Source organism: Rhinatrema bivittatum, chromosome 19, assembly GCF_901001135.1.
Source record: "Rhinatrema bivittatum chromosome 19, aRhiBiv1.1, whole genome shotgun sequence".
Taxonomy (NCBI): domain Eukaryota; kingdom Metazoa; phylum Chordata; class Amphibia; order Gymnophiona; family Rhinatrematidae; genus Rhinatrema; species Rhinatrema bivittatum.
The window spans coordinates 33,227,330-33,288,464 of NC_042633.1; the positions used below are offsets into that span (position 1 = coordinate 33,227,330).

General features: G+C 48.4%; 2 protein-coding genes and 1 long non-coding RNA gene across 4 annotated transcripts; 1 reads left to right on the plus strand and 2 right to left on the minus strand.

The window, feature by feature from the left end:
- The first annotated feature begins 24,824 nt into the window (after positions 1–24,824).
- LOC115080889 lies at positions 24,825–27,061 on the plus strand. Of its 2 annotated transcripts, none has more exons than XM_029585350.1 (3): positions 24,825–24,994; positions 25,095–25,261; positions 26,593–27,061. In XM_029585350.1, the coding sequence occupies exons 1-3, from the start codon at positions 24,985–24,987 to the stop codon at positions 27,025–27,027; spliced, it is 612 nt and encodes a 203-aa protein (XP_029441210.1). In that variant the 5' UTR covers positions 24,825–24,984; the 3' UTR covers positions 27,028–27,061. The 2 variants fall into 2 exon arrangements, with proteins under 2 accessions (XP_029441210.1, XP_029441211.1); XM_029585351.1 differs by having other exon boundaries at positions 25,140–25,261.
- Positions 27,062–27,354: 293 nt separating this feature from the next.
- LOC115080890 lies at positions 27,355–29,272 on the minus strand. Its single transcript, XR_003853697.1, has 3 exons — positions 28,132–29,272; positions 27,599–27,663; positions 27,355–27,493 (listed from the first exon to the last, which is right to left on the minus strand). It is a non-coding gene; the product is annotated as an uncharacterized LOC115080890 (long non-coding RNA).
- Positions 29,273–30,723: 1,451 nt separating this feature from the next.
- On the minus strand, positions 30,724–42,885 carry LOC115080369 (oocyte zinc finger protein XlCOF6-like). The gene is made up of 7 exons (XM_029584514.1): positions 42,601–42,885; positions 41,722–41,848; positions 40,284–40,397; positions 40,013–40,126; positions 38,094–38,243; positions 37,185–37,292; positions 30,724–34,239 (listed from the first exon to the last, which is right to left on the minus strand). The coding sequence occupies exons 1-7, from the start codon at positions 42,622–42,624 to the stop codon at positions 32,390–32,392; spliced, it is 2,487 nt and encodes an 828-aa protein (XP_029440374.1). The 5' UTR covers positions 42,625–42,885; the 3' UTR covers positions 30,724–32,389.
- Between the last annotated feature and the right edge of the window lie 18,250 nt (positions 42,886–61,135).

A 61,135-nucleotide genomic window follows, 5' to 3' on the forward strand; every position in this document is an offset into this window, starting at 1 on the left:
ATTGGAAACTGGTATTTTTCCACATCAATTGAAATTAGCTTCTATTACACCAATTCAAAAAAACAAATCATCTTCGCTATTAGATTTTACAAACTTTAGACCAATTGCTACTCTTACCTCTTTGTCAAAAACTATTGAATCATCCGTGCTTTTCCAGCTGAGAGATTATTTATCAGAACATGATATCTTACATCCAGATCAACATGGTTTTAGAAAGGGCTATTCAACTGAGACCCTCTTACTTTCATCCTTTGATACATATATACGAGGATTTGATTCTAATACAGATTTTCTTTTGATCTTACTGGATATATCAGCAGCGTTTGATACGCTTGATCATAATATTCTAATATCCAGACTTCAAGCGATTGGTATACAAGCTACAGTATTGAATTGGTTTACTAGTTATCTTGCCAACCGCCGTTGTCAAATAAACATTAAAGGCAAATCCTCACAAATTTACACGCAAAATACTGGGGTCCCACAAGGGTCATCCCTGTCACCAGTTTTATTTAATATATACCTTCTCCCATTGTGTCATATCCTAGCTTCATTGGATGTTCAATTTAAGATCTATGCGGATGACATCCAAATCTACGTCCCATATAAATCTTCTTGGGCTGAGACTATTTCACTGTGTAACCTTTACGTTAAGACAATTGAACATTGGCTAAGCCATAGTCGGCTTAAACTCAATGCTAAAAAACAGAACTCCTTCTTTTGAGCGTACTGGATAACCCTACAAATGGTCCTCCACCTCTGGTTACTCTAGGTAGCGAGGCAATTAAAGTTAAGAAAGTCGCCCGCAATTTGGGAATACAAATAGATACAAATCTTTCCTTATCGCATCATGTCTCCACTTTAGTAAAAAATTCATTTTTTAAGCTACACACCTTAAAAAGATTAAAACCTTTACTCTTCAAAAGTGATTTTCAAACAGTTCTTCAATCTCTCATTTTTGCCGGTTTAGACTATTGTAATAGTCTATTTTTGGGTCTTCCAGATTCCGCTAAAAAACCATTGCAACAAATACAGAATTCTGCGGCCCGTTTATTAGTAGGATTGCCAATGAGACATCACATTTCTCCTATTTTGTATAAGCTACACTGGCTTCCAATCAAATTCCGTGTAAAATACAAAGTTCTTTCTCTAATTCACTCTTTAATCCATGATCCAGATTCAACTTGGCTTTGCACATCTCTACGGTTATATAAACCGGCGAGACACCTTAGATCATCATCTCAATATCTGCTTGATGTTCCTACAGTTAGACTGGCGAGACTAAATATGACCAGAGAAAGAGCCTTCTCAGTGGCGGGACCCTTGCTGTGGAATTCACCGCCTAACGCTTTAAGGCAAATTACCAGCCATAGTGAAATCAAGAAGGCAGTAAAAATTCATTTATTTAAGATCGCATTCAGTGATCTTGACAATTTGAACACCTAACTTCAATAAGATACATATAATACGCTTCTATTGATTGCCTGATTACACATCTACCAGTGCTCCGGTCTTTATTAGTTACAGGCTTCTAAGGCTAATTATTTTGGTTTTTCTGGCTTTTTACTTGTTTTGTTAAAAAAAATAGTATAGTCATATGTAAAGGAGTAGGGATTATAATGATACACTGTATTTTTTTTCTTTCTATTTTTCTTCTTTTATTTTATTTTTGGTTTTATTTAAAGTAATTTTTTGGTTATTTTGGGGGTTTTTTTATAATCTGTATTTTTGTAAACCGTTTTGGTCAAATTCGTTTGAAAAGACGGTATAGAAATATTTTTAAATTAAAAAAAAAAAGCCGCTTAGCACGGAAGGAGCAATGGGGGCTAAGGCTGGGGGGAAGCGCGGGTTCTGGCCCAGGCATGAGCGGCGCTTTACGGCCTCCCCCTCCCCAGGCTTTAAGCTTGCAAGTCCTGCAAACCGTGCAAAGGTCCCCGGGGTTTAAGCGGCTCTTCCCGCCAGCCTGCTCTAACTGCTCCGTGTTCACGGTCTGATTGTGACAGAGGTGTTCGCATGGAACCAGATATCGGTTAAATAAACAAATGAATGAATGACCGAGGGATGCGATGTGTGTGAGAGAATGAGCGGTAAATATCGCACACGGGGAAGGCTAAATCTGTCCTGGGGGCTTCCTTTCCCAGGGCAGTGCTGGACGGTCTGTGCCGGCAAGAGATGGCTCAGAAGCTCCCCTGGAGCCCGGGTCTCACAGCCCCTGCTAGAAACCCATAATCTCTGCACGTTTAATGTTTGTTTGCATAGGGGAGGAGGTTTCACCGCGCACTGTGTGCGTTAGAAAGATTCTTTTATTTTAAGAGAGAACATTTCATTCTTGTGAGTGCGGGCGAGGAACTGTTAATCACCGGAGGGTGTAATACAAGAGAGGGGTAAAACCCCGGAGCTTCTGTCCCCGGCTGCCCGGAGAGTGCAGAGCCGGCTGTGAAGGGCTGGTCCTTTGCTAGGAGAAGAATAAGGGGTAAAAACCCGGGAGTGTTTGTACCCAGCTGACTGGTGGCTCAGCAGCTCTGTCTGACGGCTCCGTTACAGGGATTTACTCGAATATAGGAGGGCGCGGGTTCGAGTCTAGCTTAGCCAGAAGCTAGGTGGGGGCCAGTGTAGGTAAGTGGTGCGGGTGGATGGGGAGGAGGGGGGTCAGTTAGACCTGTGTTCCAAGCATATTCCGGTGAATACCTCTAATGAGAAAGAGCCTTAATTAATAACAAGAAAGAGACACCAGCAGACTGGGGGTTTTACTACTTTCTACTACGAAAAATGGCCCAAATTTCACCAAAACTACCCCTTTACATCCTCTGTCGCAGAGAGGATGCTACAACCCACGGCGTTACTGAGCTGGTGGGGATTCGAACCCACAGTTTCAATGATACTAACCCGACTCTCAACCTTTAGACCAGCGAGGTTTTCACACCGAGTACTTTTCGGAACTTATATTTGACTTTTTCAGGGAGTAAAAACGCCTCCCCACCCACCTCCGGAAAGATAACTTTATCAGGAGCACTACAGCCTCCCAAGCTCCCATCAGTGGCTCAGGACTCAGAGGGAAGCACTTATAAGCCACAAGTCCCAGGGTTCACATTCAGCCTCTGTTTTATTTTTCATTTAAACACACTTCGATGTGATTTTTATTACAATAAACTTTTTTTTTTTTTCAGGAAAACAGCAAGTGCCCAACGCCTCTATCCATCATAATTCATTTAAAAAAGCAGTGCTGGACGGTCTGTGCCGGTGAGAGATGGCTCAGAAGCTCCCCCTCAGCCTGGGTCTAACAGCCCCTGCTAGAAACCCATAATCTCTCCCCTTTTAATGTTTGTTTCCATAGCTGACGATGTTTCAACAGGCACTGCGTGTATTAGAAAGATTCTTTCATTTCATTTTTTTTTAATTTTCTTTTTATTAGTTTTAATCGATTAACATAAGCATTATTACACGCCTTAAATTCCAGGCAAGGCTTACAAACCTTTCATCTGGAAAATCTGACATCATATACTATTACCCCCTTCTCATTAGAGGTATTCACCGGAATATGCTTGGAACACAGGTGTAACTGACCCCCTCCTCCCCATCCACCCCTCGTCCACGAGTCGGAAGATGGACGCTCAATTTAGCCAGCATCCGTTTTCCGAACCCGTGGCTGTCAGCGGATTTGAGAACTGATGCCGGTAAAATTGAGCGTCGCTTGTCAAACCCGCTGACAGCTGCCACTTCTGTCAGAAAGGAGCCTTTTACTGTGGGCTCTAATTTAAATACTTGATCGCGCGTGCAGGAGAGTGGCCTCGGCGCACGTTGGGAGAGCGGGTGCTCGCCTCGGAGCGTCGGTTCTCCCACGGGTTTTACTGTATCGGCCTGTCTGCAATGTGGGAGGAACAAACATATAAATTGGAGCAGTATCTCTTAAACATTAGTAGTGCAAAGAAAAAAGGGAGTAACAAGGTTATCTAAATAATACTGGGTATTGTTAGGCGGAACAGCCCCTAATTCACTCCTTGCATTCAGGAAATGTTCAGGTTGGTCTGGCTCCATGAATACATATCTATTACTTTCTATATTAAGTATACATTTACAAGGAAACTTTATCATTATTTTCGTACCTAACTGGCGAGCTCTAGTGCACAGAGACAGAAAGTTTTTCCTACACAATTGCATTGATCTAATAATGTCCAGATATATCCATATTTTCCCTCCAAGGTAAGGCTTGTTCCTATTGTAGAAAAACTCTTTAAAACCATATCCCTTTCAGCAGGTAACAAAATCTTCACCAGCGAATCACCTCTCTTTTCAATTTGTTCCTCCTGGGTTGTCTCAAGAAATCCAGACAGGTTATCAAACGGGGATGGGAACTCTGGCCGCTCCCCTCGGTCTTCCCTGTCCTCTGTCTCTCCCCCACTTCTCTGTACTGAATCGTTGACATGTTACCACTGGAGAAATTCAGGAGATCCTGGAAATACTTTTTAAGCTGTTCCTTGGGGAAAATTAATGTACATTTAGGAAAATGTATTATTCGCACATTATTGTATCTGAGAGTCTTTTCCAGACCTTCCAGTCTCTTATCTAACCTTGAGTCCCCCTGAATCTGGCCTGTTTGTATTTCCTTAATCTGGTTTATTTGCAAATCCATTTCCTGGATTTTCGTTGAATTTGCAAGAACCACCACGTTCACCAGGTTAAACTGCTCTTGAGAAGCCTTAATTGTTGTCATCAACAATTAAGGCCGGGCCTTCCACTCCGCCCCCTCCCAGACGCAGCAGCAGCAGCCGATTGGTCAGCTCCTTACCTCCACGTCAGAGGTAAGAGGGGCTTTAAATCCAAGACGCCCGGCTCGGCGTCCTTCTGCCGCGATCCTCTCCACGCTGTGGGCGATCGAGTCCGCTGCTAGGCCTGCGCATCCGGCGCTGAAGCCCGTCGGGGCAAGGCCCTAACAAAGCCCAGCACTCGCCTCCGGGGCTCCAGCACCGGACACACGGCCGGGCCTTCCACTCCGCCCCCTCCCAGACGCAGCAGCAGCAGCCGATTGGTCAGCTCCTTACCTACACGTCAGAGACCTCGCAAACGTCATCCTCCGGACCGTCTTCCTCCTCCGAGGGGTACGCTGAACACGTACAGCCAATTAGGGGACAGCCCTGATCAGACTTTAAATTTAAATTGAGAGACACCCAGGCGCCGCGCGCCTAGCATCGCGCGCCTAAGGAGCACAACAAAGGAGCCTGCTCCTTTGTGCGCTCCTTAGTGCACTCCCATTGTGCACTCCCCATTTTGTACCACTGCCTCGTTAAGTGACTCATTACTCATAGACCTCCCCACAATCCCCCACATCCCTAAACAACTGATCCATCCTACTCCCTCCTTCCAACACTCAACCCATGAAATCTTCCATGCAATCCTCTACTTACAAACTGTCCCACATCATTAAACAGTCACGCAGCAATCAAACAGATTCCCTCACACAACAAATACACACACAATGGATCCAATCCAACGCATTCCCAAACTACCCCACCGCTACATCCAGCACCACCCTCCCAAATCACATCCCTCCACCAGACGCCTCACCAAAATCCACACCAACCCTAAAATATCCTTTAACACTCTCACCCTCATAACTCTCCTACTCATCAATGCACAGTCTATCACCAAAAAAAATCCCAATCATTCACGACCTGCTCACAGACTACCAACCAGACATATTCTGTATAATGGAATCCTGGCTCAAACACACTGACACAGTCCTACTCAATCAACTACCCCGAAACACATACAACATATTCTCCATACCTAGAAACAAAAGAAAGGGAGGTGGACTACTATTCCTTGCACACAAAAAACGTAAATTCTCCTCTTACCCCCTAAACTTACCCCCCCCCCATTCGAGACCAACCTATTCAAATCAAAACATCTACAAATACTTCTCCTCTACGCCCCACCTGGATGCCTACAGCACAACCTCTCCCCCCTAGTCGAAGCCATCACAACACACATCAACCTACAAGAACCAGCCATCATACTAGGAGACTTCAATCTACATATTGATACCCACCCACCATCTCCCACCTGCGAACTGCTCCTATCCACCATGACTGCCCTCGGATTCTCCCAAATCATTAACTCCCTCACTCAGAAATCTGGGCACACCCTTGATTTAATCTTCATTAACAACAAAATATCTACAACTGAACCACCCACTACAACCCCGACTCCATGGTCCGACCACTACCTCATACAAGCCAAACTTCAACATCAATCGTCCACAGTAAAAACAGACCCCTGCTTCATCGAATACACTAAACCATGCTCCAGTGAAGATCTTGCAGAGCTGCTACCCGAAGCACTAAAATCAATTGACCTACATGATGCCAACTCAGCCACAAACTCCTGGATTTCCATCAACGCTGACATAGCCAATACTTTATGCTCCACAATAAAAAAGGAAATCAGACCATCTACTAAACAAAATGCTCCTTGGTACACCCCTGAACTGAAAACATCAAAACGAACACTGAGACAAACAGAAAAACAATGGAGACGAACTCCTACACCAAACCTAAAAGACAAATACAGAACCCTACTACACAACTATACAGCCGACCTCAACACAGCAAAACGCAATTTCTACTCAACAAGAATTCATTAATACCAATTTAACCCGAGGACCCTCTTCTCTTACGTCAAAGAACTCACCAACCCTATCCAGAACGACTCAACGCCAAACTCCAACAGCATCTCCAGTGACATACTAGCACATTTTTTCAAGGACAAAGTCGACAACATCATTGCCAAGATTCCCCCATCCCACAACGAATCAACGAACATCCATCCACCCACCCACACTTGGACCCAATTCACACCAGTTGCATCTACAGAAATTGAACCCATCATCAAAAAAACCAACCCAGCTTCCCACCCCGTAGACTCCATCCCCATCAAAACACTAAAACTCATCAAAGAGAGTATTGTCAAACCTATAACACAAATCATCAACCTATCACTTGAGCAAGGAATCTTCCCTGACAAACTCAAAAACGCCATCATCAAACCAATCATCAAAAAACCGCAACTCGACAAATCAGATCCTGCAAACTACAGACCAGTCTCCAACCTCCCATTCCTAGCAAAAATCATCGAGAAAACTGTAAACAATCAACTTACAGACCACCTTGATGCCCACAATTTTCTCCACCCAACACAGCATGGCTTCAGAAAATTCTACAGCACAGAGACTCTCCTCCTCGCTCTCACCGACACCATTCTGAGAGGCCGTGACAGTGGAAAAACATTTCTTCTGATACTCCTCGATATATCAGCCGCCTTTGACACCATCAACCACAGAACACTCCTCACCAGGCTTAAAGAAATCGGTCTTCAAGACACTACACTCAATTGGTTCAAATCATACCTCACTAACAGATCCTTCATTGTCAAGACAAACTCATCTGAATCCTCACAAGTGCCCCTCAACCATGGTGTCCCTCAAGGTTCTTCTCTATCCTCGACCCTCTTCAATATCTACCTCCTCCCTCTATGCAAATACCTCTCTGATGCCAACCTCACCTACTTCGTTTACGCAGACGACATACAAATTCTACTCCCCATAACCAAATCCATTGAACTCACCTTGGAAAGATGGAACAAACTCAGTTCAAAACTATCACAACTGCTATCCCAACTATCACTCTGCCTCAACCAAGCCAAAACAGAAATCATTCACATCCAGGAAGACCGTCCCTCCTCCCCCCTCAAGAGCACCCCTTCAAACAACTCAGGAAGCTCAAACAACACGGGGATGCCAATCATACCAAGAACCTCACTCACACCATCCACAAAAAACCTAGGAGTAACTATCGACAGCCAACTCAACTTTAAACAACACATCTCCAATACAATCAAAGATGGATTTTTCAAACTACAAACACTTAAAAAACTCAAACCCCTCCTCCAACCGCATGATTTCCGAACAGTACTTCAATCAATTATTTTCTCAAAACTCGACTACTGCAACTCCCTCCTCCTTGGACTACCAGATACCCACATCAAGCCCCTCCAAGTCCTACAAAACGCCGCCGCCAGAATTATCACCAACCACAAAAAATCCTCCCACATCACACCCACCCTCAAAGACCTCCACTGGCTGCCCATCATACAGAGAATCCAGTATAAAACCCTCACCCTTATACACAAAAAAATAAACAACAACAAAATGGTCTGGCTAAACAACACCATCCAACCATACATCACAGAAAGATCTCTTAGATCCACCAACTCAGGTCTCCTCTCCATACCAAACCTCAAAAATGCCCACCTCAATGCAACACGCAAACGAGCCATTACAATAGCTGGCCCTACACTGTGGAACTCCCTCCCCTCACATCTCAGAAACGAACCCTCACCACAAGTCTTTAAAAAACAGCTCAAAACATGGCTATTCTTAAAAGCCTTCCCTCCTGAACCCCACCATACTAAAATACATGTTCTTGAAAGCCTACCCACTTGACTACCACACTGCACTAACGCATAACACCCCATTCCCCCTTCACCACCACCCCCACCTTTCCCTCCCTCCCTCCCTATCCTCCAATATACTTGTTCCCTCTCTACCCGTACCCAAGACATATTGTACATTTTGTAAATAGGCTATATGCCACAACTCTATACTCACATTTATATATACAACTGTTGCAATGTTTCTTATGTTATTTTATTTTATTGTTTAAATTAATTTAATTGTTATCTTGTTACAATGTAAAATAGGGCAGTTCTCGCCCTATTCAACCTGTTATCTGGAAACCGATGTGATATCTCGATCGAATGTCGGTATACAAAATAAATAAATAAATAAATAAATAAATAAATATTATTGCTTTTTCCAAAATAGCCATACCATTCCATAACGCATCTAAAGTAACTACTTCAGGCTTATTTAACAATTTTAATTCTGGTAAATTTACCGGTGCTATCTGCTTTGTACTCTCTGCGTCTGTCCGCTCCGTCTGGCTCTTTCCCAGAGCGGTAGTAAATGGCAGCGATCTGCCCACACCGCTCATTACACCAATATTCAATTCCTTCAAGGCGATTAAGGTCCCCTGGCCTTGGGTTTGCCTCGTGGTGCCTGCAGCTGAGCTTACCTCGACCGCTTCCTCCACTTGGTGCAGCTTCGGCATCAGCGATTCCACTGGCTCGTGTGCTCCAACGTAGGTAGGGGGGAAGGGGTCTTCAGCGCTCCAGGGCTCAAGGATGTTTCATCGAAAAGTACGGAGGTTTGAGAGGAGAGAACAAAATGGTGTCGTGAAGAGAGGACGCAGTCAGACGAGCTCCTGGATAATCTTTGTTTTTTTGGATTGCCTACATTTTGAAATGCCTCTTACAAAAAGAAAGGGGAAGGTAAAGGAGGCAACCTCGACCCCCCTTAAGCCTACGCCAGTTCAAACGAAGATTCAGGAGGTTTTCTCTGCAGCAGGGGATTCTCCAGGAGACTCGGCTAGAGATTCTTTTATTGTAAGAGAGAACATTTCATTCTTGTGATTGCGGGCGAGGAGCTGTTAATCACTGGAGGGGGTAATACAAGAGAGTGGTGGAAAGAGGGGTAAAACCCCGGAGCCTCTGTCCCCGGCTAAACTGTGGGGTGGCTGGGAGAGAGGAGGGCCTGCTGTGAATTGCTGGTCCGCAGGCTGGAGTGCTTTGCTAGTGATGTTCAAAATCAGCTTGCTTTGACTCAATTGGTCTACTATCCGCGTGAGGTAGCCGGATGAGAATTAACTTCCTCATAACATGAAACTTTTTTTGCCTTGTAGTCCAGGAAAATCTCCATTGCTGGGGGTCTCTTGCTTCCTGGGAGGATAGATCACCTGTGAGGTGAAAGCCTATTTATCTCTGTGCCACGGCTCCGTCCCTTCCTCCTCACAGTCAGGCCAATACAGAACGTATTAGCCCCCGTTGGGCCATGCGTTTTTTTGATGCGCAGCCAACGCTCCTGAAACTAATAGCTCTCATCACATGCAAATGCGTGTTGATGAGCCTATTAGGTAGTCACTGGGCAAGTGTACAGAAAAGCAGAAAAAACTGTTTTTCTGTACACCCTCCGACTTACTGTCATAGCGATACTAAGTCGGAGGCCCCCCAAATAAAAATTTTTTTTAAAAATTTCCCGCGGCCCACGGGTTGGAAAATGGACGCTCAATTTTGCCGGCGGGTTCGACAACCAATGCCAGTAAAATTAAGCGATGGCTGTCAGACCCGCTGACGTCCCTAGCACCTCCTTATTAGCGCGGGGCCCTAATTTAAATACAGAATCGCACGTCCAGGAGAGGGGCCTGAGCGCGTTGGGAGAACGGGCTCTCGCCTTGGTGCACAGGCTCTCCCGCACAGTTTACCGAGTGTCTTTCCACACCCCCAATACCCAGCTAGCCCCATCTCCCACCTCCCAGTAACGTCTTCCTGAAATGAAATGATCACAGGCAAGGACACTGCGTGATTCACATCCACTGCAGGGAGGAGGAAACGTTAATAAACATGAGCTCACGCTCTTCACAGCTACCTCTAACCCTGATTAGTTCCTCAGTTCTAACCTTCACTGGCCTCTCTCGCTCCTGCCTCTCTCTATTCTTGGTTCATCACACCCCCACCTCTAAACCTTATTGACTTCTTCCAACCACCTGTAACCCTCATTGTTGGTTCCTCAGTCACTCAGCCCAGGAGAAGCTCTGCTCACTGACGGGTTCTCGCAATCCTATTGCTCAGTGGCTCTCGACGCATGACACAAGCCTCCTGATTTTCCCCTCTTCTCCCCGTACCGTCTTGTTCTTAGCTGAGAGAAGGACGCTCCCCCCCCAGATGGGGTAGCTGGGGCAGCAGAGACCTGACCACTCCCTACTACAAATCCCATCATGCACCAGGATAAAGCCAGGACTGAATCAGACCGCTCCTTATGACATGGAGTCAGGCGAGTGCCTTACACTTGTCCCAAAGTGGCACAGAGCAGTAGCAGTGATGAGGGGCACAGAGACTCAGAATGGACCCCACTGCCTGCCCTGTGCACCTCTCAAGCTTCTCTGTGCCAATGGCTCCGATAGCTCCTGTCACATGGTAAGGGCAAAGGGCCATCGGCACCATTCTGATTAATGGCAGCCGACGGCCTGAGAGCGGGAGATTGCTCCCGGGATCCCACTGGACCACCAGGTACTTTAAAAAAAAAATTTTTTTTGGGGGGGGGGGGGGGGGGTGGGGGGGGGGGGGGGAAGCTAAATCATGTGTTTTAAAGGTTCGGGGTGGGTTTTTTGTTTATCGGCTTGGGCGCAGCAGATAAAAAAAAAAAATGATCGGACCGCACGCAAAACATTTCCCAATAGTCCCCGAACCGATTCCGGTTCCGATTCACATCTCTATTAACACTATTCTAGGGGGTGGGACAGTGTCCGCATCTGCTAGGAGACGGAGAGATACTGAAGAGCTGAGCTCACTGCAGGGTTATATCTAGAGTGACGTCGGCTCTGAAATCTGACACCGTCTCCCATCTGCCAGCAGAAGAGCACATAACCCACTGGTCCTGAGTCCATCTGCCTACAAACCAGGAAAGCAGGATTTGACCCTGGCATCCCTGGTTCTTGGCTTCCTCCTCCTCTAACCTCTGCAAGCAGAAGGGAAGGTCTGAGGCTCGGAGGATTTTATTACCTCAGATATAATTTTATTCCTTCCATTGCAAACAGCAGTTTCTAGTCCTTTTCTCTTAACTCCATGACACAGCTGTGTACAGAGAATAAGAGAAAGTCAGGATAAAATGCCGGCAGTTAATAATGATGCATGTTCTTGATACCCCTGTGGGTATCAAGCACATGCATCTTCGGTGCCTCTGCAAAACATAAAATCATGCAACCGGGGAACAAACTGAAATGAAGTTACACCAATACCTAAAGATCTTGAGCCTCAGGGACCGGAGAATGTTTCATCAGGGCAGAAGAGAGAGCTGTGTGTGAGGGTCTCAGTACTGGAATAGCAGGAGGTGCTGCAGGGCAGGAGTGAGGTGCATTGGTAGAGCTGTGTGTGAGGGTCTCAGTACTGGAATAGCAGGGGGTGCTGCAGGGCAGGAGTGAGGAGCATTGGCAGAGCTGTGTGTCAGGGTCTCAGTACTGGAATAGCAGGGGGTGCTGCAGGGCAGGAGTGAGGTGCATCGGCAGAGCTGTGTGTGAGGGTCTCAGTACTGGAATAGCAGGGGGTGCTGCAGGGCAGGAGTGAGGTGCATCGGCAGAGCTGTGTGTGAGGGTCTCAGTACTGGAATAGCAGGGGGTGCTGCAGGGCAGGAGTGAGGTGCATTGGCAGAGCCTTGGGTGAGGGTCTCAGTACTGGAATAGCAGGAGGTGTTGCAGGGCAGGAGTGAGGTGCATTGGTAGAGCTGTGTGTGAGGGTCTCAGTACTGGAATAGCAGGGGGTGCTGCAGGGCAGGAGTGAGGTGCATTGGCAGAGCTGTGTGTGAGGGTCTCAGTACTGGAATAGCAGGGGGTGCTGCAGGGCGGGAGTGAGGTGCATTGGCAGAGCTGTGTGTGAGGGTCTCAGTACTGGAATAGCAGGGGGTGCTGCAGGGCGGGAGTGAGGTGCATTGGCAGAGCTGTGTGTGAGGGTCTCAGTACTGGAATAGCAGGGGGTGCTGCAGGGCAGGAGTGAGGTGCATTGGCAGAGCTGTGTGTGAGGGTCTCAGTACTGGAATAGCAGGGGGTGCTGCAGGGCAGGAGTGAGGTGCATTGGCAGAGCTGTGTGTGAGGGTCTCAGTACTGGAATAGCAGGGGGTGCTGCAGGGCAGGAGTGAGGTGCATTGGTAGAGCTGTGTGTGAGGGTCTCAGTACTGGAATAGCAGGGGGTGCTGCAGGGCAGGAGTGAGGTGCATTGGTAGAGCTGTATGTGAGGGTCTCAGTACTGGAATAGCAGGGGGTGCTGCAGGGTAGGAGTGAGGAGCATTGGCAGAGCTGTGTGTCAGGGTCTCAGTACTGGAATAGCAGGAGGTGCTGCAGGGCAGGAGTGAGGTGCATTGGCAGAGCTGTGTGTGAGGGTCTCAGTACTGGAATAGCAGGAGGTGCTGCAGGGCAGGAGTGAGGTGCATTGGTAGAGCTGTATGTGAGGGTCTCAGTACTGGAATAGCAGGGGGTGCTGCAGGGTAGGAGTGAGGAGCATTGGCAGAGCTGTGTGTCAGGGTCTCAGTACTGGAATAGCAGGAGGTGCTGCAGGGCAGGAGTGAGGTGCATTGGCAGAGCTGTGTGTGAGGGTCTCAGTACTGGAACAGCAGGAGGTGCTGCAGGGCAGGAGTGAGGTGCATTGGCAGAGCTGTGTGTCAGGGTCTCAGTACTGGAATAGCAGGAGGTGCTGCAGGGCAGGAGTGAGGTGCATTGGCAGAGCTGTGTGTGAGGGTCTCAGTACTGGAATAGCAGGGGGTGCTGCAGGGGCAGGAGTGAGGTGCATTGGTAGAGCTGTATGTGAGGGTCTCAGTACTGGAATAGCAGGGGGTGCTGCAGGGTAGGAGTGAGGAGCATTGGCAGAGCTGTGTGTCAGGGTCTCAGTACTGGAATAGCAGGAGGTGCTGCAGGGCAGGAGTGAGGTGCATTGGCAGAGCTGTGTGTAGGGTCTCAGTACTGGAATAGCAGGAGGTGCTGCAGGGCAGGAGTGAGGTGCATTGGCAGAGCTGTATGTGAGGGTCTCAGTACTGGAATAGCAGGGGGTGCTGCAGGGTAGGAGTGAGGAGCATTGGCAGAGCTGTGTGTCAGGGTCTCAGTACTGGAATAGCAGGAGGTGCTGCAGGGCAGGGAGTGAGGTGCATTGGCAGAGCTGTGTGTGAGGGTCTCAGTACTGGAACAGCAGGAGGTGCTGCAGGGCAGGAGTGAGGTGCATTGGCAGAGCTGTGTGTGAGGGTCTCAGTACTGGAATAGCAGGAGGTGCTGCAGGGCAGGAGTGAGGTGCATTGGTAGAGCTGTGTGTGAGGGTCTCAGTACTGGAATAGCAGGGGGTGCTGCAGGGCAGGAGTGAGGTGCATTGGCAGAGCTGTGTGTGAGGGTCTCAGTACTGGAATAGCAGGGGGTGCTGCAGGGCAGGAGTGAGGTGCATTGGCAGAGCTGTGTGTCAGGGTCTCAGTACTGGAATAGCAGGAGGTGCTGCAGGGCAGGAGTGAGGGTGCATTGGCAGAGCTGTGTGTGAGGGTCTCAGTACTGGAATAGCAGGAGGTGCTGCAGGGCAGGAGTGAGGTGCATTGGCAGAGCTGTGTGTGAGGGTCTCAGTACTGGAATAGCAGGGGGTGCTGCAGGGCAGGAGTGAGGTGCATCGGCAGAGCTGTGTGTGAGGGTCTCAGTACTGGAATAGCAGGGGGTGCTGCAGGGCAGGAGTGAGGTGCATCGGCAGAGCCTTGGGTGAGGGTCTCAGTACTGGAATAGCAGGAGGTGTTGCAGGGCAGGAGTGAGGTGCATCGGTAGAGCTGTGTGTGAGGGTCTCAGTACTGGAATAGCATGGGGTGCTGCAGGGCGGGAGTGAGGTGCATCGGCAGAGCTGTGTGTGAGGGTCTCAGTACTGGAATAGCAGGGGGTGCTGCAGGGCAGGAGTGAGGTGCATCGGCAGAGCTGTGTGTGAGGGTCTCAGTACTGGAAATAGCAGGGGGTGCTGCAGGGCAGGAGTGAGGTGCATCGGCAGAGCTGTGTGTGAGGGTCTCAGTACTGGAATAGCAGGCGGTGCTGCAGGGCGGGAGTGAGGTGCATCGGCAGAGCTGTGTGTGAGGGTCTCAGTACTGGAATAGCAGGGGGGTGCTGCAGGGCGGGAGTGAGGTGCATTGGCAGAGCTGTGTGTGAGGGTCTCAGTACTGGAATAGCAGGGGGGTGCTGCAGGGCGGGAGTGAGGTGCATTGGCAGAGCTGTGTGTGAGGGTCTCAGTACTGGAATAGCAGGGGGTGCTGCAGGGCAGGAGTGAGGTGCATTGGCAGAGCTGTGTGTGAGGGTCTCAGTACTGGAATAGCAGGGGGTGCTGCAGGGCAGGAGTGAGGTGCATTGGTAGAGCTGTGTGTGAGGGTCTCAGTACTGGAATAGCAGGGGGTGCTGCAGGGCGGGAGTGAGGTGCATTGGCAGAGCTGTGTGTGAGGGTCTCAGTACTGGAATAGCAGGGGGTGCTGCAGGGCAGGAGTGAGGTGCATTGGAGAGCTGTGTGTGAGGTCTCAGTACTGGAATAGCAGGGTGCTGCAGGGCAGGAGTGAGGTGCATTGGCAGAGCTGTGTGTGAGGGTCTCAGTACTGGAATAGCAGGGGTGCTGCAGGGCAGGAGTGAGGTGCATTGGCAGAGCTGTGGTGAGGGTCTCAGTACTGGAAAGCAGGGGGTGCTGCAGGGCAGGAGTGAGGTGCATTGGCAGAGCTGTGTGAGGGTCTCAGTACTGGAATAGCAGGGGGTGCTGCAGGGCAGAAGTGCATTGGAGAGCTGTGTGAGGGTCTCAGTACTGGAATAGCAGGGGTGCTGCAGGGCAGGATGAGGTGCATTGGCAGAGCTGTGTGTGAGGGTCTCAGTACTGGAATAGCAGGGGCTGCAGGGCAGGTGAGGTGCATTGGGATAGCTGTGTGTGGAGGGTCTCAGTACTGGAATAGCAGGGGATGCTGGGGAGGAGTGAGGTGCATTGGTAGAGCTGTGTGTGAGGGTCTCAGTACTGGAATAGCAGGGGGTGCTGGAGGACAGGAGTGAGGTGCATTGGTAGAGCTGTGTGTGAGGGTCTCAGTACTGGAATAGCAGGGGGTGCTGGAGGACAGGAGTGAGGTGCATTGGTAGAGCTGTGTGTGAGGGTCTCAGTACTGGAATAGCAGGGGGTGCTGCAGGACAGGAGTGAGGTGCATTGGCAGAGCTGTGTGTGAGGGTCTCAGTACTGGAATAGCAGGAGGTGCTGCAGGGCAGGAGTGAGATGCATTGGCAGAGCTGTGTGTGAGGGTCTCAGTACTGGAATAGCAGGTGGTGCTGCAGGGCAGGAGTGAGGTGCATTGGCAGAGCTGTGTGTGAGGGTCTCAGTACTGGAATAGCAGGGGGTGCTGCAGGACAGGAGTGAGGTGCATTGGCAGAGCTGTGTGTGAGGGTCTCAGTACTGGAATAGCAGGAGGTGCTGCAGGGCATGAGTGAGGTGCATTGGCAGAGCTGTGTGTGAGGGTCTCAGTACTGGAATAGCAGGTGGGTGCTGCAGGGCAGGAGTGAGGTGCATTGGCAGAGCTGTGTGTGAGGGTCTCAGTACTGGAATAGCAGGGGACGCTGCAGAGCAGGAGTGAGGTGCATTGGCAGAGCTGTGTGTGGAGGGTCTCAGTACTGGAATAGCAGGGGACGCTGCAGGGCAGGAGTGAGGTGCATTGGCAGAGCTGTGTGTGGAGGTCTCAGTACTGGAATAGCAGGGGGTGCTGCAGGGCAGGAGTGAGGTGCATGGGCAGAGCTGTGTGTGAGGGTCTCAGTACTGGAATAGCAGGAGGAGCTGCAGGGCAGGAGTGAGGTGCATTGGCAGAGCTGTGTGTGAGGTCTCAGTACTGGAATAGCAGGGGGTGCTGCAGGGCAGGAGTGAGGTGCATTGGCAGAGCTGTGTGTGAGGGTCTCAGTACTGGAATAGGCAGGGGGTGCTGCAGGGCAGGAGTGAGGTGCATTGGCAGAGCTGTGTGTGAGGGTCTCAGTACTGGAATAGCAGGAGGTGCTGCAGGGCAGGAGTGAGGTGCATTGGCAGAGCTGTGGGTGAGGGTCTCAGTACTGGAATAGCAGGGGACGCTGCAGAGCAGGAGTGAGGTGCATTGGCAGAGCTGTGTGTGAGGGTCTCAGTACTGGAATAGCAGGGGACGCTGCAGGGCAGGAGTGAGGTGCATTGGCAGAGCTGTGGGTGAGGGTCTCAGTACTGGAATAGCAGGGGACGCTGCAGGGCAGGAGTGAGGTGCATTTGGCGAGCTGTGGGTGAGGGTCTCAGTACTGGAATAGCAGGGGACGCTGCCGGGTAGGAGTGAGGTGCATTGGCAGAGCTGTGTGTGAGGGTCTCAGTACTGGAATAGCAGGGCACTCTCACACTCAGCACACACCCAGTCACTCCCAGCAGTAAAACCCCTTCCCATCCCCTCCCTCCCCTTCTACAGGTCTACTGAGGGGTCATGGACGAGGGATCGGGGAGTTTGGGGGTCTCTTACCTCTGGCGCTCAATCTTCCCAGTGAGGGAATCTCCGAGGTCTCAGGCAGCTCCCCCAGGACGTGTCCGGTCTCCCTTCCTCTCCTTCATATTGCAGCAATTCGCAAATGTAAAAGTAAAAACAGGAAAGTATTTGGCCATCTAGATTTATTTATTTTTATTATCTCTTTATTCAATTTTCAGAATTTACATCAAGAAACCATCTCGACATATTATTACGTATACAACAAGTACTTACACCTTGTTAATAGTTATCAGGAAACATATAATTACTTGCATACGTTATTAAGTCCACCAATGACTCCAAGAATGACCTTTTACTCATAATATTTCACAATAAAGGAGGAAAATTTAACTTTCAACGAGCTTAAGAGGTGAAACTATATTAATTATGAGGGGTTACATTCTCACCGAGTACAAGGGAACCCCTTCAAGAACGCTCTGCTGACTTATCACTCAGGAACTGTGTTAATTGTGAGGGTTTATAAAACAAGAAGGATTTATCTTTAAATTTAACGTAACACTTGCATGGGAATTTCAACACAAATGTTCCTCCTATTTGTAATACTTGAGGCCTTAACACCAGGAATTGCCTTCGCTTCTTTTGGGTAGTTTTGGAAACGTCAGGGTGCACTCTGACTTGCATTCCCAAAAATTTTTCAAGACGATATTTAAAGAATAATTTCCGCACCCATTCTTTATCCATTTCCATTGCAAATGTTACTATCAATGTCGCGGGCTCGGCCAGAGCCTGATCAGAGGTTTCCAGGAAATCTGTAAGATTAAGTCCGATTCCTGTTTCTTTTTCTCCTCCTATTTTGTCCCTCATAGATAATCTGTCAGCTTCACTTTTTCTTATTTCTTTCGCTGTAATATAGAACACATGTACTAATGGTGGGATCTGCTCTAGTCTCACTTTTAATATTTCTTGGAGGTACCTATTAAACATCTCTAGGTAGAGTATGTGGAACTTTTGGAAAATTCACCAAGCGCAAGTTTTTATTTTTTAAGGTATTTTCCAGATTTTCAATTTTACTTAGCAATGCCAAGTTATCTTTAACCATCAGGTCATGTCTGGCTTTAATAGATTCTAATAAAGGTGTTTTCTCCACATGATGTTGGTGTAGAACTTTAACTGTATTCTCTAACATTTTAACACGAAGCTCATGATCCTGTACAGTTGACGCAATAGGTTCAGTTCGTTCAATTACCAGATTTCCAAGTCTCTCCATAGCTTCCCATATTGTTTCCAGCGATATCAGAGCAGGTTTTGGTAAGGAAAAAGGAGGAATTTTAAACTTATCTGTTGCGGGGTTGATGAGCTTCCCCGGTGTACACGGACCCTCTAAGCCTCTGTCTGGAGTGCCGATGGCCGCACCAAGCCCCTCAGGGCGTTCTTCATAGCTGGTTTCTTCCGAATTGAGACTCCCTGCCCGGGTATAGCCTCCAGCTGCTTCGGCTCGGGGGACTTCCGGGTCTCGCTCCGGATCGCGCAGCGACGCAGGATTCCTCGGAGCCTCCCTCACCATCGGGGACAAGGTGGTTTCTGAGTCCGGCGGGGAAACGCATATCCTCCAACTCGCTTCCCAGCTCCTGCGGCTCGATCCCCGAAGCCAAGACCCCTCTTAGGACGTGGGCATCCATTGGGCCTGTTTTCGGCGTCTCGGAGGGCTCCCCAGGGATGGCTTTCTCCTTCGACCGCCGTTTCCTGGCCGAATGGGGCATAATTAGCAAGAAAATTTCAGGGAAATTATCCAAAGGTAAGCTGCCCACGCTCACACAGCTGGCACGCCGACGCCATCTTGAGCCGCCAATTCACCTGGCCATCTAGATTTATAAATCTCAAAACCTTCTGCACACAAGGACCTCAGTCGTCCGCTCTTCTGCAGACTTTTACAGCACAAAATACAAGGAAACTTTCCCCGATCTCTGCTGCTCCCACAGTGAAAGTGAAAGTGGAGTAAACGGGTTTTATTCTGCCTCTGCCCCTTCGCCACAATCAGATCTGGGTTAAAGGTGACTTTTAAATCTGAATCCCTGGCTTTCCTGATCTCAGCTTGCTCAGCCCTTACCTTGTTCATGCAAACGAATAACCGGCCGTCTGCCAGCAATCCCCCTATTGCATTAGGGGGTGGATTAGCCCCTATTTATCCCGCGTGGGACTGCGAGTTTATTGGTGGACATTTTCATAACCGGCAGCCACAGCGACCCCCTAATTTGCATATTGCATGGCGCCCCCACCTGCAGGTGCCATGGGTGCGTTAAGAAAGCTGGCGCTGAAAAGTTAGGGACCCTTACCATGAGTTACAATCACCTCCTGCTCCGGAGAGTTTTACAATCTAAGGGGCCGATGCAATACCTAAGGGGCCGAGCGCACCTTTAGCGCCGGTGTGGCCACGCGTTCTCCACGCGCTAGTTTTACCCCTTATACAGTCAGGGGTAATACTGTGTGGAAAACGCGCGGCCAACCCCCCCCCCCCCCCCCCCGAGACTAATAGCGCCCGCAACGTGCAAATGCATGATGATGGCCCTATTAGTGATTCCTGTGTGATTCAGAAAGTAACGCCGGCCCCTGGGAAGGTGCACAGAAAAGCAGAAAAAAAACTGCTTTTCTGTACACCCTCCGACTTAATATCACAGCGATATTAACTCGGAGGCCCCAAAATTAAAAAAAAAAATTTAAAATCTGCCCGCGGCTTGGAAGACGGACGCTCAATTTAGCCGGCGTCCATTTTCTAAACCCGTGGCCGACAGCGGGTTTGAGAACCGACACCCGTAAAATTGATTGTCGACTGTCAAACCCGCTGACAGCCGCTGCTTCTGTCAAAAAGGAGGCGCTAGTGTCCCCGAGCGCCTCCTTATACCGCGGGCCCTCATTTAAATACCCGCGGTTTTTACTGTATCGACCCGTGTATAAAATGCACTCCGACGCGGTTAAATAGGCGCTAATCCACCCCCTAATGCACCTATTTAACCCGCATCCCACGCCTATTACTCATTCACTCCGCATGCAAAATAAAATGTGCATCTCAATAGCTGAGAAATAAATGTGCGGCTAACGCCTGCCTGGAGCGGGTGCTAATAGCCGAGCGCAGGTAAAAGAATTACAGAAAAGCAGGAAAAAAAAACGGACAGAAAAGCAGTTTAAGTAAAAAAAAAAAAAACCCCAAAAAACTCAGCGTCTGTCTTCATAACCGGCAGCCGCGGCGCGGTCGCGTTAGCAAGGGGGCGCCAAGGTCGCATCCCACGGAGCCCGAGCCACTTCACACACAGACTCCCTGCCGAGCCAAACCCAAGTGAGGGCCACACGGTGGCCAAACAATATAAGAGCGGTCGCACAGATAAATACGTGAGCACATCGGCAACAGGACAGGTCGCGAGTCCAGGAACACTAGACGGGACTGATCGGTCTTAGGCTGCGTTTAAAAATCCTCCGGTCCATCACCCTATAAGGAAACATTTGCCGCCCTCAAACTGTTATGGTTGCTATGGGATCCAGAACGATCCACCAGTTCAACCACCTGGAATGCCCCAAAAAAGGCCAACACAAAGGCAGTTCAGAATAGGCAAAACTCAAAAGAGGAAATACCCAGCAGGCACTCCCACAATTGCAGTAACCTGGCGTGTGTTATGGGTAACCTCCCATGGACAGACTGGGGCAAGCGACACGACCACCCAGGCAATAAACGCCTAACCAAACAACTATCAGACGGATTTACCCCAGCCATGTGCCTTAAAAAGAAGAAGGACAATCCAGAAATGTGCGAGGCAACAGAAGATTTTGACAAGCCTGCCTCCATGGGGGAGGTGATGTAATGGGAGAGCAGCTCGTCAGAAACCGGATCCCCAAGACCAACCATGTGCAGTTAAGAATAGCAAAACCTTGGATCACCCACACAGATAAGAGGTCCATGTTGACGCCGCCACCGATGACCTCAACAAATGCCAAGCTTCAGGACTCCGTAGTTCCAAAGGAAATCCGGGTCGACAGCGCCTTCCGAGTCAGCGTTCGGCGCCAGCTTCCAAAACTGCTCCCACTTAAAACGAGAGAGAGAGTCAGCTAATTTGTTATCCACCCTGGGAACAGGCCTCGCAGAAACCACTGCATTTAGCTGCAAGCAACATAAGAGAAATTTGCGCAGCAAATCGGCTACCAGAACACATTTGGCTGACAAATTGTTGATAACCTGGACAACTCCCAAGTTACTGCACCAAAATCCCACCCTCTTATTTTGTAAACGCTCCTCCCATATGACCAGCGCAACCCACTATGGGAAAAAGCTCCAAGAAGGTGATCTTCCCGCTCGAACCCGCTAAAACCCAGTTATCCGGCCAAGCTGCTGCGCACCCTGCACCCTGACAGTAAATACAAAAACCAAATTATGAATTAAACGATACTTTCCAAACTCCTTTTTTGGAACCACCGCTAGAGGAGAAATAATCATTCATGCAAAAGGGGGTTCCACGTGGGAAGACTGACTTAGAGAATCCGCTCGACGAGCAGACGAAGAGGAGGAAGACGAAGTGTACGAGGAACTGGAGTCAGAGGAACTAGACCTCCTATAACTGCCGTGTCGTTTGTGTTTCCTACTCCCTCCTCAAGCTTGTCAACAACTGGGACGGACTCAGAATTACCTCGGCCCCCGACTGCGCTGGTCACACAAGGAGCCACAGCATCCGAGGCATCTGTCACACCCGCCACGGAAAGAAGAGGGCCACAAGGTCTCCCAGAAAGCAGACCCTGACTGACGGCACCGACTGTTGTCCCGGAGAGCAAAAATTCATTAGAGGGCAAAAACAAGACATTAACAGGGAGGGTGCTGGGAATAATCCACTGATAGCATCAGCGCCCTAACCAAAACTCACCTGGAGCATCAGCGCCCTGTGACACTGCAGGCTGGGCTGGATGTGAGGTAAGAGCAGGGCCTGAAAGAGAAGAACCGGCAACTGAAGCCCTCTGACCTGGATCGGCAGATGAAACGCCGGAGCTGATGAGCGCTGAGGCTTCCTGGCTCCACCAACTCTCAAGGCTTGAAGGACCTGGACGATCGGAGGCGTTCCTAGAGACTTCTGATACTGAGCTTGCAAGTCCTGCAACTTTGATTGTCCGCTTCACTTCAGAACCAGATAGAGAGAGAGAGGTTATTGGAGCTTTGTTATTTTTGGGATGCAATGTCAGGGGGTTCCCGGATGTTGCACGGGAGACACAGAAAAAGAGAAAGGCTTTTCTCCTCATGAGAACGCAGGTATTACAACTGGGGGGGCTTTTTTCCTGAAGTTTTCCTGTAAGTGCCTATTTAAGCACAAAGGTAATTCCTATGTGTTTTATGACCCCCCACATCTGTCTCAATTCTTGGCAGGGAAAGTACTCCCAAGCTCCACAGAATCCAGAGACAACGAATGTAGTTCCTGAAATATGTAATAATCTTGTAAAAGCTACTGATGCAGTCTGTATTTCCTTGATATTGCTATCTGCAAATCTCCTTCTGTAGTGTATCTCCTACCCCCTCCATTTGAGGGCTAGATTCAGCACGGAAATGATTTGATTTGTGAAAATTATTTACCTATTGTGAAATAATGATATTTCTGTATTTCCTATCAAGAGTTTTCTTGTTAAATTATGTAAAATTGCATAAACATTAAAAAAATACATTGACAATCCAAATAGTTGTATCATTGATTAATGTAAAAGAAGAAAAATAATCTCTTGAAATTGTTTCACAGATAACTGTTGAAAGAACTTGAATATTTATTATTGTTGATTGCAATTCCAAATCCTTTTCTTTTGGTGAAAATAGAAATAGTAAAACTTGTTTCTTAGGAATTGTTTATTTCAGGGGTCCCTCGGGACAGGTAACCTAAATGTATCCATACCCCCCCTCCCCCCCGGGAGACTTCACAGGGTGGGTTCTGGACCCCCTTTCTGCACAGGAAACCCAGCAGGGATGAGGGCATCAATCAGTGCCCCCTGTAAGGTTCCATCTAGAGACCTTTGCAATACAGAAACATTTCCCACCCAGCACCCGCCAACCTCAGCCATGACAGCAGGAGAAGGTCTCTGCCACAGGGAGGCGCTGTTTACAATAATTTAGATTCTACTCACACAGACGTTTCCTTCCACCATCTGCTGAGAAGAAAAAACTGTCCCTGCAGAGCTAAAACCAGAATCGTAGCGAGCACACAGGGGTCCAATAGGGCTGTGGGTGATGGGAAGCCCTGGAGTGAAATAACCAAATCAGAAACTGCCTTTCAATAGCTCATTCAGTAATGGGGTCAGTGGGATCAGACCCATGGGATCGCTGGCAGTGCTGAGTCCTGACAGTGAGTGACAGCTAATAACAGAGCTCATCTCACAGACAAAGCAAGTGACTGTGCAAGCAGCCAATGAGGTTTGTAAAAAAAAGGCACAAGTACTGCAGCTTTCCAAAGGAATCTTGTACCTACCGGAAAGAAGGGCTGGAGAGAGACTGCTCAGCATTGTGCGAGTCTGCAATGAATCCGTAGGAACGGATGCACGGGGGAATAAACCAAGAGCACAGACCATTTACTAATTTCAGAGAGGCCCGAGATCCAGCGGGAGCTGCCGAGAGGAAAGACCCCACTGTAATTTAAAGGGAAGACTCGCAGAGTGGCCAATCAGGGAGGAGTCACATGATGTAAACCCACCAATACTGACAAAGAGGGGAGGAATCTATGAACGGGAATCTGAAGACCATGACACGGATAGACGGACCTGGAAGAGAACCTAAGGACAATTGGCTGCTTAAGGACGTGAAAGGAATATAAGGAGATGAGCTGTCTAAAGCGGACCTGACGGAGAACTTAGAGCTAGGAGATAGGAGGAAACGGACCTGAAAGAGAACTGATGAAGAAAACGTAAATGGGCGCGTGAGCCAAAAAGAGGATTTAAGGATTCAAAAAGACGCTTAAAGCAATGTGCATTAGAGATCGTCCATCTAACTATGTATTCGCGGGCTAGGAAACTAAACATTCATAAAATGGATATAGAATACGTCCCAAAAGCAGACGGCAAAAACGTGTGTATGCGATAAACCTCTCTGTTGCTCCGGTTGCCTATTTATAATTTTTCTACTCTATATCAAGTTTCCGAAGCCGTTGGACACCGGTTTATCGCTTTCACACGTTTTTGCCGTCTGCTTTTGGGACGTATTCTATATCCTTTTTATGAATATTTAGCTTTCTTACCCCGCGATCTCTAAAGCGCACTGCTTTTAACCAATGCAGCGCATGGGGCGCGTCTTTCCGAATTCCTAAATCTCACTCTCCCCCTTTACGTTTTCTTAATCGGTCCTTTTTCAGGTTTTGTTTTCAAAATTCTTATTATGCTTTAGTTCTCTTTCAGGTCCACCCAGCCTCGGATTTAAATCCTTTTTTATGTCTGTGTTAAACAGTTCATTATCCTTGCGATCACTTTCAGGTCCATCTTTACCACATAATCAGATCCTTGAGTTCTCTTTCAGGTCCGCTTTCATGCATTTCATATCTTTAAGTTTCCTATCAGGTCGCTTGGCTCCCCCCCTCATAGGTTTTCTGTCTCTGTCAGGATTGGCGGATTTATTTCACGTGACTCCTCCATGATTGGCCACTTTCTTTTGGTGGCTTCCTCTGCCTCTATTCCCTTTAAATGACAGTGGCCTCCCTGCTCGCAGCAGCTTTTCGGTCGATCTTGGGCTTCTTTGAAATTACTAAGTGGCTGTGTGGTCTTGGTTTTTATTCACGCCAGTGCAGCCTTCCACGGTGCATCTTTTCCTACGGATTAATTACAGAATTACACAATTTTGAGCTGTAACTCCTCAAACGTTGTTTGCGCCTGTACCAATGGTTTCTGGTATGCACTATATGCAATACACGCTTTTTTATGTAAAGTTTTATGCATTTCCCTTATATGCTTGCCAGAAATCTGTGTTCTCTGTGCTTCTTGCTTTTAGTGTTTTCTCCCACCATTGGGAAACTGACAATGCGCTTTGCTGCAGGACCAGAAGAAGACGCTAAATGGTGCAGAAAGGACAGATCTGCTGGGAAACACAGAGCTGCAATCTACAAAATACCACGAGATGGCGCTAAATGGTCCAGAAAGGACAGATCTGCTGGAAAAGTAAGTGACTGTGGAAGCAGCCAATGAGGTTTGTAAAAAAAAAAAAAAAAGGCGCAAGAACTGCAGCTTTCCAAAGGAATCTTGTACCTACCGGAAAGAAGGGCTGGAGAGAGACTGCTCAGCATTGTGCGAGTCTGCAATGAATCCGTAGGAACAGATGCACGGGGGAATAAACCAAGAGCACAGACCATTTACTAATTTCAGAGAGAGCCGAGATCCAGCGGGAGCTGCCGAGAGGAAGGACCCCAGTGTGATTTAAAGGGAAGACTCGCAGAGTGACCAATCAGGGAGGAGTCACATGATGTAAACCCACCAATACTGACAAAGAGGGGGAGGAACCTATGAACGAGAATCTGAAGACCGTGACCTGGGTAAAACGGACCTGGAAGAGAACCTAAGGACAATTGGCTGCTTAAGGACGTGAAAGGAATATAAGGATATGAGCTGTCTGAGAGGACCTGACGGAGAACTTAAAGCTAGGAGATAGGAAAGGACGGACCTGAAAGAGAACTTAAGGACAATTAGCGACTTAAGACGAACTTGAAATAGAATATAAGGATAGGAGCTGTCAATGCGGACCTGAAAGAGAACTTAGAGCTAGGAGATAGAAGGAAACAGACCTGAAAGAGAACTGATGAAGGAAACGCAAATGGGCGCGTGAGCCAAAAAGAGGATTTAAGGATTCAAAAAGACGCTTAATGCAATGGACATTAGAGATCGCCCATCTAACTATGTATTCGCGGGCTAGGAAACTAAACATTCATAAAACGGATATAGAATACGTCCCAAAAGCAGACGGCAAAAACGTGTGAAAGCGATAAACCGGTGTCCAATGGCTTCGGAAACTTGATATAGAGTAGAAAAATTATAAATAGGCAACCGGCGCAACAGAGAGGTTTATGGCATTCACACGTTTTTGCCGTCTGCTTTTGGGACGTATTCTATATCCTTTGGTGGCTTCCTCTGCCTCTCTTCCCTTTAAATGACAGTGGCCTCCCTGCTCGCAGCAGCTTTTCGGTCGATCTTGGGCTTCTTTGAAATTACTAAGTGGCTGTGTGGTCTTGGTTTTTATTCACGCCAGTGCCGCCTTCCACGGTGCATCTTTTCCTACGGATTAATTCCAGAATTACACAATTTTGAGCTGTAACTCCTCAAACGTTGTTTGCGCCTGTACCAATGGTTTCTGTTATGCACAATATGCAATACACGCTTTTTTATGTAATGTTTTATGCATTTCCCTTATATGCTTGCCAGAAATCTGTGTTCTCTGTGCTTCTTGCTTTTATTGTTTTCTCCCACCATTGGGAAACTCAGAATGCGTTTTGCTGCAGGACCACAAGAAGACGCTAAATGGTCCAGAAAGGACAGATCTGCTGGGAAACACAGAGCTGCAATCTCCAAAATACCACGAGATGGCGCTAAATGGTGCAGAAAGGACAGATCTGCTGGGAAACACAGAGCTGCAATCTCCAAAATACCACGAGATGGAGCTAAATGGTCCAGAAAAGACAGATCTGCCGGGAAACGCAGAGCTCATCTCACAAGATCCAGCGGGAAGCTGCCGAGAGGAAGGACCCAGTGTTGCCAGGTTTTCACGAAAGAACAAGCACTTTTCCCAAAAAAAAAAAAACAAGCCCAAAACAAGCCCAAAACACGTGAAGTTGAAACTTTTTTTTATTTCTTATAACATTGAACACTTGAAATACTTTTGTAATGCACACATAATGGCTGAGTTTATTGTAATAAATTGTAGCTCTCACAGTTAACTAAAACAAGTGTGACAATTGATATCAGCCCGTTCTTCATTGTCTGTAAGGTCAGCATTGTCACGATACATATTTTCATTGAATCGCTTCAGCATATTACTACCTGGCAGGAAGCTGGTACAGCAAATACCCTGGCGTCTCATGCCATAACGTACTTGCAATATTGCCAAAAGAGTTGCATTTGCCATACGGTTTCTTGTCTTGGACTTTATTAAATTTACTTGAGAGAATACTCTTTCAACATCTGCCTTACTCAGAGGCGGTGCTAAAAGTGAAAGAGCAAATAATGCTAGATTCCCATATGCACGTTCACCACTAGCATCTCTGAAGTTGTAAACTTCTGTCCATAGTGCTTCTCGGTTTGTGTCATCAGCAGTCTTCCATTGCACCATTTCTTACCTGTAGTCAGCTGGTATAGACAAGCTTTTTTTGCCAAAATAAGGATCTTTTTTGTAAAGGTGATCTGCTGCAGGGAGAAGAAATGAGGAAAAAAAAACAAAATTAGATGAAAGCAAAAGTGGTATAGAACAAATAAAAAAAATATTACAAGTTTCCATGTCACATTTCTTACCTGTAGTCAGCTGGTATAGACAAGTTTTTGCCAAAATAAGGATTTTTTTTTATAAAGGTGATCTGCTGCAGGGAGAAGAAATGAGGGAAAAAATAGATGAAATCAAGTGGAGTAGAACAAATTAAAAAATACCTGCCTCTCTCACTCCTTCCCTCCTCTGAGCACATTTCTGGCCCCCACATCATCATCATTCCCCTCTCCCCATCGAGCACATTTCTGGCCCCCACATCATCATCATTCCCCTCTCCCCATCCAGCACATTTCTGGCCCCCACATCATCATCATTCCCCTCTCCCCATCCAGCACATTTCTGGCCCCCACATCATCATCATTCCCCTCTCCCCATCCAGCACAGTTCTGGCCCCCACATCATCATCATTCCCCTCTCCCCATCCAGCACAGTTCTGGCCCCCACATCATCATCATTCCCCTCTCCCCATCCAGCACATTTCTGGCCCCCACATCATCATCATTCCCCTCTCCCCATCGAGCACATTTCTGGCCCGCACATCATCATTCCCCCCTCCTGATACCTGGCTGTGGCTGCAGTCTGATTCCTTTGATGTTGCTGCTCTGAGCTCTAATGCCGTGCTGCTGGCCTTCCCGTTCCAGGACAGTCTGCTGCTCTGCCCACGTGCGATGCAGTGCTGGATGGAGGACGCGGTGCTCAGCTGGCTGGGTCTACTCTGCCCACAAAACGCGCTCTCCTCACGTCAGGACCGGGTGTGGCGTGCATTTAAAGCTCTGTCTGCTCACTCCGATTGGCTCTTACTGCTGCAATATAGGGATAGGATGCGCCTGCTAAGGACACAGGCTTCATCGCAGCAGCAGCAGCCAATCAGTGTAACATGATTCAGACTTCAGCGCACAGGTCCCGCCCAACAAGCCCAAAAAAACGCGACCGAAAGAAAAAATAAGCCCAATTAAAAGCAACCCGCGAGTCGGAAAAAAAAAACGCGAATGACTTCAAAAAGAAGCCCCATCTCGCGGTAAATAAGCGAGGTTGGCAACACTGCCCCTTTGGTCCTTTTGCTTCACCTTCTCTTGTAGCGCTTGCCGGTGAAGACAGGGAAGTTCCCCTTCTCCCACGGGTTTCATGGATCCGTTCTCATTCAGGTCCTATCGTCAGTTACAGTTCTGCTTTAAGTTCTCTTTCAGGTCTTCCTTTACTTTTCCTCTCGCCTTTTTCCTTCCTTCTCCGAGATTGGTGGGTTTGAACCTTGTGACTTATTTTTGGGCGGTGTTTCTGGCGATTCTGGAAACACTTTTTTTTTCCCCCCTTTTAGTAGGCGCTTTTGGCAGCCTCCTTCTCTCTCTGCCCCCTATAAAAGGTCTCTGGTTGCAGACCTGGCTCTGTTATGACACTGCCTGTGCATGAAAGCTTTGTATTGCAGTGGGAGGGGGGGTGTTTGCTTTGTAGCACCTTCCTTGGCCTTGCAGGCTTCCTATACTGTTACTCGGTCAGCACAAATCTTGGTGCATGTGATACCGAAGGATTTGTTATACCTAAACACGTTTACCTAAGTCTGTATTTCCCTATAGGAGGTGTTGATCAAACAGAGGAAAGCTTCATTTGTAAACCGTTGTGATCTTCACTTAGAGCCACCGCTATGTAAAATAACTTGATACATAAATAAAATACATTCTGCTCCTCCCGAATTGCCAGTGAATGGGTAATTCGATTACAGCGGCCAACCTTTACTATTCTCACCTGCATTTCACTTTTTTTAACCTCTACCACCTTCGCCTATTAACAATGCTCCTGGTAGGTGTTGCATTGGTGAAGTCGCTGTATTTGGTTCAGGTGGTTGCTTAATTTGCACTTAATGGATTTTACCATTTCTCTGTTTTGTTTGTTTGTTTTTTAGGATGCCTGGTTTCTATACAACTTATAAATTATTTAATACACCTTACCTTGGTACCCATTCTGATTAAGTTATCTCAAGCATTCTTCTCAGCCTTGGTTGCCTGCTGTTATGACTGTTCTTCCTTTGCTTTGTCTTGATGTTTTCAACTGTGGGAGAATTTGTTCCCTTTGGGTCCCTCCCGATGCAGCCCCCTACGGTGAAACGCGGCCATGTCGAGGACCTGTACTCCATGAGATGAATTAGGCAGCTATAAATAAACACTATCTTGAAGACACAAATTTGAATATCATTCCATTTACCTGGAACAGTATCAGCTTTGGTCATAGCACTTGCTTTTTTGCATGTTTCAGCATTTACACGCCTGCATTGGGATTAACACAGTAATAATAATACAATTCCAAAACAGAGTGGTCACCATACGATGCCAAAAACACCTTTTAAAAAAAAAAAGTATTTTTTTAATGTACTTCAATGGAGTAGAGACAAAAAGCAGAAATTAAAAAAAAAAACCTAACCAAAGAAAAACATTTTGCATATTGCAGAGCGTTGGTCAGATACAATCTGCATATTTTGTGGGTGCATCAAAAGATGGTGAAATTACTTCTTACCTGATCATTTCCATTGCTCTAGAACAGGCAGGCCCCATGCACTCCAAGCAGCAGAGACCACCGACTCTGATCTCAGCTTGCCAGTATTCTCCGTCTCCAGCAGAGGGTGGACGTGCTTACTGTTTCTGTTGAGGTAGGTCTGTCAGGATCCAAACGGGCTGGGGTGTTCCTGAGGGGATGGCAGAGGCTTCCTGCCTCAGATGAGCTCAGCCCATTAGCACGTCCAGGCAGCCCTCTCCCGCGAGGCAGAGATGTGCAGACTCCCAGAAGGGTAAGGCAGCCTTGGTTTTGATCTTGCCTCTGCCTGCCTTCTGGGTTTCTCCCCCTCTAAGCCTCCCTCTCTTTCTCTATTCCTCAGGCTGCAATAAGCAAGGCCATGGGAGGAGGGTTGGGTTTTTTTTTCCCCTTACACCGGCTGTCTCTTTAAGGGGCCGATGCAATAATTCTTGCGGAAAGCGGGGGCTGAGTTTTCAGCGCCTGCAATGGGGGGGCCCCATGCAATAGGCAAATTAGGGGGGGGGGAGTCGCGCTAGCAAGGAGGCGCTAGGGTCACTTGCGCGACCTTAACGCCTCCTTAGTAAGGCGACCCCGTGGCGGTTGTTGGTTATGAAGACCGACACCGGTAAACTCGGCATCGGTTTTCATAACCGGCCGTCTTCCGGTTATCCCCGCGCTGGCTCCACAAAACCACGTTTGCTCTGGGGCTTACGCCGCTGAGGCAGCCAACGAACCCTCGGATCCAGCTTCAGGTAGGCAGAGATGGATTCAGTAACTTGGCTTCCAAAACATTTATTAGAACAATAAATTACAAGACGCTCACGGTGAAGCGTGACGTTAACTGTACAACGTCGGGGACTGGCGCAGCTGTGATCAGTTCCTCAGATGTTTTAAGTTGAGTTTATCTGAAGCAATCTGCAACCGTGATAGAAGCTGGGGATCAAACTGCAAATGCTTAGAAGTAAATGTCTCTTTCTAAGGGGTTTTTGTGGACAAAAGGATACAGGAGGGACAGGTAACTCGCTGAGAGCCTCTTTCCCCTCACTGAAAACCCCTCCAAGTAATAAACTGTCCCAGGCTGCTTTGGGTCAAAGGGATCAATAGAAATTGGGAGAAACACACTGAGGGGGGGGGGGGGGGGGAAGGCAGAACAGGCAAATCTCCAATCAAACAACAGCTCTAATGACCTGATAGCGAAAAGGTCCTATGCCCCGCCGAAAATCTAAGACAAACAATATCACAACAGGACGCAGGTTGGCAGTGCCATAAGGGAAAGATGAAAAAGCAGACTGTGAAGACAGAACACGCTCTGAAATATTGCCCGCTGGATCTTAATGTTAGCGATGAAGAGTTGTCCATCCTCATGATTCAGGTGGAGTGCAGAATGACACATTTTTATGGTGAACTTGATCAATGCAGGCTTCACTTTGTACTTTTCAAGGCAATTTATTATCCAGGAGTGTGGGACGCTATGAAAGGCTTCCTCATAGTCAATCCATGCTATACTGAGGTTTCAGCTCTTTATACAGCTGGCCCCGGTGGCTTTATTCAGCCTCAGCTGATCCTTGGTTCCATAGGCTCCTCTCGTTACCTTTCTGTTCTGAATCCAAGATGTTATTAGAGTCGATGTGATCGTATAGTCTGTCTGCATTGAATGCAGTGAGCAGCTTGTAGATTGTAGGAAGGCAGGTTATTGGTTGAGGGTTTTTCAGGACATTATCTGGCTCTCACTTGGAAGGAGGAGGGCTCTTCCTGTTATTAGCCATTGAGGAGTTAATTCTGGCTGTATCATCAATTGGGTTTTGCAGGTAGTCAGATTTTGTTGGAGGGAGTTTATATATTTAAGCCAAAAGTTGGGCTTTCCATCAGGGTCAGGACACTTCGAATCTGGGGCTCATTTTAACCTGACCTCTAACTCAATTGCTGTAACTTCGGCCATTCCATAGTTGTGATGTTTGCCTTTTCTGTATTCGCCCGTATGCTGGGCAGCCATTCTGCTTCTCTCATGTTCTACAGGATCTTCATACAAATCTCTCTAAAATGTTTGTTTCGGTGGCATTTTAACAGCTCTAAATATTCTTATCCAAGTCTTTAACATTTATTTTGCTGTCTCTCTTTTCTATTTTCTTCATATCTTCACAGCTTTTGTGCTTCTGCTGTTATTTTTCATTTATTATTGAAAGATATGGATTTAAAGTCTTTTTTGGTTTATGCAGCATAATATTGGTTTTAGTGTTTGGATTTTTCTCATTATTTCTAGTGGCCCTGATTCTCTGAACTAACAACTTAATTTTTTTTTTCCTAACATTTATGTGATGTCAATAGATGGCTCCTTTCTCTCCAGTGTGGATTCTTTCATGTATTCTTAGGGCTGAATAATCCTTGAAGCTTTTATCACACACCAAACATTTAAATGATTTCTCGCTCACTGGTGCTAAGTGCGTCATTTCATGCAGTCGCAGGTTAACTTTCTGAGTAAAACATTTATCACATGCAGAACATTTAAATGGTTTCTCCCCAGTATGGATTCTTTCATGTATTCTTAGTCCAGATATATACTTGAAGCTTTTATTACATTCAGAACATTTAAATTGTTTTTCACCAGTGTGGCTTCTTTCATGTATTATTAGGGCAGATTTACATTTGAAGCTTTTATCACATACAGAACATTTAAATGTATTCTCTCTTGGTGGTAGCATGTGGGTCATTTCATGCAATCGCAGATTACCTTTCTGACTGAAATGTTTATCACATACAGAACATTTAAATGGCTTTTCTCCAGTATGGATTCTATTATGAATTATTAGAGCAGAATTGCACTTGAAACTTTTGTCACATTCAGAACATACAAATGATTTCTCTCTCGGTGGTGGTATGTGTGTCATTTCATGTAGTTGCAGGTTTGTTTTCTGTGTGAAGCATTTATCACATGCAGAACATTTAAATGGTTTCTCTCCAGTGTGAATTCTTTCATGTTTTGTTAAGTTAGATTTTTGACCAAAGCTTTTGTCACATTCAGAGCATTTAAAAGATTTTTCTTTCAGTGGTGGCATATGCGTCATCTCATGCAGTCTCAAGTTACCTTTCTGAGCAAAGCATTTATCACAGACAGGACATTTAAATGGTTTCTCTCCTGTATGGATTCTCTCATGTATTCTTAGTGCAGAATTATCCTTGAAACTTTTGTCACATTCAGAACATTTAAATGATTTCTCTCTTGGTAGTGGCATATGCATCATCTCATGCAGTCGTAGGTCACCATTATGAGTGAAGCATTTATCACATGTAGAACATTTAAATGGTTTTTCTCCCGTGTGGCTGCTTTCATGTATTTTTAGTCCTGATATATACTTGAAGCTTTTATCACATTTATAACATTGAAATGATTTCTCTCTTGGTAGCACTGTGTGGGTCATTTCATGCAGTCGCAGATTACCTTTCTGAGTAAAACGTTTATCACATGCAGAACATTTAAATGGTTTTTCTCCAGTATGGATTCTTTCATGTTTTTTTAGGTCAGATTTGTAACAGAAGGTTTTATCACATTCAGAACATTGTAGTGGTTTCTGTCCTTTGTGGAATTTCTGATGAATTATAAACTCTGATCTGTATGTAAACCATTTTTCACATTCAGTACACTGAAGTGGTCCTCCCCCAGCATGAATTCTTACATGCCTTTCCAGCTCAGCTCTGCGGGCAAAGCATTTTTCACACTCAGTACAGTTGAATGGTTTTTTTTGCATATGAACTTTTCTACGTGCCATAAGGTTTTTTTTCATAAGGGTTCTTCTCTCATCTTCAGTAACTGGAAAGGTTTTCTCCCTTCTATGATATGGTTGGATATATGACTGACTTGACCTCTCTGTGAGCTTTTCCCCACTTTCAATCTGTTCTTGGCGCTCTGCAGAATGCGAGTTTGTGATGAAGTCTTCCCAAGTCTCATCACTTTTACAGTGGTTGGAGTTTCTCTCTCGTTCAGTACATGTGCTTGCTCGCTCTCTTTTCCTGGATATTTCCTCCACCCTAAATGATAGTACTCTATTGATGCCTCCTGCACAGTCAGCTGATGGATCTGGACTGTCTCTGGAGAGGTCTCTCTGTTTCCATTCCTCCCTCTGCTGCCCATCACCCATTCTTTGTCTCTTCTTATTGTTCCTGAAACCATCACCTATTGGGATAAAAATGAGATTACAGCTATGGAGAAGAACATATAGAGGGCAATATCCCATAGGATTGGAAAAGGCCCCATATGACCTGCTAATTCTCTTTCCTTGAGTCCTATCAGACCAGTCCAGGCCCGTGGGTTTTGCTCCTCTACCAGCAGATGGAGGCAGAGAACAACTGGACACCTGACATCCTCTCATGCAGGCTGCAGCTCTGCCTTATTTCTATCACAAACCTTTTCAGCACTGGTTCCCCACCAACTATGGAATTAAAACGGATAAAACCATTAATCCAAACCCCATAAAACATGGAACGTGTAACCACTTGGCGGAAAGCTTTCTTCAGAGGAGCAGACAGAAGAATAAATTGGGCAGATTCTTGGACTGGTTTGGTAGGACTCAAGGTTAAAAAAAAAAAAATTAGCAAGACCACATTTTTTTTTTCCTTAACCTTTTTGTTCCGCCAGATCCGTCCAGATGCATGGGATGTATCCAAATAGCCCTCAGACCAGGCGGGATCCCAATGTATCTGCCCCCAAGAGATAATGCTTAGCAAAAGAACAGCGGGAGGACCAGGCTGCCGAATTGTGTGACGCTCTCAACAAGCTGCTTGTGCCCCGGCTGAACGAGCTCCATAGGAACCATGAGGAACCCCTGGAGATACAGAACAAGCTAACAAACAACACTGCCTTTCCTCTGGCCACAGAAATAGGGAACAATGATCCAATCTTCTGAGATGGCACTGCAGTTGGATTCTTTGCACATGAAGGAGGTAAAGCTTCCTGTCACTCTCCACCGTGCCTTACCTTCTTGAAAGTTAGCAGAGAAACTGCTCGATTCACGAGAAATGGCAATATTTCTTTAGGCAAGAAGGACGGTGCTCTACGAACCGACACCCCCGCCTCTGAATAGGTCAGAAATGGCTTCTCTGCAAGACAGGGCCCGCCGTTCCTTGCTGAACAAGTCGCCGCTTGAGTGTGCGGTTTTGAGCGCGAGATCCTTGATGGATGCCCACCCTCGCAGGTTCAAAAGGAGCTGCACAGAAGTACCATGCGGCGGTCCCACGGTGATGACAGATGCTTCGTTCCTCTCAGGCAGCGTGAAATATTCAGGACACTCCCTGAACCAGCCCTCAGTAAAGCCCAATTGCTGCTACCTGAACCCTGAGGAAATTAAACGCTAAGGCTTTTCGCAGCCCATTCCACAAAAAGGCCAGGATGAACAGCACTGGAGCCTCCTCTGAGTAACCTCTCTTTCTCCTCTCAATAGCCAGGCCGTAAGACAAAATGGAGGCCCTGGAGTAATGGATCCTTCTCTGAGGAATCCTTTGGGGATTCCCAGACTTTGAGCCTCATCGAATCTGCACACCAAGATCATCCAGAGCAGCAGGACCATCAGGCTCCAGGGAGCCCCAGTTCTCTGTAGCACTCCTCCTACCAGCAGATAGCAGAACATGGCAGGTCTACTCCTGAGGACCTGCGTGTTCCTTGAAGTAGTCCTGAGGTCCATCAGAGGTCCACCCCCACCTGGATACAAAATTAGTCAGAATGCAGACTTCACCAGCTTCCCTTCCCTGGAGCTTAGCACATGTAAACTCACAGTCCGCCGGCACATTTTCCACTCCCACAACAGGGGCTGCTGAGGCAGGTGCCTTTCTGACCACCCGAGCAAGAGACACCTCCATGGCTACCTGAAGGCTGCGGATACCTCTAGGTCGATTCGTGTGTGCCACCGCAGTGCCATGGTGGGAAAACGTTTACACCACCCTGCTGTGGATCATTGATAAGAACTCTTGTAAGGCCTTTCCTATGGCCGAACAACCAACCTGCTTCCATCGTACTCCAGTGACCCTGAGCCATCTGACCCTAGTAGTGCGCTCCCCATCTGCTCAGACTGGCAGGTAACATCACAGCTGCAAAGCTGTTCTACCCCTCTAAGCCATCAGGTAAGACTGTCTCTGGCTTTGACTCAGCTCATAATCCTGAGACTGAGCCTCCAATGATGGCGAGGAGTCTGAAAAGGACATAAGAACCTGCCATACTGGGTCAGGACCAAGGGTCCATCAAGCCCAGCATCCTGTTTCCAACAGAGGCCAATCCAGGCCATAAGAACCTGGCAATTACCCAAACACTAAGTCTTAGTCTTAAATGTGCCCCATGCTAACTTCAGGGAGTGCCCCCTAGTCCTTCTATTATCCGAAAGAGTAAATAACTGATTCACATCTACCCGTTCTAGACCTCTCATGATTTTAAACACCTCTATCATATCCCCCCTCAGTCGTCTCTTCTCCAAGCTGAAAAATAACCTCTTTTGTCTTTCCTCACAGTGGAGCTGTTCCATTCCCTTTATCATTTTGGTCGTCCTTCTCTGTACATCTTGGGCCTACTCAAACCTGGGGGAGAGAACCCATCCACACCCCCCCCCCCCCCCCCTGCACGTCTAATATCTGCTAGAGAGAGGAATAACAAGGAGCAGAAAGGCTACACATGACCCTACATAAGCTGTTGTCAGTGATCTGGTTTGTTCTCTGTCTCCATCTGCTGGCAGGGAGGCAAAACCCATGAATCCGGTCTGGCCTGGTCTGCTGGGACAAAAAGGGAGTGGAGTTGCTTTATAGACTGGAATCAGCAGATGAAGTCCAGAGCGCATGAGCAGAGGGAAGCAGACCGGGTCTGACCTCATCCTGCTGGTTCTGTGCCTCTCATCCTCACCTCCAGTCTCTGCTCTGATTGCAGTCACTCACCAAAAACTCTGCCACTCCCTGCTGGAGACCTGGGATTTATTCAGGACTCGGGTCCCTGCACCTCAGATCTGTCAGCTTAAAGTAACTGAACCCTAATGACTCAGTAATGAGAATTTAACTGAGAGCCAGTAATAAGATTCCCCTCTACATGTAAAGTGTAACATTCTCCATAGCCCATATTTTATGATAAATTAATGTTCTGCTCACCGCTCTTGGTCTCAGCCTCCTCCTCTCCTCCCTCCTGCTGCTCGCTGACAGGAGGATCCTCCATTTTCAGGATCTCTGCTGTGGGGTCAGGGCTGTGACCTCGGCTGCCTGTTAGAGAAATGGGAAATCATCTTCAGCCTTTACCCAGTCTTGGACCCTGACCCAAGAAAAGAGAGAAGGCAGAGTAAAAGACAGGAAAGAGGAGAAGAGGAGGTAGAAATGGGACAAGAGAGAAAAATATCTTCAGCTTTTACAACAGTCTTGGATCGCAATATTTGGCTGAAAGGGAGTTGACGGGAACCGCATGTGCTACAAAAAATGCAAGCGTCCTGGTGGAAGGGTTGAAAAAAACCTTCAGCTACACAAACGAAATCAGGACAGGTAACGCACACAGTCCCCCCCCCCGAGGTGCTGAACTCTACTGCAGTCTCCCGCCCTCCCTTCAAACCCTCCCCTGCTTCCAATGTGGGCCCCTCCTGCCTCCAGCCGCTCCCAGTGGGGGGCCCCCACCAGCCTCTCTCTCCATCTGCCAGCACCGCCTGGGTCACGGAAAATTAAAAAAAAAAAAAACACAAGCCGCCGGACAAGAGGTCGGCCGGGGCACCTCGGAGCGGTGGCGCCGAGAGGGGAGAGCGGCAGGAGGGAAGAAAGGATGAGAAAATTAGTGGGGGGAGGAGAAGAGGCAGCAGGGGTGGAGAGACAGGGCAAACAGGGGACAAGATCGAGGAGAGGAGAGGCTTGAGGGAGGAGAAGAGGAGGTACTTATGGGTGGAGAGATGGACTCCATGAACAGGAGGAAAGCACAGGACAAACACGCGTTCCACAAAGCAGAGGTCAGAAGTCAGGGTCGTGGATTACAAACGCCTCGCCCTCGTGGTCTCAGCAATGTTTGGATCGGCCCAGCAGTACCTTTAATGCAAGCTGCGTCGCCTGCTTCCTGCAGCTCCTCACAGGCGCCTGGGATGCTCAGGTTCCCTCTGTCCTCAGGTCTCGGGGGCTCCGTCTCGATTCCCTCTTCCTTAAATCGGATTAAGAGGTCCGGTTTGACACCGGGGGAGCCTGTTACAGGGGGAGGGGGAGAGAAAAAAAAAGGATAAAATGAGAACGATATCGAGCCGTGCTGCCCGGTTAAGCTTAAACCGGATCCTCAGCGGCAAAGCCACTTTATTCAGCGACGCCACTTTATTCAGCAGGATGACTTTAGGGCAGCACCTTCCCTGGGTAACTCAGCCTTAATCCTGAAACCCCCACTCCCGGACCAAATCCGGTTCAGCCGGGTAAGAGTTATCCGACTAAAATCTTAGCCAGAGAAATCAGATTTTCACATTGCGCGGCTAAGTGCCAGATTTAGGCGGGCAAACCGACGAAATGCGCATCCCGGAAAGTTTAGAGAAAAAGTTACCCCCCAGAGCTCGTATTTCCACTGCGGGCGAGCTTGGGATTGTGCCGCGGGCGCTGCCGCCAGTGCGGAGCGAAGGGAGGGCGCTGCTGGACTGATCATCATCAGAGATCCATGCTGCGCCGGGGAAAGGCGGCCCCCGCGACCGACGGGTTTCGTAAAGGTAACCCCGAGAGGGAGGACTATCGGAGGCTCGATGCGGAGGATACACGCCTTCCTCCGCGAGACGCACCATTCCTCCCGCCCGCGCTGAAAAGGTTTCCCGCAAAAAAAAAAAAAAAAAAACCCACAAAACAGTAAAGTGCCAGCCCTCTTTAACAGGATTACTATTCTGACGCGGCCGCCTGCCGCCCTCAGTCCTACGACTCTGCCGTGGAATGAGCTGGCCAAGCTAGGGCCCTCGCGGGCCAGCCCCGGCCATCGCCTCTCCGCCCGGCCAATGAAAGGAGGATCCGCCTGACCCGGGTTTCCATTTCCCGACATTCAGATATCCGTGAGGGACCTGCTCGGCAGGGACGCTTCCCGCACGTGAGACGGTCGCCAAAAAACAGCGCACTCAGCGAGTGAGGGGAGCATCAGAGATATATCAAAATCATAACGGGATTCCATCAGAAAAATCCAGTCCCCTGGGTAGCGGAGCTGGGGGGGGTTTTGTTTTTTTCCCCAATTTGTGGCATTCCTGACCTTGCTCTGTCATTGCTCAATCTTACGCTTCCTTTGAGATACAAACTCCTTCTGTGGGCTTCCCTCTCCTTCTACAAATGACTGTTCCTCCCCCTCCTGGCTCCGTCATTCTGCGATTCCTGAGAGCCCTAACTCCTTATTGCTGGGGACTTCACCGTCCCCTGGTCTGCAGGATGACATTGGGCATTCCCTTCTACGCTCCCTGTTTGGTCTTTTCACCTCCTCAGTACTCCTGGGCGCGCACAGAGGTACTGAAGTGCATGAACCCTAACGCAAGCTTTAATACTCATTACGCACGCGTTAGCGTACGACACCTTTAAAAGGAATTAGCACCTCAGTCTGCATGAATCCTCGTTAGCTTTAATTCAGACTTAGAATCAAATCAACTCATCGATGTTTAAATGTTACTGCATTTTGTACCGTGCCTTGCACTAACCCACCAGCTATGCAAAACTTAACCGTGCTTTCTGTACGTGCGGAAAAGGCACGCTCCATCTCCATGGCTATAAATCAAGCCACAGTCCTGAAGGAAGGGCCTTACTGACTTAACCCCCACCCCCAAGTCCATCAGATGCTCCCTCTCCCCTCCACCACCACCCCCAGACAGCCAACCTCAGCCAAGGTACAGAGAGACACTGGGAGCGAGAGAGAGAGAGGGGGTCGGCCTCTTACCCTCCCGGTGCTGAATTCCTAACTGGCACCGCCTGACCTTAGTACAGACGCCCGGGAGGAATCGGATACTTGCCTGGTACAGAAGGGTGAATCCCTTCAGGCGTCTCTGATTCAGGAGGATCCAGGAAGGGCAGATCTGCCTCTTGTTTAACGCTCAGTGAGAACACAGACGTTACAAACGGAAGGCCTGGGATGAGAAAACAAACGAGTCTAGGAGGAGTCACCCAGGACCTGCTAATATTATATTAGGAAATGGATTGGAAGTCTCCAAATGTTTGATGTTAATGCCCCATCTCCTGGGATCTGAAAATGCAGAGCCCTTTAAATCCAGAACATTTACTTACTGATGCTGGGGTCCTTCATGGTTTCTTTCCCCTCCGGCTCCCAGTGCTGAGGGAAATATTTCTCATCTTCCTTCTTAATCCTGAATACAACATCAGGATTAAGAATTGAATAACCTGCCAGTAAAGATAGCAAAATTACTTATAAATTGTACTTGTAGTGCCCTAGAATAATTAAAAAAAAAAGATAGACAGTCTAAGAGTATTTGTGTGACAGAGCTTGGTGAGAAGAGACACTTGCAGGCTGCCCTTTGATTACGATTAAACCTTGGAGGGTTCTGGGGCAGTCATTTCTGTTCCTCACCCTCCTAGCTGGAGGCATTGCAGGGGTCAATCTTCTCTGCCAGCCTGTGCCCTCCTGGAGAGGAGGAGTCCCAGCTTCTTATCAGGAGCATCTGAGAATGAAAACCCCGGTCCTGGGATATAAAGATAACTCTCTCTAGAGGCCAGTGAGAGGCAGAATGAGGATACATGACCCGTGACATCGGGTCACCACCTGAACGAGTTACATGTCGCTCAGTATTGTTATCTAGGGCAGAGCTAACATATATCAGCAGGATAACATAGCAGAGTACGGTAATAAAAACAACACACAACACAGTAATAATTAAGAACATAAGAACCTGCCATACCGGGTCAGACCAAGGGTCCATCAAGCCCAGCATCCTGTTTCCAACAGTGGCCAATCCAGGCCATAAGAACCTGGCAAGTACCCAAAAACTAAGTCTATTCCATGTAACCATTGCTAATGGCAGTGGCTATTCTCTAAGTGAACTTAATAGCAGGTAATGGACTTCTCCTCCAAGAACTTATCCAATCCTTTTTTAAACCCAGCTACACTAACTGCACTAACCACGTCCTCTGGCAACAAATTCCAGAGCTTTATTGTGCGTTGAGTGAAAAAGAACTTTCTCCGATTAGCCTTAAATGTGCCCCATGCTAACTTCATGGAGTGCCCTCTAGTCCTTCTATTATCCGAAAGAGTAAAAACCCATTCCAGCTCCCTTCTACAATCCCGACCGTACCATTCCTCGCTAAGAACTGAATTACCAGGACCCTAATCCCTGGCTCCCTTATCAGAGCTAACAATAACCCAGCACACAGATCCCGACCGTCCCCTGACCTCCATGGTTACCTGTGGCCCTGCCAGGAACTTACCCGAACCAAAAGATTTGACTGGAAGCCTTTGCAAATAGCCACCCCTTCAACCTTTGTCTGAAAGGTCGGGTAATTTAATTCCCGGTGGCAACTGCACAGGGCTCTGCCTCCAAAGCACTGGCAGGTAGTAAATACAGGCCGCGTGCCTGGTCAGACCTCTACCAGGCTGGACAGACGTCCTGGCGCTTGCTGACAAGAGCGGAGAGAGCCCCTGCAGGCCTACAGTCAGCAGCCATCCTGCAGGGTGTGTATGGGTGAGAGATGATAGAAAAGACAGACTTACCCCGGGACACGAGGACGCCGTGAATCTCCTTGATGACCTTCTTGTACAGCTCCTTCTGCCATTCTCCCAGAATGTCCCACTCCACTTCCCAGAAATAAGCAGCCACGTCCCTGAACGTGACCGATGCCTGCAACAGCAAACAGGACACCCCTCAGTCCCCCCTTCTCTCTCTTCATCTCCTCTGGTCCTCGCTCTCCACCACCTACGCCTCAGCTGTACCCTCGTCGTCTAATCCCTGCCTCGCCTGCTTGAAAGCTGCAGTTCCTGCCTCCTGGGGTCCCCCCCCCCCAAAAAAAAAAACCCATGCAACACAGCCAGGGGACCTCTCGCTCCCCATGTTCCTTGATTCCCTACCGCCCCCTCCTCCACTGTGGCTCGGGTTACAGTAGAGTGGGGCCAGCGGGTCCCTTTGCTTCTAACCTGCTCCGTTACTGCTGGCTCCTCTCTCCCCCCTCCATCAGTCACAACAGGTGATCTGACTGCAGGGGGGGGGGGGGAGGGACCCCAGCGGCAGCAGGAACGAGCTGCAGGCACCGGCCACACTCTCCTACGGGCTGAGACGCCTCTTCTTTGCCCCACAGGACTACGTTAAAGGCAGGAAGCAGCGGGGGCTACATGGAAGGGGAGGTGCAGCCCAATGACATGATACTGGGGGGGGGGGGGGGGGGAGGGCACGGCTCCAGGGCCTGGGGCAGTTGCCTCGATTTGCCCCTCTCCCAGGGGGCAGCTCTGTATGTTTTTCTGCATGCTAGGGCAGAAGGAGAGTGTCTGCATGCCCCCTCCAACCTCTTAATCTCTGCTGGTCCCAGGGGTGAAAAGGTCTTTAAAAACCCTGTGCTGTCCCTTGAATGCACAAGAGGGCAGAGAAGGATTTCTTACCGGATCAGACACCAGGGCACACATTGCCCTCCTCTTTTTCCTCTCAGTCCTGCAGGTGCTGGGAGGGATTCAGAGGGGGCAGGGCTGATTCCTGGGGGCTCAGATAAAGCCCCTGCTCTCCCCCTCTGCAAATCTGGGGCTTGCAGGGATTTCCGGTCCTGGGGAGGAAGAAAGTTTCTGCTTTTACTCTGAGCCTTTCCTGCTCTCTGCAGGCACTAGAAAAATCCACAAAAATAAATGTTAAAAAAAAAAATATATATATATATATATATATTATGAAGGGATCCCTTTTTTATTGGAATAAGACAGCAGACAGGCTACTTTATATTATCAGAATGGGGAAGCTGTAGTTGGAGCATGCGCAGAGCTTCCCCAGCAGAGGCCATGCTGCTTCCCCCAGTGCATGCTGGGTAGGCCACACCTCCTTAAGGTGGCTCTGTGGGAGAGCCCACGCTCTGCACCGCCTCTGTTCTGCAGCCCCGTGTCCCTTGGTTGGACTGGGGCTGACATCATCAGGCCACCTGATCAGGCCTCCCGCTCCCACAGCCTTGTTTCCATGGCAGCTGTATGCCACAAGGACGGCACGGCCATTTTGGTAGTTCTTTCAGTCATTTCAGAAAAAAAAAATGAAAAGGTTAGCCTCCGGATCAATTCAAGATCTTTGTGAGGGACACTGAGGAAGGGATGGAAGGTAAAGTTTGTCTGTTTGCAGATGATACTAAAAGATCTGCAACAGAGTGGACACGCCGGAAGGAGTGGAGAGAATGAGACGGGATTTAAGGAAGCTGGAAGAGTGGTCAAAGATATGGCAGCTGAGATTCAATGCCAAGAAGTGCAGAGTCATGCATATGGGATGTGGAAATCCGGAAGAACTGTATTCGATGGGGGGGGGGGGGGGGGGAGGCTGATGTGCACGGAGCAGGAGAGGGATCTTGGGGTGATAGTGTCTAATGATCTGAAGTCGGAGAAACAATGTGACAAGGCGATAGCTAAAGCCAGAAGAATGCTGGGCTGCATAGAGAGAGGAATATCGAGTAAGAAAAGGGAAGTGATAATCCCCTTGTACAGGTCCTTGGTGAGGCCTCACCTGGAGTACTGCGCTCAGTTCTGGAGACCGTATCTACAAAGAGACAGAGACAGGTTGGAGGCGGTCCAGAGAAGGGCGACCAAAAAGGTGGAAGGTCTTCATCAAATGACTTATGAGGAGAGATTGAAGAATCTAAATATGTACACCCTGGAGGAAAGGAGGAGCAGAGGTGATATGATACAGACTTTCAGATACTTGAAAGGTTTTAATGATCCATGGTCGTCGTTGAGAGAGCTTGTGTGTGTGATGGTGTATGATGGAGCATGAAGAGTGAGAGCCTGTGTGTATGTGCATGTGTAGAGAATGTGAGCATGAGACTGAGAGCTTGGGTGTGTGAGGGAGTCTGTGAAAGGGGCCCATGCAATACAGTGCACTCAGCCGAGCGGAGTGAATGAAATAGTGCTCATCACATGGTCTACACCCATCTTGTCTGGTCTACACCCATGTATACATTGTTGCCAGTTAAGAAACAACTGTGTCACTTATCAAATAGCAACATTGTACTCTTTCATTCTGCAAACAGCAACATTGTATTTACCCAGGTTCAGTCTTTATAAACACATTGTACTTAATAGGCAGAGCTGGTACTATGATTAATAGACATATTTAAGTTTTTTTCAGTGAATGTCAAATCTTTTTGTCAAGTTACAGTTTGCTCATGATCCACTATTTCTTGTCTGTATAAGCTTTGTCTGATGCATGCATGTATATTAAACAATTTTGGTTTGTACTATTTGGAGTCTGATTTTAATTAAATTAGTAATTAATAAAGGTTTTTTTCAATATAATTTTTTATACATCTATCATTAGTGCTCTTCTCCCATCAGTTGGGGTTTGGTTTGGTGTGTTTGTCTATCTATCTACCCATTTTTATTTACCATTACTTCTTCAGTATAATCTGATTTTATTTTGTTCTATCCTCCTATTGCTCAAACTCACTTTCCTAACTACCTGGAACCATGATGTATTGAATCTTGTGTTAAGCTCCTGGGTTCAAGCCTTCAGGCATAATCCCAGTAATTGTGTGTGTTTATATAGGATAAGCCCCTCAGGTAGCCCCCAGTGAGATTACCCCCGCGATCAGAGCACCTGGGCAGAATGCCAGTGTGCATGGTTTGAACCTGGAACACCATATTTGACTGTTAACTATGGTTTAAATATGAATGTCACTTTGTAAACTGTTGTGGTCTACATACAGAACAATGGTATATAAAATGTCTATATAAATCAACTAGAACATTCCCCATACAACTCACCATACCAAAAAAAAAAAAACCAAACAATATTTCTGGTGTCATCTCAGTAACAGCAACACAAACTCCCTCTATCAGGTGCAATAGCCCTACTTATGAAAAGACAGCAGTTTACCACCAATGCATGTCCTATGGAGAAAAACACAACAAATAAGACTGATACAAATGCTTACATGCTGGTAAAATACCTCATCTCAGTCACGTACTCAGAAGCAACATTCACCAAGTACAGAAAGACCACAAATTACTAAAGTGATGACAGAAACTGGTACGACAACGCCAAAAAGCCAATCTGTAAGCAGTGCATAATATGGGTAACGAGGCGACATTCCCCTCTCCCGGCACCCACCCACCCTGTTACAAAAACCCCAGAATCCAGAAGAAATACCCAAACATGAATGGAGCCAAAACAGGCCGCAGCTTTACTACCAAACACCTCAGGAGCTTGAGCTGGCTGTACACCAAGATGACAAGACCACAATGATCATCCACCACCAACCAGCAAGATGGCCTGCAAGCCACCGCTATATCAACACCTCAGCACCAAAATGAAACAACTGAACGGAACAGCATCCAATAATTACAAACTCATAAATATTATTAAACATTCTCCAAACACCAGTAAGGTATTTCAAAACAGCAGACACATCACACAATACCCAATAATTAAAAAATGGCAGACAATCAAGAAAAATAAACTTAAAAGGCCACCTTTACTTACTTTACTCTCCAGCAACTCTCCCACTCCTTTCCCTTCCAGGCCAATAGCACTCACCAGAAGCAGCAGTGACTGTGGAGCTCTGTCCTCAAGTCCTCTTCCTTAGGGACCACAACCAGTCAACTCACACACACACACACACACACTCACAAGCTCTCACCCAGGCTCCCATTTTCACAAGCTCTCACCCAGGCTCCCATTCTCACCCACACTCACAAGCTCTCACCCAGGCTCCCGTTCTCACCTCACCCACACTCCCAAGCTCTCACCCACACTCCCAAGCTCTCACCCAGGCTCCCATTCTCACTGCCAAACCTCTTCTTTCTCTGCCACAGGGATGAGCTCCTATGGCAGCCTTGCTTGGTTGTGGGTCAGGCTTCTTCGTCGCCACTGGCCTGGACACCGCCACTCCTCCCAGCCCCTCTCAAACCACCCCACCCCAGGGCGATGCGATGCCCCTTCTTCCTACTCCCACTGGCAGGTAGGAGGGAGGAAGCTTCCGATTGGCCTGCGCAGGGGCAGGAAAAAGGGAGAAGTGAATCACATCCGGGACAGTGGGACCCCGGGAACCACAACACACCAGTTCAACAAAAAAAACCAAACCGATGCCTTAGAGGATTCCTACCCAATGCCTCTTATCTGGCCAAAAAAGGCCTTGTGCATCAGCAGCTCAAACTCCTCCCCTTAAGATCCCATCCCCCCCCCCCCCCCCCCCCCAAAGGGCTTCTCAACCTCTCCAGATTCTTCCTGGGTCCTTTCCAGGGTCTCTACTGCCAGGGACAATGCTGGGAGGGAAACTGCGCTCTTCCCCGACCTGCCCTGCAGCATAGGGAGAGCAGGCAAAGTGGCCATGGCTCAGCTGATTTCTACGAGTGCCTCTTGCCGCCCAGTTTCCTGCCTTCTGCAGTAGTCCCTGCTCCCCAGGACCTCCCCCTACCCCTTCCTTCCCTGCCACAGGATCCACAAAGCCCCAAAGATCGCAGCTTAGGATTTGCAGGCTCCAGCTGCTCGACAGGCTCTTGCTGCGTTCGGCAGTGGCCACCCATATTAGAGCTGCAAGGGGACATCCCTCTCTCACAGCACAGGCACCTCCCAAAGGAAAGACACACACACACAAAAAAAAAAATGTACAGCTGCTTTCCAAGCTGCCCCACGACCTGGACACGGGCTAGTGAGGTTCCCCTCCTCCCTTCTGCACACAGCAGACCGGGAATGAGGGAGCCAGACCACCACTGCTTCTCGAGTCCCATCCAGCTCAGCAGGGCACTGCCAATCTGAGGATCGCCAACCCCCCCCCCCCCCACCACCACCCACACTCTATATCAGGGGGGATGGCCCTTAAATAGGGCCCAACACCCCTGGGAGCAATTTAGCTGAAATATTTTCCAAAAATCTCTTCTCTAGCATGACTGCAGGGTTTTCTACCACAACACCATCTGAGGGGGGGAACAGAGAACACCAAGCGTCTGCAGGTGGCATGAGAACCAGGGTACCATGATGCTTTGGTTCTTTGTCTCCACCTGCTGGTTGGGGAGAAAAGCCCACTCGTCTGGACGGATCTGGGGATAAATAATTTATTTATTTTTTTTGGTTTAAACCTCTGGAGGGCTAACTTGTGGCTTAAAACTTGAGACAACCCAGGTTACACTGCCGAGTGGCCCTTCATTAATCCACCTCCCACACAACCAGAACTGACCTTGCGATGGGGGAGGGGGATTGGGAGCTGCTCTCCCCTTCATTTTATAACCATTCCTCGTCACATTAGGGCACACGATGGAGCCGGCTATCACGGCGGTGGCTCTCGGTTAAGAAGCACAAAAAGATTTAACATAAAAACGGTAATAATGTGCTATTTGCTTTGTTAAATAAAGCAATTTTATCCCAATGAATGAAAAACAAAAAAAAGCCACAGACTAGCTCTTCAGTTTACTAATATTTATTGAATATATGATGTACAGTGCAGTATAAGAACACAAGATATGCCATACTGGGTCGTAGTCTGTTTCCAATCCAAGTCACGGGTAGCTGGCAAGATGCCATTCTGCTAATGCCCAGTGATAAGTAGGGGCTATTCCCCAAGCTTTAGAGAATTTTATATGCATTGAAAGTAGTGAGTGGGGGGAGGCGGTCACGTGAGCTTGAGTGGACGTATCCCGCGGAGCTGCAGGTGCCATCCCGGGATCATTGACTGAACATCCACGGATTACGAGGCTTTGAAATTGGAGGAGAAATTACATTGTGTGGCATTAAAAAAAAAACTAAAACTAGTGACCGCACCAAGGACATATAAAAATAAAATAATTTATAAAGTGCAAGTTTGGAGTAATACACTCTCAAGTTTCCTGTTTCTGTAAGGGCCCTGACATAATATTTATTATTTATTTGCTATTTTTGTATACCGACATTCGTTAGGTAAACATCACATCGGTTTCCATGTAACATAAAATGGCCAACTGGGCTTTACAATGAAACTGATGGGCGAACTGCATAGAGGGGAAGAGGGGGGCAAACAAGGGTAATACTGTACAAATTGAAAACCAAAAATAATAAGCACGCAGGGCCCACAGTTGCCTCATCTGCGAACGCGTGGCACAGACACTTTTGCTCCCGACACAGCGGCGTTCTGAGTGCAAAAAGCATGCGTTCCCCCATTCGAAAACCCACACTCACAAAGGCATTAGGTCTTATCATCTGTGCAGCTCTCTGCATCGGGGTTTCTCCACGCTGCAAATTTAAGTCCTGCTCAGGGCTGCAACATTTTGACCGTCGCCCTCCAATCTCCACTCCCCCCCCCCTCCCCACCACACAGGTTGCTATCATCAATCTACCCCCGAGGGGTCGCTGTGCAGGTCACCGCTTCCTCGCCGCAGTCGCCGGTGGACTCTGCGGCATCCGCAGTCACGAGAGAGAGGTCGCTTGGGCTGCAGCCCGTGGCTTCTCTTTGCTCCACCGCGGAGGGGGGTGTCCTGTTCCAGCTCCGTACTGAGGCAGGTGAGGGGGTCTCCGTGCTCCCTAAACGGCTGGAAACCTTGACTGCCACTTCCAGCTCAGAAACACGCACAGCACGATAACTGCTACAGCAGCCACTGCAACAATGAGACCCCATCGGGATCGTCCAGCATCTGAAAATACAGAAAAGGATACGATAAGTTCTTCCATTCAATTCTCCTTAGCATGGCAGGGGGACGCTCTCCGTGAAACTAAATGGTAGCAGACTGGAAGAGAAATTGGGGAAGTTGTTTTTTTTTCAGTAAACGCACAGTTAAGCTGTGGAATCCTGCAGTAGAAGGGATCGCTCCGCCCGGTCCTTCCAAGTGACCCATAGTGGTCACTCTAGGAGATAGCTCGCCGGGCTCGATAGTCCGTTGCTGTGACCCAGCATGGCGCTGTTCTGCCAGTCTGTTCAGGTGGACTGTAGTAAACCCCCCACCGCTATATATACTCCTCCCCGTCATGTGTGGAATTTCTGCCCAAAAAAAAAAAGAAACTTTTATCCTAATTCTCTTCAGATGTGAGACTTTTCTGGCCTCCACCCACGCCCACCACACGACGCAAGGGCCCCTCTCACCTCTACACTTCAGCCATGACCTCATCCTTCCCTCCCCGGGACACTGAGCTAGCAGAACTCCTGAATTTCTTCTCCTGGGTCATCACCTCCCCCCCTCCCACATTTCCTCCTCCCCCCACCACCATTGCTATTCCCAGGTCGTAGGTGCTGGCACTGCGAGCTGGAGACTGATGTCTCTGGGGGCTACGAGTGCTGCCTCTGCAGCAAAACCAACCCTGGACGGTCCCAGGAGGAGGAACCAGGCCAGATCGAGTTCTGCATCAACACGGATTTCCCTGTTCCATGAGGGCAGCGAGAGGTGCACAGGAGGCCCAATGCTGGGACCCTACTTTCTCATTCATGAAAGGCTCACGGGGGACCAGGCATAGTCAGTGCTGTTAAGACTCACTTTCTGTTGGAGGTGGCTCTGTGCTCTTCCGCGAAGAACCTGAAAACAAAACAAAAAAAAACAGTCAATGCCTCCCACACGCTGAGAAGCTCATTCCCCATCCTCTCTGCGGCCGTGAGTGCTGCCTCTGCAGCAGAGCAGCCCAAGGATCAGGAACCAAAGGCCTCCTAATGCCAGGCATAAGAGGGAAATCGGGGACCCCCGAGTATTGCTCTTCAGAGAACATCCCCAACCCCTTTCAAAGGTCATCCTTAGAAAGCCAAAGCCAACTTACTCAGTCCCTCAGGGGTCGCAGCAGGAGAGGTGCTCACATCTGCATCGGAAAAAGAAGGAGGAGGATCAATCCCGTATTGTTACCCACCACACAAAACACACAAACACACTACCCCCCAGCTCTTGCTGATGGGAAGGGAAGACGGCCTCAGCCTCTGGTGGTGGAGCAGTTACTGCTCTCCCATCTTACACCCAAGTTAGGGGACGGCGGGTAATTCTTGCAGTAGATTCAGTATTCAGGGACTTCCTGATCCATCCAAGCTTTGCGCAAATGGGAAGATGGAACCACAGAAGCCTTAAAAAAGTGAGTACAGGGCCTCTTTCACCTCCCCCGGTAAAAAGCTCCCAGCTCCTTAACCCAAAGCAATCGCGACAAGCCCGAGACACGCAGCCCTGTTCCTTCATGTCCCCAGGCGCTCCTTCCCGTTGAGGGCTCGTTTCAGATGAATTCCAATCCCTCCCTCCCCGATTTGTCTCAGATTGTGAATCTACATTACAGAAACGCAGTAGTGCAGCAGGTATTCCTCAGGGGACCGCCCCACAAACTCCAAAGAACCTCCAGCATCTCAAAAAAACTACTTCACATCCACCGTACGTAAAAAGGAAACAGCTGCTCTTTGCATCGTGGTTTTCTTTGGGCTGCATTTGACATCCCACTTCTTAACACGAATGGCATCGAAGCGGTGAACTGCAGGACTCGGCCAATTTAATTCATCCATCTATGAAATTGCTGTGATTTGGCTACAGATGCACTCAAAGAACAATAAGTCAGCAACAAACACACACGCACACACACACATAAAATACTGTAGCTGGACAGCTGCGGTGGGCAACTCATGTCCTGTGGGATCCCAAAGCAGTCAGGTTCTCAAAAACAGACCTGCAATGCAATGGCAGCAGGGCGCACACCAGTCTCTCACATGCGGGTTTCGTTAGTGTTGCGTCCGTCGGTGCTAGGCGGCTTCGCCCCGTTTGTCTCACCTTCTTCACGGCTCCCCCCCGCTTCCCTTGGGGAAAATGGCTGCCGCCGCGTCTACAAGCCGCCCTCTCCGGCGTCCCCGGAACGGCTATGGTGCTGCCTCCCGCCGTGCTCCTCCCAAGGGCCTACCAGGGTGCGTGCGCGCACGCCACCCACGTCTTTATTCCAGCATTGGCGCGAACCTCGGGGGCGTTCCCCTCTACTGACGTCACGCCATCCGGGTATTTAGCCTGTACTATGTCGCTAGCTCACTGAGTTAACAAGGGACTTGGTCTCGGCAGGTCTAAGCTACTCTGCCGCTGGACGCTCTCTCTCTCTGCCCTTCGGGGTATTCTGGGTACCCGCTCCTCGGGGGCCCTCTGCTCTATTTCAGGTGCCTTACAGGGATCAGGTACTCGCTCCTCGAGGGCCTGCTCTCCCCGCCTCGGTGCCTGCACTTACTTCGACAAATCTGGTGGAGTCGCAAACCTTACAGCCACCATCTAGTGAGTAATCCAACTCTCAGTCTCTCTCATCCACAGCACTGCCTTACTGGGAAACCTACACCGGACTCCCCCTATACCAACGGGGTGAGAAGGGCTCCCTCTGCCGCGGGTCCCGCTACATCCAGACCGCCTCACTGCCGCCGCCTCTGGTGGTCCCCTTCAAGCTGTATAAATAAAGAACTAACTGTGTGTGTGTGCTTCCTGCGTTTAACCCGGTTCTGTGGCGCCTCACGGGGCTCCTCCCCGTGGGCGTGGTCATCTGCCACCGTACCCAGGAACCCACCCAAACACCGCTTAACCATAAGAATTAGGAACATCCTGAACATTTGCAGGCCCTCCCGGACCAGAGCTGCCATCCCTGCTGCACGGGTCAGCGGTGTCCAGCTGCAGCATTCCTGGTGTCCACTTCGTATATTCAGGTGGGTGGGGAGGGAGAGCAGGGAAGGTGGGAACGTACATGGAGGGGATGCACGGATATGTGGAGAGAAAAGGGTTTGCCTGTTGAATATAAAACGTTGACTTATCTGTTGTAAAATCGCCCAAGGCTTCACTGGATGGGCAAAATCCAAATCTCAGTTAACGAGACGGAACGAAACCATGCAAAGGTCTGGGGGGGTGCGTATGCGAGCGAAGCCGCGTCAGGGCGGGTGCACACGTGTTTGGGAGAGGTGGGGGTGCATTCTACGATTTAGGGCTCCGAGGAACTGGACGGGTGGGGGCGGGCGGGCAGGAGATACCAGAAAAATTAAGCGAGCTTGCGCATCATCTGAATCAGAGCGGAGCTGGAGGGCGCCGCTGCTTTAAACAGGAAACTTAATGTGGGCATCTTAGAGATTCACAAGAATGGGGGGGACCCTGGCGGATCTTACCAGTCATGATCAACGTCCAAGAGTCCACACAGTTGCGTTCAGAGTCTTTTACTTGGTATTGTCCTGCATCGCTGCTCCTCAGTTCGTCCATGTGGACAACATCGTAATCAGGACTAAAAGTGACGCGCCCTTCAAAATCTCTGCTGTGAAAGTGCGGAACCTCGCCCGTGGCATTAGCACTTAGGATCCTGGTAAAGTTGGGCTGGTTCTTGGCTTTAAACTCCAGGGAGAAAGGGGGCTTCAGACCAGAGACAGCAAACCGTATAAAGCCAATCCGTCCATCAAGTTCAGGTCCTGCAGGGCACGAAGTACCTAAGAGACAGAAAAAAAAGAATGTGTCACAATTGCACTGCCCGTAGAGGGCGCCGAGAACAGCGATGAGCCAACGAGTCGAAGGCAACATCAACTGCTCGGCCAATACTGAATGCACATGAATTCAAAAGAAAAAAATCGCTCCACATCTGCGTTGTAAGGCGTGAGCAAGGTAAGAAACTAAATTATAGAGGCAGAGCCGAGGTCCCCTGGAAGGGGGCACTAGAAAGTGGAGAGCTGGAGCTCCAGCCGGGGCTACTGAGCGGGTAGGCTGGGCTGCGAGGACTGCTGTAGGAGAAATATTCGTCGGTGGCAGGGAATCACTGAACCATGAAAGAAAAAAACAAAAGACAAGGCTGGAGTCTGTTAATCAACCTTCAGGCATCGCTGGCAAGCATGTACGATATTGTTTACTTTAAGATGGATGGAAGAGGCCCTATGTCAAATTGAGTTGTGTATCACAATTACAACTCACTACCTACAGTTCCAGGCTCTCATTAAATCAATTAAGTAATCGAATAGAAAACGGAGGCAACGTTTTAATGACGAGTGATTAAAAGCCTGTTTAGAACGGCTTCAGCATCTCCTAGAGCAAAGCTGCTGTGGTGTGTGAATAAGGAGCTATGATAACTACTGATCCTCGTCACCCCCTCCCCATGTTAACATGCATTATGATCTCCCTTCTGAACGTGAGCGGTGTCGCCACCTTTACCCTCTGCGCCAGGTCCCATCTACCACTGAGAATTAGATTCCTAGCAGAGTCCTCCTCTCCTTGCTTCCAGGACCAGCTTCATGGCAGCTAGAAACTTTACCTCCTCATCCAAGGAATACTGGGGGCAAGTAATCTCCCATTATCATTCTGTTATCAATTTTGTGAGCCTGACTAATCTCCCGTCATCATTTTATACCGTTTCCTCATCCTGGCCAGGCAGGTGGTAGTATACCCCCCCTACTGTATTGTTCCACATCACACCTGGAATTGTCTGTCTGTCTGTCTGTCTATCTATAAGGCATTGCAGAGTGCAGTTTGTTTCCTGTAGATCTTTGTCTTTATAGACTCCATTCTTAACATACAGTGTCACCCCTTTCATCATTTGTGACTAGACAGTGTTTTGCTTGCAAGAACACAAAAACAATTGCCTACTAGGGATCTGGTAGTGTCTTTGAACAGCTTCAAAAGAATGTTCTACCTCATATTATTCTGAAATCCAAGATATTCCCCATTTTGCCAGTCACTAAAGAGGGGTTCGCATTCCAAACCAGTGCTAAATCCTTATTGCCAAGGAAAGGCATAAGCAGAGATTGGTGCACCCCCAAACTCCACGTCTTCCGCAGCTACCTCCAAGCTAGTGCACAGGGTCACAATCAAACGGAACTCACCATTTGTCCCCTATGTGTTTGATACATAGGAAACCAGGGATAAACTGTATTCTCTAGCATACCCCTTTCACAATACACATTTTCCTGAAATCCACTCACCCAGAAAGCTGATATGCCGTGTTATAAAGTCTAACCCCCCATCCTCTCTACTGCACATTAATTTAGAACAACTAATTCTTGACGAGCCCCCCCATTCCAAATGAAAAACAAATTGCAGGCTTAAGTTTCTTCAAGTCTTTTAGCGGAAGCCAGCATCTGCATTTTATACAAGATTTTTGGGAGAATTATTTTTGCAAGAGTGCAGAAAGGAAAGTGGCAGGGAGCTGCAAGATTGTAAGTGCTCATGGACAATCACAAAGATTCCTGCAAAACTTAACTTCGTGCAGACAAGAAAGATTGCATGGGATCCAGACTCCCTGGTAATTAATTCTTTGATAAGCCCGTGTGAAAGGAAATGAACCAGCCTAGGATTAGACAGTGCCCAGGATTTAATGCCAGTGCTTCGGATTTAGTAAACTTAGTTTTTAACCTGATTATGAGATGAAATCGGGAAAAAATATCTTTACTATTACTGGGATACTCTCTCTTGAATTACTGACAAACAGCAGAATAGCAGCAGCAAACATGGCCAGTTTTAAAAGATGTCCCCCCGCTCTTAAGCTATGAAAAACATCCTTCAAAAATTGGAAGAAGGATCAGTCTGAAGAAAATAGGATAAAACATAAGCATTGTCAAGGTAAGTGTAAAACATGGATGAGACAGGCGAAGAGAGAATTTGAAATGAAGTTGGCCATAGAGGCAAAAACTCATAATAAAAACTTTTTTAAATATATCCAAAGCAAGAAACCTGTGAGGGAGTCGGTTGGACCATTAGATGACCGAGGGGATAAAAGGGCTCTTAGGGAAGATAAGGCCATTGCAGAAAGTCTAAATGAATTCTTTGCCTCCGTGTTTACTAATGAGGATGTTGGGGAGATACCAGTTCCGGAGATGGTTTTCAGGGGTGATGAGACACTGAACTCAATATAATGCATCGTCCTTAGTGGCACTGATGTGTTGATTTATGAGACATGGCTTTCTAAATATGTCCAGAGAGTAACCTTTAAGGGTTACCTTACTAAAAGTCTCTCTACTTAGAATTGCCTATCAGAACAGAACCGAGACTCTGATATCGATAGAAGCGAAGTGATTTTACAGCTCTTTGGAAAAGCCAAGTAATTTAATGCTTCCCGAGCCCATTCAACCTCTCTTTTAGTCTGTCCTGACATATCCGCAGGTGCCTAGTTTGTGCTGCCCTCAAAGTCCTTGTCGATCGTAATAGGTCCGCGTTTCTAACTTTGTTCGCCTTCACAACATAGGAGACTAAGTATGTGCCCCCGTATCACGGCCTTCACCCGAGTGTGGGCGATATCGTTACTTGTGCTGTTCTATGTGGGATGGGAGGGGGGAGGGAAGCCGTGGAAAGCTGGGATATTATTGGTGGATAAGTAGGAGTGGGGTGGGAATTGGGGCAGATAAACTTTTAATGTCTGTCGGCGAGTGTCTGTTACTGAGGAAGATGGAGTAGGAGGGGCACAGTTGGACGAGATATGTGACTGGCATCCAGGCTGGGGTTTTGGTTCCTAATGTGTGCTGCTTCCTCGTTTGGATAATAGGACACGTAGTACTTGCTATTAGGATAGCTACCTGGAATGTGTCTGGCACTGGGTCAGTGGTAAAAAAATATAAAATTCTGCAGGCTTTGCGAAGGCACAAAAAGTACACATCGCAATTGCTCCAGGAGACTCGTTTGGACAATAGTGAATACCAAAAATTGAGAGGAGGGTGGATGAAGCATTTTCCTCGACGGCAGTGGGGAAGGAAACTAGTGTAGCTATTTTGCTGGGTAAATCCCTCCATTGTCAATCATTAATCACGTGGCAGTTCTTTTCCCCTCAGACAACACTTCTGCATATACCAGGGGTTTTCACGCACGGCCGGGCCCATTGTAAAATGCGCGCAGAAGATCCGGCCACGTACATAGCCCTTTTACAATCCAGGCTTTTCTGAATAGTGTAGATTACACTGTTAGCCACTGCTACGTAAATAATAGGGTGTATGCGGGAGGGGTGGGGGGAAGCGGGTAGAATGGATCTGGGTGACGCACAGGGTTGTTTATCTGGTTTATGCTGTAAAATTGTTCGGGATGATGTGCAGAACTCACTCATCATCCTCGTTATTTGCTGGGTTTGATATGTAAAATTGAATTTAAAAAAAAAAAAAAATCAATTAAAGTTCCTCTCAAGGCGATTCCAGTAGCCCAACAATTTTTAAGTTGTTTCACCGGTTCTGGTTCTCTTGGTCATTAATCTGATTAGTTAAATCTAAATTTTTCGCTTTTAGGTCAGCTGTGCACCTCTCCGATTCCAGTAAAGAATCTTCTTGTAGCAAAATGCTTGCCTTGTTCCGCATGATCCAGCCCTCTCTGACTGGACCTCCAAACTGCCCTCGGTATCCTGCATGGCAGCCTGGGTTTTGGTTAAGCGATCATCTAGAGCAGACATGACGCTGAGATATTTGCCTTGGCACTTCCTCCGAGACGTATGCCAGCGGTTTCTCCGCGCCCTCAAACCCCACCATTTTAAGCCTCCGACTGTCTCTTATTGCGGTTGGGGTGAAAGTGCCTTTGTACTCAACCTTCCAATCATGCGTCTTTTAGCAGCGTTGAATGCTTTGTCCCCATTTTCTAGACTATCTGGTACACGCACGAAGAGAATATCGGCTAGAGATGTGAATCGTGTCCTCGATCGTCTTAACGATCGATTTCGGCTGGGAGGGGGAGGGAATCGTATTGTTGCCGTTTGGGGGGGTAAAATATCGTGATATATCGTTAAAATTGTTAAAACCCGCTAAAACCCACCCCCGACCCTTTAAATTAAATCCCCCACCCTCCCAAATGACTTAAATTACCTGGTGGTCCAGCGGCGGTCCGGAACGGCAGCGGTCCGGAACGGGCTCCTGCTACTGAATCTTGTTGTCTTCGGCCGGCGCCATTTTCCAAAATGGCGCCGAAAAATGGCGGCGGCCATAGACCAACAGGATTCGACGGCAGGAGGTCCTTCCGGACCCCCGCTGGACTTTTGGCAAGTCTTGTGGGGGTCAGGAGGCCCCCCCCCCAAGCTGGCCAAAAGTTCCTGGAGGTCCAGCGGGGGTCAGGGAGCGATTTCCCGCCGCGAATCGTTTTCCGTACGGAAAATGGCGCCGGCAGGAGATCGACTGCAGGAGGTCGTTCAGCGAGGCACCGGAACCCTCGCTGAACGACCTCCTGCAGTCGATCTCCTGCCGGCGCCATTTTCCGTACGGAAAACGATTCGCGGCGGGAAATCGCTCCCTGACCCCCGCTGGACCTCCAGGAACTTTTGGCCAGCTTGGGGGGGCCTCCTGACCCCCACAAGACTTGCCAAAAGTCCAGCGGGGGTCTGGAAGGACCTCCTGCCGTCGAATCCTGTTGGTCTATGGCCGCCGCCATTTTTCGGCGCCATTTTGGAAAATGGCGCCAGCCGAAGACAACAAGATTCAGTAGCAGGAGCCCGTTCCGGACCGCTGCCGTTCCGGACCCCCAGGTAATTTAAGTCATTTGGGGTGGGGGATTGAAGGAGGTAGGATTTGGCAAGGAAATGTTTAAGTTATTTGGGGGGGGGGTTCGGGAGGGTGGGGGATTTAATTTAAAGGGTCGGGGATGGGTTTTAGCGTGTTTTATTGTGCCGGCTCATGATTCTAACGATTTATAACGATAAATCGTTAGAATCTCTATTGTATTGTGTTCCATAACGGTTTAAGACGATATTAAAATTATCGGACGATAATTTTAATCGTCCTAAAACGATTCACATCCCTAATATCGGCAAGTAGTGTGTGATTTATTGAGCAGATTTTTGAGAGACGCTCCAGAGCTCTGACCCGCGATGTCAGATCAGGCTCATAGCTGGAACTCCAGCACACTACCTAATGTACGACTGCTACCGTAAAAGCTTTTCTTCTCTGTCTTCATCTGCCAATAGGAGGAAAAAACCCATTCATCTGGACTGATCTGGAGGGATGATGAAGAACCAATAGTTTAAAATTTGGCCTTCCACTGAGCTGGCAACCATTGCAACTGTAATACAAGGTGGCTGTGATCACTGAACCACATGCCACTCAGCAAACTTGCTGACACTTGCTGTGCCAACTAAGGAGCACAAATCAAATTAAGGGGAAGCCAATTATAAACTTTTGCAGTAGTCCAAACAACAAAACAAAACAGCAGGAGAAGCAGATGTTCTGTGCGACACAGGGTGTCCAGTAAGATGAGGAATGGAAGCAGTGCCATGCTGGTGTCCTGTGTCAGACTGGGTTGGTTGTGTGTGCGTGTGAGAGAAAGTCAGCCAGGTTATTATGGTCTGGATTGGAAACAGGATGCTGGGCTTGATGGACCCTTGGTCTGACCCAGTATGGCATGTTCTTATGTTCTTATGACCTCCAGATACCTGAAAGGTTTTAAAGATGCATGAACTTCGAACCTTTCGGATAATAGAAAGACTAGGGGGCATTCCATGAAGTTGGCATGTTGCACATTTAAAACTAATCGGAGAAAATTCTTTTTCACTCAACGCACAATTAAATTCTGGAATTTGTTGCCAGAGGATGTGGTTAGTGCAGTTAGCGTAGCTGTGTTTAAAAAAGAATTGGATAAGTTCTTGGAGGAGAAGTCCATTACCTGCTATTAAGTTCACTTAGAGAATAGCCACTGCCATTAGCAATGGTTACATGGAATAGTGTTTGGGTACTTGCCAGGTTCTTATGTCCTGGATTGGCCACTGTTGGAAACAGGATGCTGGGCTTGATGGTCCCTTGATCTGACCCAGTATGGCAGGTTCTTATCATCAGTGATGTCTCTTAGGCATATATTCATGGCAATCTCTATACTTAATGATGTAACTGTATATGTATTAGGAAATTTTATAGACATTGCATCACCATGGCCAATGTGGTTCAGATTGACTCACCTCTATAAAATATGCAACTCCTGTGATCTCTGTTTTGCAGGCATAGTTTTGTTTTTTTTATGTCCGATACGTGCACTTTACTTATGCACTGCTCCATATATGCATTAACTATGTTTGCTAGTTATGCAATTTCTGTTCAGACAGAATACTACTACCTTTCCCTTGTGTCATTCTTCAGAATAAAAATAATAATGGACTTTTTTTTTTTTTTTTTAATTTCCACCATGAATTATAATGAGCAGTGTGCCACACAATGGGAAAAAGGTCAAGAACCACTGCTCTAGACCAGTGGTTCTCAACAGGTGTGTCACAGAGCCAGCAGAAGACTGATCTTTCCTCATCAGTCTGGGCAGGAGTTGGCTGACTTCTCTTGTATTGGGTGTGTGAGGAAGCTGCTCTTGCTTCCTTCTCCTCTTCCTGGCCCAGTGGGAGGTTGTTCCCTCTTCCTTCACCCAGATCAGAGCCCGATATCACCAGCTCCTGTTCATATGGGCCCAGCAGGACACCAATTTTATCGTCTCCTGCCTGGCCTGGCAGTGAGGCTGCTGCCGCTCTCCTCACCCCACGGGGGCTGGACAAGAAAGCAGGAGCATGAGGGAGAGAGGTGCATGCTCTATAGATCCACTGCCGCTCTCCTCACCCCACGGGACCTGGACATGAAAGCAGGAGCACGAGGGAGAGAGGTGCATGCTCTATAGATCCACTGCCGCTCTCCTCACCCCACGGGACCTGGACATGAAAGCAGGAGCACGAGGGAGAGAGGTGCATGCTCTATAGATCCACTGCCGCTCTCCTCACCCCACGGGACCTGGACATGAAAGCAGGAGCACGAGGGAGAGAGGTGCATGCTCTATAGATCCACTGCCGCTCTCCTCACCCCACGGGACCTGGACATGAAAGCAGGAGCACGAGGGAGAGAGGTGCATGCTCTATAGATCCACTGCCGCTCTCCTCACCCCACGGGATCTGGACATGAAAGCAGGAGCACGAGGGAGAGAGGTGCATGCTCTATAGATCCACTGCTGCTGCCTCCTCCTCAATGCTTCCTTTAATAAAGGGCGTTTTCAACCACCGATTCTCTTTGTTTCTATTGCTACACAGCCAACTGGATCGGTTACCGCTTTGCTTTTTGGGTCCATCCCTTTTATGACATGCGTACATGTGCAGGGCGCTGCTTTTGAAATCTACCCCATAACTTGTTTCCTTAGGACTCTACAAGAGAGATCTCTATCCACCCCTCACATTGCAAGAAAGTCCACACAAATCAACATTTTTCTACTCTAAATTTGCCCCTGATTGTACCAGGCAGCTCTTTTAAAAAGGAACTCCACCCTTTTGTAAATGATTTTGCCGTCTCCCTAGTTTGGAGTAACCATGATCTATAGTCTAGAGCAGTGGTTCTCAACCGGTGTGTCGCGACACACCAGTGTGTCGCCAAGCACCAGCAGGTGTGTCGCGGCTCCCGGTATTCCACTGCCCCGCTTGTGCTGCCCTTTTCCCCAGGGGCAGGGCTGAAGAATGGAGAGACGCTGTGTGCCGCTGCCGGCGGTTGAAGAGCAGAGAGACCTGCGCGCCGACGCCAGCGGGGCCGAAGAATGAAGAGACGCTGCGCGCCGCCAGCAGCGGCTGAAGAGTGGAGAGACCTGCGCGCCGATGCCGGCGAGGCCGAAGGAGGAAGAGACGCTGCATGCGCCAGTGGCGGCTGAAGAGTGGAGAGACCTGCGCGCTGATGCCGGCGGGGCCGAAGGAGGAAGAGGCGCTGCGCGCTGCCGCCGACGGGGCCGAAGAACGAGGAGACGCTGTGCGCCGCTGCCGGCGGCTGAAGAGTGGAGAGACCCTGTGCACCGCGGGAGGTCAGGCCAGAGGCGGCTGAGAAGTGGAGGCCAGTCTTATTGGGCCAAACAATGAGAAGAGGCTTCATGTGAGCTTGTGTGTGTGGTAGAATGGGTGCCTGGGTGCATGAGTGAGAGCTTGTGTGTGTGTGTGTGGTAGAATGGGTGCCTGGGTGCATGAGTGAGAGCTTGTGTGTGTGTGTGGTAGAATGGGTGCCTGGGTGCATGAGTGAGAGCTTGTGTGTGTGTGGTAGAATGGGTGCCTGGGTGCATGAGTGAGAGCTTGTATGTGTGTGGTAGAATGGGTGCCTGGGTGCATGAGTGAGAGCTTGTGTGTGTGTGGTAAAATGGGTGCCTGGGTGCATGA

Excerpts from the sequence above, each read along its gene's own strand:
- LOC115080889 (XM_029585350.1), top strand. Across the intron at positions 25,262-26,592 it reads AGGACAGATCTGCTGGAAAA|GACCACAAGAAGACGCTAAA; the intron begins GTAAGTGACTGT and ends GTTTTGCTGCAG.
- LOC115080369 (XM_029584514.1), bottom strand. The coding sequence starts at position 42,624 with ATGTGTGCCCTGGTGTCTGATCCG. Across the intron at positions 41,849-42,600 it reads GTGCCCTGGTGTCTGATCCG|GCATCGGTCACGTTCAGGGA; the intron begins GTAAGAAATCCT and ends TTGCTGTTGCAG. Across the intron at positions 34,240-37,184 it reads GGAGGCTGAGACCAAGAGCG|GTGATGGTTTCAGGAACAAT; the intron begins GTGAGCAGAACA and ends TTATCCCAATAG.